At 35.2% G+C, this 72,089-nt stretch overlaps 1 pseudogene; it reads right to left on the bottom strand.

Annotated features, from left to right (window-relative positions):
• Window positions 1-17,917: 17,917 nt before the first annotated feature.
• On the bottom strand, window positions 17,918-19,418 carry LOC101412003 (Golgi apparatus membrane protein TVP23 homolog B pseudogene; annotated as a pseudogene).
• Window positions 19,419-72,089: the final 52,671 nt, after the last annotated feature.

Genomic DNA, 72,089 nt, shown 5'->3' with positions numbered 1-72,089 from the left:
TTTTTCTTTTTTTTTTTTTTTTTTTAATTTTTTTATTTTTTATTGACTTTGTAATAATATTACATTAAAAATATATATGTGAGGTCCCATTCAACCCCACCCCCCCACCCCCCCTCTCCCCCCCCCAATAACACTCGTTCCCATCATCATGACACATCCATTGGATTTGGTAAGTACATCTTTGGGCACCTCTGCACCTCATATACATTGGTTCACATCATGGCCCATACTCTCCTCTATTCCATCATGTAGGCCCTGTGAGGATTTACAATGTCCGGTGATTACCTCTGAAGCACCATCCAGGGCAGCTCCATGTCCCGAAGACGCCTCCACCTCTCATCTCTTCCTGCCTTTCCCCATACCCTTTGTCCATTATGTCCACTTTTCCCAATCCAATGCCACCTCTTCTATGTGGACACTGGATTGGTTGTGTCCATTGCATCTTTATGTCAAGAGGAGGCTCAGATTCCACCTGGATGCTGGATGCAATCCTCCTTTTTCTTTATTAGAGAAATTGTGGGTTTATAGAACCATCATGCATAAAATACATGATTCTGATATGCCACCCTGTTATTAATAATGGACACTGGTGTGGAACATTTTTTACATTTGATAATAGCATATTTTTATAATTGCACTATTAACTATAGTCCATGGTTTAACTTAGAGTTCACGGATTGTGTAGTACAGTTTCATAGATTCTTTTTAAATTATTTTTTATTCTGTTACCATTTAAATAATCTAACTTTATCCCTTTTAATCATATATATATAAAACCACCACTCATTACCAAAACATTCCCATCATTCCAAGAAGGAATTCTGCACATTTTAAGCTTAATTTCCCATTCCTTATGGCCACCCTTCTACTTAACCCTATATTATAGATTCTAACTCTGTTTGCTTATTCTAATTATTTCAAATCAGTGAGATCACACAATATTTTTACTTTTATATATGTCTTATTCACTCAACATGATGTCGTCAAGATTCTTTCATGGTGGCATATGTATCAGGAAAATAAAAGGAAAGAAGCATTATTCTTAATAGCCATAAACAGAAAATATCCCAAATGTCCCACCAACAGAAGAACAAATAAATGTTAGTATTTTCTTATAAGAAACACAGAACAGTTACAAAAAATTACCATGAATAAAAACATAGCACAATGAATCAATCACAGACATAATTTTGAGTGAATGCAGCTGGATTCAAAAGAAAATTTACTTTAGGATTTGATTCACATGAAATTTCAGAATATGCTAAATAAATTGTAGTTATGAAGTTGGCTTAGTGGCTAACTCTGTGAGAGGGTATTGATTAGATATAGGCAAAAGAGAACCTTCTAGATAGTAAGGTCTCAGTCTCAAACTGGTGAAATTATACGTGTGTGTGTGTGTGTATGTATATATATATAACACATGCAAAAATATTTATATATATTTTTTGCATGTGTTTTTGTGTGCATGTGCATGGATGTATGAAAATTTCATGAAACTGTAAACTTCATTTAGCAAATATTATACTCTTCACTCTCAAAACTAGCATTAATAAAACTGGAGAGAATGAGAAATAACAGATTTTTTAAAATTAAATATTTAGACGTTGTTTCTATAATTTCTACCCTTAAGAGGTGTTTGTGGAAAAATCAAGAAAATTTGAATATGAACTGGATATTAGATGATTTTTAAGGAATATTTAAAGAAATTCTGATTATAAACCTATTATAATATGAAGATAGGCAGTTTGATAAAAATATTATAAAGATATTGTGGTTATATAAGCAAATGTTCTTATTGTTTAAAGTTGTATACTGAAATACATATGTAGAAAACATGTTTGTGCTTTATTTTAAAATATTAATAACAATCAAAATGAAAGAAAAGAAGTAATCTGACAGTATGTTGATAATTATTAAACAATTGATATATGAATAATCATCATATTATTTTTTATATTATTCATGTATTTGCAAATATTCACAATAAAATTACAAGTCTCTAAAACAGCAAGATGGTGGCAGAATAAGGGACTCCTAGAGCCAGCTGGTGCTACAGGCCAGTTAGTAATCACCCAGGGCTATCTAAACCACCGTTGTGAGCCCAAGAAAAATCAGAAAGGCATCCTGCAACATACCTGAAGAATAGAAGGAGGAGAATGCCCATCTGCAGAGTAGATTTGAGAGTAGAGTGCTCCATGCTGCTGAGGCTGGTGCCCATACTCCACTGGCAACATAAGCTGCCTCAAGAACTATTCCATAGCTGGAATTGGGGCTGCCTGAAAATCATAGTGCTGCAGGGACTGGTTTCTTTCCATCCAGATCCAATTACACCTCTAGCCCCAGCCCCACCTCAACAGGGAAGAAGCTAAGGGGACCTGCACCAGCCTCTCTGGGAAAATATAGACCATGTCATAGCGGTTGATGATCATCCTACTCTGCCAGCACAAGCTGCCTCAGGAGCTATTCTGTGGTTGGAGATGGAAGATTAATTTCTCAAAACTAAGGGGGGAAGAGATGGTTGGCCAAAGAATTCACCTACTGATTAGTAAATTGGGCTGGCTAAAGTATAACCCTAAGAACAGCTGAAGTTTGAATCTGTCCAAGTTGGAAAAAGGCTGGTAGCTGCTATTTTTACTTCACCCCTGGCATGAGGTGAAGCTGGGGTGATTGAAAATCACAGTGACAGTAGGCACAGACTGAAAAGTCAGAAATCTACTGTGGCAAGTGCAGTCATTTTGATCCACACAGCACAGATTGCTGCCCACACCTGCAGCTCCATCATCATCCCAGGGAGTGTAGGAAGGGAAATGAAGCTACATCAGTCTCTCTGGGCCAAGTCAAGACCTGTACAACTTGGATTATTATACACGGTTGTGACTCTGTCCCTCCCCCTGGCAAAGGAGAAAGGTGAGAGAAGTTTCATTGGTCCCTGGGGTTGAGCCTACACAGCTTACAGGACCAACTACATCCTTGGCTCCTACTGTACAACCAGCAAGGGAGAAAGTGCAAGTAAGCCCTAAACTAAAGAGAGAAACTGCACCCAGAACAAATACAAATAGTAAGCCAGATGATAAGACACCAACAAAAAATTATAATCCATACCAAGAATCAGGAAGATATGGCCCAGTTAAAAGAAAAAGATAAGCCTCCAGATGACATAAAGGAGTTGAACTAACCATAAAACTTCAAAAAAAATCTCCTTAATAAATTCAATGAGATGGCTAAAGAGATTAATGATATTAAGAAGATATTAGATGATCACAAAGAGTTAGAAAGCGTACATAGAAAAATAGCAGATCTTATGAGAATGAAAGATGCAATAAATGAAATTAAAAATGCTTTGGAATCACATAACAGAAGATTTGAAGAGACAGAAGAAAGGATTGGTGAGCTTGAAGAAATTGCCTCTGAAAGCAAACATAGAAAAGAATAGATGAAGAAAAGAATGGAAAAAAATTGAACAAGGTCTCAAGGAAATAAACAACAGCAAAAGGTTTTCAAACATACAATTTATAGGTGTCTTAGAAGGAAAAGAGAAGGAAAAGTGGCAGAAGGAATACTTGAAGAAATAATGATAGAAAATTTCCCAACTCTATTGAAAGGCATAGATACCCCATCCAAGAAGCACAAAGACTCCCATCTGAAAAATCTGAATAGACCAACTCTGAGACACATATTAATCAGAATTTCATGGGACAAAGACAAAGAGTGAATTCTGAGTGCAGCAAGAAAAAAAGCAATGCAAACACATAATGGATACCCAATAAGATTAAGTGCCAATTTCTCATCATAAATCATAGAAGCAAGAAGACAATGGTAAGATATATTTAAGATATTGCAAGAGAAGAACCGCCAATGAAGAATCTTATATCCAGCAAGATTGTCTTTCAAAAATGAGAGTGGGTTTAGAATTTTCACAAAGAAAGAGAAATGGAGAGAGTTTGTAACCAAGAGACTGACCCTGCTGGAAATACTAAAAGGTATGCTACAATCTGAAAATAAAAGACAGGAGAGAGAGACTTGGAAAAGAGTATAGAAATGAAGATTATATGAAAAAGTAACTAAAAGTCTCAGAAGAATGGTGCATATAAAATATGACAGATGAAACCCAAAGGTCAAAATGGGTGAAAAAAGAACTGCCTTTACAGTAATAACATTGAGTGCTAATAGGTTAAACTTCCCAATCAAATGACACAGACTGGCAAAATGGATAAGAAAATATGAGCCATCTATGTGCTGTCTGCAAGAGACTCACCTTAGACCCAAGGATACCAATAGATTGTAAGTGAAAGGCTGGAAAAAGATATGCCATGCATTCAATAATGAAAAAAAATTTAAAAAGCTGAATAACTATGCCTATATTAGATGAAATAGACTTTAAGAGAAATAAGTAATTCCTAATCCAAGAAGGAAGCCACGGGAAAAAAAAAATTCCATTTACAATAGCAACTAAAAGAATCAAATATTTAGGAATAAATATAACCAAATATATAAAGCACATGTATTCAGAAAACTACAATGCTTTATTAAAAGAAATTTTTTTTTAAAAGACCTGAATAACTGGAAGAACACTCAATGCTTATGGATTGGAAGGCTAAATATCATCAAGATGTCAATTTTATGCAAATTGATATACAGATTCAGGGCAATCCAATAAAAAATCCACCAGCATTTTTAAATAAATGAAAAACATGATTATCAAATTTATTTGGAAGGATAGGGAGTCCCAATTAAACAGAAACATCTTTGGAAGGAAAATCAAAGTTGGAGGAACTCTCAATTCCAGACTTTAAGTCATATTACCTAGCTACAGTGGTAAAAAACAGCATGGTACTGGTGTAAAGATGACACAGACCAATGGAAACAAATTGATGGTTCAGAAAAAGACCCTCACATCTATGGCCAAATGATTCTTGACAATCCTGTCCAAACCACTTGGGCAGAATAGTCCATGCAACAAAGTCCATGCTCATTGAACTGGATATTCATAACCAAAAGAAAGAAAGAGGACCTCTACCACATACCTTATACAAAAATTAGGTCAAAATAGATCAAAGACCTAAATATATATATATTAAAGCAAGAACCATAAAGCATCTGTAAGAAAATGTAGGGCAATATCTTCAAGACCTGGTGGTAAGTATTGGATTTTTGAATGAGATAAGTAGAGAACTGAGATGAACTACTGATGTTTAAAGTGTATTGAAGCTTTAATTAACTTGACTGTAAAAGTGTGGAAATCTGTAGAGTTGATAACACATTATAGTGAGTAAATCTGGTTTATAAATGGAATAAATGGAATGAAAAGAGTAGTCTAGGGAAGTAAATGTCAATTGAAAGAGAACTAGAGAATAATCTAGGGACTGAATAAGACAGTAAATCCAGAGGTGGATGAGACTTGTGATTGATGGTACAGATGCAAGAGTGTCCTTTGTGAAGTAGAGCAGATGTATATCCCTATTGCATGCATGGTGGTGCAAATGTGAAGAAGCATGGAGAAAATACAACTGGAGTGAGTGACCTGTGAACTGTGGTTAACAGCAATACTGTAATTTACATGCATCTATGCCAAAGATGTATTGTGTTGATAATGGGAAAGTATGGAAAAATGTGCCAAATATATGCTATGGACCATGGTTAGTGGTAATAGTCTGATATTATCTCATAATCTGTAAGACATGTTCAACCTTAGTGTAGTGTGTTGAGAGAGGGCTATTGAATTGGAATTCTGCATATGTGCATGATCGTTTTGTAAATTCTCAACTTCTGTAATAAAACTAAATTTAAAAAATAATTATAATAGGGGTGTTGGGGGAAAATATACCAAATGTAAAATACTTTGGTTAGTAGTAATATTTTGAGCACATTCTTAAATCTTAGTTTAAAATGTTTCACAGCAATGCAAGGTATTGGTGGTAGGGTGAGATAGGACAGCCTTGTATGATGTTATGTATGTTTGTTTTGTGAGTTCACAACTATTACTATACACTTATAGTTTATGTGTGAGTGATATAGTTTAATATTTTTTTAAAAAAATGAAAACAAAAAAGATAAGGAATAAGAAAAATTTTAAAGTCTCTAATATGTAAGAATTAAGCTTGATAGAAATTTACTGCAAGTGATAAAAATATGGGATCTCTTCCTTAAAGAAAGGTAGGAAACCAAACTTTGCTTTATTCAAAACCAGAAAACATTAAAAAAATTCTTAACCATACCTCATTGCCTTGAAATTACAGAATCATTTACACATTATACAGAAAAATATTTGTGTATACATATCTCATAGTAAAAAATTTTCACAATATAAAATTAAATGGTTTTCCTTTGGGAGGAAAAGTAGATCAAATATTACTTAAAATTATTTTTTTTCAACTTGATGAAAATGTTAGCACACACACTCAAAAGCACAAAACAAACAAAGTCAGGCTTATCAGTGAAATATAGAATACTGATCACATATTTCTGTGTAAAGAAATACTTTCTAAAACTATGTTTGCAGAATAATTGCGCGTACCTACTACGGTAGCCATCACAATAATAAAGATTTATAATTAACATTACATTACGGTTAATTATTGGCTTTGGTATTAGGATTTGTATTAGTCAGTCAAAGGGGTGTTGATGCAAAATACCAGAAAACTGTTGACTTTTATAAAAGGTATTTATTTGGGGTAAAATCTTACAGTCTCAAGGCTGTGGAAAATTCAACTCAAGGTAACTTAAGATGTGTTTTCTCACCAAAGTCAGCTGCCATATGTTGAAGTAAGATGGTAGGCGATCTCTTCCTGGTTTCTCCTTCCTTCTTCCTTTTAAGGCTCCATGGGCCCAGCTTCATCTGGTCCCAGCTTTAGGGTGGCATAGGACACCTCTTTCAGTGCTTCTTATATCAGTCTGGCATAGTTTTTTTCTTTCCAGGCCTTATCAGCTGCTCAGCTGTTCTGTTCTCTTCAGCTGCAAACTATCAGCCTAATGACTTATGTCTTCCTGGGGGCCGCAGGGTCAAACATGCCAGAGCTATCTCCTCTCCCATGTGCCATCTTGAGTGAATGTTCATTTATATCAGCCCACCAAGGGGACAGAGACTTAACCAGAGTCATGCCCTACTGATGTGGTCAAAGCAAAAGTCCTAAATTGATTCAATCAAAAGGTATGTGCAGAGGAACAGAACAGTTTACAATCTTTTTCTTTTTTGGGGGAATTCATAAATAATATCAAACTGTTGGAGATTTGGGCCTGAAGAGTATTGGGAATGAAAGAAAGAGAAAAAGGAGAATGAAAGAAAGAGAAAGAAAGAAAGAAAAAATGAGAGAAAGGAGAATGAAAGAAAGAGAAAGAAAGAGAGATGGGATGAGGGGGTCTGTGAGTAGAGACCATCAGACAACTTTATTGTTTACAAGGGGATCTCTATATACCCCTGTCTATGTGACAACAAGCAGCAACTTGCAGTTAACTATTAGCATTAGTAAGGAACTCAAAAAATCTTATCTCAGGGTACAAAGTCTAAGTGTTCTATTTACTACGAAAGGTATGTGCTCATCTTTTCTTTCAGCCTTTAACAGCTTCGTCCTGTTTGCTGGGAACTCTTAATTACCGCATTCCTTAGGGTGCAAGCATAGGCATGGAAACAGCTCATCTCTCCTTGTGAGACTACTGTGCCTCAGTTTCCAACATCAAACTGCCCCACGATTATAGGATTCCCAGTGATTTTATTCCTTTCTTTTTGTATATTCCAAATTTGTTTTGTCTCCAATTTACAATAATGCATGACTCTATATATATTTTAAGAGCAAATATACATATATATGTGCATGCATATGCTTTTGTGGATATATATATACCCCAGGTTGAGAAGGATATGGACATACAAAAGTATAAAAAAAGATTCACAGTCCATATCCATGGAAGAAACATATACCAGAAATGAAACAGATGTAAAGTACAGCCAAAGGCACTTCATTTAGAGGCCTAGTTAGAATTCATCTAGACCTGTGTTTTAATGGAATTGTCTCTTCCTTTTATATAGCTTTATATAGTGTCACTATTTTTTATTAAATATGTGCATTTACGTATAGCTTATTACATTTTGCATCTTGACTATTTGGTACTAAGTCTGTGTTTTTAAGCTCCTTGCAATAAAATTTTGTTTTATGCTATTAAAATTATTAATATTCCCATTTCAGGTTTTTTGTTCTGAAATCAGTCTCTTTCACACTTTGCATCTCTTTCTGTTTCTCTAGCACAGAAGTTAAGAAATGAGTCTGGATGGTTAAATAGCACAGCTTGTATAGTACCTTAATTTTGCAAACTCACTTGTGTTGAAGACATACTAATCGAAACTACAGTTTAGGTTATTGCTTTAGCTATAATACAATAATTAAATATTTATAAATTATGAAGTCTTTTTTCTTCTTGATTTTAAACATCCAATACCAAACTGAAGCAATCTCTCTCAATGGATAGATAATTATGAATATGTATGTGTGTATGTATGCATGTATATACAATTACACAAAAAGGCAGCACTTGCTTATATTTAAAATTTTATTTTCATATTCTTACAATTTTTATCAACTCAAGTAAGTGAACATTAATTTTTGAAAATATTAAGTGAAATAAATAAACCTATTATTTTAAAAATATATTTAGTAAGACAATGTTTATTTATTGCTTGAAATAGAAAAGCGTTCAGTTTTTTAAACCAACTTTTTAAAAGGATGGAGAGCAGTGAAAATCATGTCATCTTTTACTGTCAAGCTTTTTAACTTACTCCTCAATCTCTGCGGGATCTATGTATTTATTTTTCTGTATAAATAATCTTGAAAGATACTCTTGCCCACATAATGTACCTGTAATATTGAGATCCTCAGATCTAAGGAATCAGCAATGTAAATGATATAATAAGTGAAAAAATGCTTTGTAGTAGGCATAAAGACAGTCTCAAAAATTTTTCAAAGAATATAAAACAAAACGTGTTTTATAATAATAGAATTAAGAAAAAATTATATAGTTCTTTATCAATATCCCAAATTTTTCTGAGTAAATCTATCGATTTCTCTGAAAAAAGAAATGTATTGCCTTTTCTGTCCTATCCAAAAGATGAAGATATTTTATAATGTTCATATACAAACATGTTTAAGTATTAAGTTAAATTCAAACAATGAATTTTTAGAAAATTGTATTTACAAAAAAGGATTGGTTAATTGATCTCTTTAGTAATTAATAATGATAAAAATGGAAAGAAGGGAATTTCTGGACTTAGTATTTAATGTATGGCTTTCAATAATGTAAGAGATAATCATGTGCTAAAATCATAATGCCTTTGCTTCTGCCTTTATTGGCTAATAAATTAGAGCTATATTTCAAATTATATAAATATTAAAATAATAATACCTGATATCTAAAAAGTCACTTTACTATGTAAATATCAATTGAAAGAACTCTAAAGAGTAGCTTGGGTGGTAGGTGAAAATTGTGCTTAATAGTATAAATATAAGAATGCTCTTCTTTTACAAAGTGTTAAGAATATGGTGATACACCTGAATATTACATAGTAACTTATGTATATAGTTATCAGTAACATTGTAACATTTCTTGAAGCAATGACAAAAAGAATACTATGTCAATTCTAAGGAATACAGTTGGCGGTATAAGAGGGTATGGGATTTTTCCTTTTGGAGTAATGAAAAAGTTCTAAAATTGGCTGAGGCGGTGACAGCACAACTCTGTGATGAAAATGAGAGTCACCAAGAGTACATGTTGAATGGACTGTACAAAGCATAGTACTGCATAACACAAGAAATCAAGTGGTTGAAGATAGGTCGTGGTTAACAAAACAAAAATGAAAGCATTCTCTCATGAACTATAACAAATATATAATATTAATACAGGGTGTTAATAATGGGTTGAATTGGTGGAAAATACAACAAATGTAAGACATGGGCTAGAGTTAGTATAAATAGCAATATTTTGATGAAGCTTTTCCATAGTTTGTAACAAAAGTTTCACAATGCAAGGTATTAGTGGTTGGGAGATGATATATGGAAACCCTGTATGATTATATGCCTATTTGTTTTGTAATTTCACCTAACATATTGTCAAAGATTAATTAACAATGTTCATAGTTTGTGACAGTTTGTGCAAATACTGCTTGTGGGAGTATAAATTAGAATAGCCTTTCTAGATATCACCTTTAACAGTATTCATCAAAAGTCTTAAAGTATATCTCCTTTCATGTATGAGATTCTGCTTTTGGGATTATGTTAAATAATGTCAGACAAATGTGCAATTAAGTATTCCTAACGTGTTCTAATGCCTGAATTATAATAGTGGCAACATGTTTGAAATGGAGTAATGTTTAATAGACTTAAATAAAAATATTCTGCTGATGTTAATGTTGATGAATAGGTAAGTTTATTTGCAAAGTAATTTTACAATATATGTCATTAAAAATGTAATACAGTATGTTTAAGGTATGTACATATACATGTGTAAAACACTCACATTCGCATTTGTAACAAAGACTGTAGGAATAAGAGTGTCTAGATACTGGATACTACTGGTTGCCATTTTCTTACATCCATATGTTTTGTTTCTGATCCTCTTGATTATTTTCCTCCCTCACTGTTCATTCAGGGTTCACATTATTTGTAGTCATGATTGTCCTTTCACCCAGGCACTCCCATGATACTCCTTTGTCCTATACAATCATCAAACACAGGACTAATTCTTCAGAATTAACCAAGTTGAACCATTCATACACAAATTAAGGAACTGAGAACTTGGTTATGAAAGGAATATCTACATAGATGGTTATGGATTGAATTGTGTCCTTAAAAAGATATCCTACTCCTATGAATGTAAACTTATTGGTGAAAAGGATCTTTGAAAATATCATTATTTAAAATGATGCCAAACTGGATTAAGTTAAGACCTTTTGTGTCACAAGACAAGGACCTTAATGAGTTATCATCTACCTCTGGAGCTCACAGACTTCAGAGGAAAGAAGACCCTGATGACACCTTGAATCAGATATCTAGCCTCCAGAACTCAGAAACTGTGGGAGCCTAGGATCTGGGCTCCCCATCCTTAAAGGAGACAAAGCAGTGCATAGTGACCTACATGAGCGGGACATAAGTTAAAGATTAATGGCCCTCCCCAGAGGGAAAAGAAAATACAGATGGTATCATAGACTGTGATTTTCTCCAGGATGTACACTTCCTTCCTAAAGTAACATCACCAGACACCATTTGTGGATTTCATGTGACCCTAGCAGAAATTCCATTATAAAATGTCTGTGTTCTAAAACCCTGTATAATGTCCTTCATTTTCTCGTCTCATTGTGGAGCGCTATCTGCATTCTCCACAGTCCTGCCTTAGGAGACTATCTGCAGTTCAAAAGTCCCAATAAAGCTTATGTCTAATTCACCGCCAAAGGTATTCTTTGCTCTTGTGGCCCCACTGATCTGCACCCTTCGAGAGTTGGATTGGAACAGAAACAATACATTTCTGTTATATAAGCCGATTATTCTGTGGTATTTTGTTACAGAAGCCCTGGCAAACTCAGACATAAATTATAGAAGATATGGATCAAACTTATAAAAAATCCTACAACTATGCTTTTATCTTTATTCATTTTACCAAGTAAGTGATTTCCAGAATCTTAAGTGCTACTGCAGTGCCATTTCTTTTTTACATCAACCTGCAACAAAAGAAACTGGAGGAGCCTATTTTTGTCCAGAAGCAGGCAACATATTCTGAAAAACATTCTGATCAGTGGAAAATTACAGCTCTAGAATAGTCATGTCCCTAGAAGATAATGGCATCACCTTCACTTTCAGTTGAAAAATAAGACGTTCTGCTAAACTGAAAAATAACCCAATTGGGATTAAGCCTGTGAGGGACTTTTGAGATCTGAAACAAGGTGGTTTCAGATTGCTCAATGACACATAAAACTGAACAATGATGGACTCAAACTCTTTTAACACCCATTTAGTCAGATCTGCATATTCCAAGAAAGGAATACAACAAACAGTAATACTACATGGACTTCTGTGTTTTGTAGAAAAGACTAATTCTAACCAGACCATGCTATGACTAACTACTATCTTAAACTGTCTAAGCAATTTCTTTAACTCCTGCTCTTTGAGAAGATCCATGTTTGTTTCAGTGCTTTACCTCTTGCAGAAGCATGATAAGAAAACCTAAAGTTGTTTAACTACAATGTGTCCCTGGTGATCTTTTGGCCCTGGGATTTAAATAAATAAGTGGAAATAAGAAGGGGTTTTGTTAAGCAAGGGCATTCAATAATTTGAAATATTTCAAAGTTATATGCCAAAAATCAATAATGATTTATAATTAAAATTATATTTAGTGATTTTTAACTGACAACATACTCAGAGACTTTTAAAATTTTGACAGTCAAAAACAAGAAATGACCAAGCTTGAAAAATGATATTTTTGCCCAACCTTTTACTTTTTCACCCAGATGCCAGAAGATTTTATTCCTGGGTATTGGGATAAAGTGGGATGAAGCATGACTATGTCAGGGGCATATTAGAAATTCTCCTTTGTTGGAAATAGTAAGAAACTGTCACTAACAAGGGGTGGGGTATGTTGAACCTGCCTTATATTTCTGGGAACAAGCAAGTTCTTAGGTTATATGATTTTAGGGGAGAGAATAGATGGAAGCTGTGCACTAAAGATCGATTTGCTTTGACAAGCCTTCCAGGAGTTTGTTATGCACATTACCATAGTTGGAGTACACCTAGGCCCAGTGGACAAGAGTCTGGGCAGTAATCGTAATGATAAAACTCTTGGCCTGAATGCAGTTTTGAAAACTGCTTGGAGTTTTTGGATAAATTTTAATAGAATTAATGTTGTTGCAGCCATAGGTTTCTCTTTTTCCCTTTCTTTATATTAGAGAAGATATCTTTTATTTTGTGTTATTGCAATTATTAGCATATACTTAAAACCCAGAACTCAAGATAGTTCATGAATGCCTTCATAAATAGAGATATTTCTTTAAACAAATGACATTTAAGTGGTGAAAAATAATCAAAATAAGTAATTTGGAAAAACTGGATAAGAAATAAGGAAAATCTACAATGTGAGATAAAGCTTTCAAAAAAAAAAACTAAGACAGCAGTAACTTAAAGTTATGTTTTAGCATAAGTAAATATCACCTTACTAGATTTCTGTAAGACCAGGGACAATGGGAAATGATTATTGGTAGAAAATAAAATTACTCATGAAAATGTGAATCAAGTGACTTGTGATGGAATGAATATAAAGGGAATGCAGATATGATAGCATAATTAAGCCTCCTAGCAAAAGTTCAACGAAATACGTATGACATATTCTGGAGCTAGCTGTGATAATTGTTTTATATGTCTTAGAAGCGTATGGCACCCTGAAATGATGTGTCCACGTATGTTGTTATGTAATGAGTTTTCTTACTGTGCTTATGTAGATTAGTTATTCAAGCATAGCAGAGAGCACAAAGCCACCTGTCATTTTTCTAACTGTGACATGGACTGTAAAATTAGTGTAGTGCACATTTATGCAGGGAAGGTGATTACTAATACCAAAATTTTACTTTGAAAATGGCATCCTATTAACTTATGCATAATCAACTCTCATTTATTAGTTGCTCTGTTCCAGAGCAACAGAATACAAAATCCAAAAATAGAAAGTAAGGGAATTATATATATTTATATATTCTTTCAAAAGGATCTGGGAAATTGTTTGTTACTGCTATCTTCATCAATGCATAACTGGATGCCGGCTGTAATTCTGGCTAGGAAACCACTGTTCTATTGACTTATGACAATTTGAATTTTTCTGTCACAACAATCTTGAGAAAACTGAAAAGTTTGTAATTGATGGGGACTTTAGGAAATGCTAAAGGCTTATTTATAACAAATAGTAATTTATCATAATGCACTGCTTTACTTAAAACACTTAATTTAGATAAATATTTTTAAAGTGATAATCTAGATGAGATTTAACTAAGCTTATTCTCTATGAGAAAAAGAATAATCTTATTTTGTACTTTGCAGTACTTTTTACTTTGTAGACCTTTTTAAGAATGATTACATATTGCACATGCAAATAAAACAAAATAAAGCATTTTATTGACTGAGAGCAAATTACTTCTCCAAAATGTATAAATTGTTGGTTCTTTCTTTTAGAAGGTAAAACTACATTATTATTTTTTAAAAAATCAAACCAGAAACCCAGAATACTGTTAAAAGTGAAATTTTTCTTTACAAAACATCTCCCAGATTCATTTTTTCTAGATATTTATATATAATTTATCAAGAGTTTGATATGTACTCTACCATGATTATCATCTCACACACATGTACATATACACATATTTAACTTTTTAATTTAATTTCATGTTATTTTATTGAATTCGTACATTTTGTATTATAATATAGTGGTGGACTCTTTTCTACAACTATTATTAAATATTATTAGTTATTATTATAGAAATATTTTTTTAAATTTTACTAAGCATCTTTGTTCTTAATGGTGCAATAGGTCAAAGTTGGATTCTATGAAAACAGACAATGAGGCTCATGCAGGAAATATATTGCACTACTCTGAGAAACAGATCTTGAGAAATGTGGGGAAAGAACGAATGAAGGTAAAGAGAAGTTGATTGCTGATGCATTTACAACAGATATGATAAATTTTAACGTTGATTAATCATTGCATGTGGGCTACCTCTAAGGATGAGCTGTGATCTTGAGTGAAGGGGCTCTCTTTGCCTGAATGTTTTCATTTCCATAGAATGATTTGCTAACAGCCTTTATTTTAAGAAGCTGGAAGAACAAGAGCCTTAGCCTTTTTAAATGGGGGCTGGGAAGAATACTACATCAACCAAACTTTATTACATTACAATTCCTGCATTTTTAGAACCATTTACTTTGTATAATAGATTCTCTAGACAGTTTCCGTAGGTTTTAGACTCTTTTCCAGAGGAAACTAGCAGTTTGATATTATTTATAAATTTCAAAAATAGATACTGGATTATGTTTGTAAATTGGTCTGTTCCTCTAGGCATATCAGATTACATTGATTCAGAGGTTTCACTTTTACTTGATTAAACGGTAATTAAGACTTTCGTTGGGCTACATCAGTAGTATGTTGATTCCTCACCTCTTTGGTGGGCAGAGACTCACAGAAAAAATGCACAACAGAGAAGGAGGTTAGAATTCTGATACTGAAGCCCTGGGAAGTAAACACACAGAGAAGCAGATATGTGAGGAAGGAGAAAAGTCTCCACTGGACATGGCAGAGGCACAGAGAAGAGAGAGAAACTAAGAGTCTAAAGCTGGCCTTGAGGAGAGTAGAGAACAGCTGAGTCTAGAGTGAAACAAGCCCTGGGAGAGAGATGAGACCTGCCAGCCTACAGCTGGTGGTGGAATAAGCTGGGATCACAGATCCTTAAGAGGAAGAGGAAGCCTGAACCCTTGCAGTCATCTTGCTTCAACATGTGGTAGCAGACTTTGATAAGGGAAGTAACTTACATTTTATGGCCTGGTAACTATAAGCATCTACTTTGAATAAATACCCTTTATAAAAGCCAACAGATTTCTGGTATCTTGCATCAGCATTCCTTTTGGCTGCTACAGAAACTATTAGTAAGAAAGGGCTAGAACACCCCATAGTTTGAGCTGATCTCAAGTCTGCAGTGATACTCATTATATCCCTTTTTTATGAATTATTATGGATTCTCTTCATCCTTTAATAGCATCTAAGCTGAGCTCTATAGCTTATCTGGGAGAGCTAACTATATCTACCTCTGAGAGCTATCTGAGTCCCTGATTATTATAACTTCCCAGAAATTCTCCTACATTTGTTCTTTTATTATCAGGATTAGGTAGAGGATAACAAAGTGAAATGGATAAATTGGATACAAAAATTATTCTTCATTAGCCCATTTTACAAAAGTAGTTCTACCTGTTCCTGATGGTCAGGCCAATCATGTCTACCCCAAAACAAAACACACACATATTCAGGCAGGATGATGTCACTAGAATTTATTTCCAAAAAATTGTCATCACTCCATGTTGGCACATGTTCCATATGATCTTCCTAATAGTTGCTCATTCACTCTGAAGAAGTGGAGTCCATTTATCCTCCCCTTCAGCCTACAGAGGCTTCACCCCCCCAAAATATGATGGACATATGACATGTGACTTCTGGGAGGTAGGTTTTGTTTTATTTGGAAGCTTGTTCTAGTGAAACTGGCCACCATATTTTAAGGAAGTCCAAACTAGGTCAGAAGTAGACATAACGTGGAGAAGTCCTTGTGGAGGAAAGCTGATGTCCCCAGTTATAGGCCAGTATCAACCAAAAGGCACAAAACTGAACAATCCTTCAATCGATTGTAGCATGAGAGTTTGAGTCTTCCTAATGAGAACTTTGACATCATAGAGGAGAGATTAGCCCTCCCATAAAGCTCAGTACAAAATGCTGATCCACAGAAATCATATGCATAATAAATTTTTTATGCTATTACATTTGGGGGTAAATAGTTTCACAATAGACTAACAAGCAGAACAGTTGTTAACTTCTTTCTTTTCAACTCGTCTCAGAAATAAAAGAGGCTCAAAGTGACTGGGAAACCACTGCAGCTTAAAGTTTAATGGGAATCTATTTGTGACTCCTGAAGGAAGTATTTCCTTTCTAAAAACCAGCACTTCTAGATCCACAGAGCCTAGGTTGGTGGGAAAAATTAGAGTAATGGTAAGTGGGGCTACTCCTACTTCTACTTTTTGATCCCTGAACTGCATGTTCTATTTAATGGGGGAAAAGAAAGTCCCCTAAAATGATTTCTATTTTTTTTTTTTTTTTTTTGGAAACAGAAGAGTTTTATACAAATACAAAGTTAGGCACCTTCAAAGCTGTCACTCCAATAAAGATACTCATTGAGATTAACACATCTCTTTAAAAATTTAACAATGTAAAAAAAAATCACAAAATAATCTGTTGATTAAAAGTCTTGAACAAACTTTACAGCACCTACAACAGAGTTTACAGACCCCTTCAAAAGTTTGTATATTGGTTTTATTACATATATTGCTTTAAGAAATACCATTAATACAAATGCATGGTTTACAATATCTGAATAACAAAAAGAAAAAAATAGATTACAAAATAAAATATCTTTCAGGCATTCATTATGCCAAGTATTTAAATTATTATTCATGCTATAATATAAGAATAATATTGCTTTAATGGTAAACGACATATCTCATTAGGCCAATGACCACTGGGGAGCATCCAGGAAGTTCCAAAGAAAAATCTAGCTATCCTTTCCATAAAGAAAAGAGAAGAGCAGCCATCTCTCGGTATCTCTTAAATATAAACTGTGAAGATTATTCTTATATTAACAGGACCTGAAGTACATGACCTTTTACAAATAAAAATAAAATAATTAGGTTTTTACTTGCTTGTGTATGTCTAGGGTAAGATGTTGCGTCATAAAGTACATAGTAAATTGTAAAATTAATGATTATTTCTTACTCTAACTGTTGTTCTAACTGTAGAAAGAAAATTTTCTTCTAAAAATAATCTACAGAAATAAAATATAAACACACAGAGCTCTGAGATAGACTAAGACCTATGAAATTCAGAGATCAAAATACAAAGGTCTCCATTATCCATGTGTATCAATGCAAATGCTTTCATTAATTTGGGATATATGGAGTTTAAGAGATGACATGGAGACATACAGAGATTACAGGACTATTTCATGATAAGTATATCACAAGTATATCCCATGGTAAGTACATCATGAAATAAATTATGACACTGTTTCTAGTGACACCATACCTTCAAGCCTTAAGTGCTAGAAAGAAAAAAATAAACTTGATATAAAAACTATTTTTCCTTTTATTTTTTTTTAATAAACTTTTTCAATGGTGAAGCAAACCCCCCTCTCCCGCCCCCCATAGAAGTTAGCCATGCGGGTGGGACTCTTTCTGAGGCCCACTCTACACCTGGTGTAGCCAAAGGGGTCGGCACAGTTGGGGCACCATGCCCATGATAATCGCTGCCAACCATTTCAGAGGGGAGCACTGAGGGCAAAGATCGCCCACAGCACTGGACAGGTAAATAAGTCCTAACCGAAAGATCCTCGATTTTACTCTGAACCGTTATTTTCTTGAGAGGGTGGCTTCCTGGAGTCAAGCAAATGGCTCGTTCCAACTTCATCCATATGATTCCACCAACGCACGCCAACCATTAGTCTACCTGTGACGTTCTTCACAGCCCCAAAGTCACATGACGACAAGATAACTGTCACCAGACAGGCAATAAAGCTGCTGAACAATTCACAGAGAAGATAGACTACAATTGCACTGACTCGAAAGAATAAATGGAAAAACGATGCCACTGGGTGTCTGGTCTCGGATTTTTTTTTTTTTTTTTTTTGGTGTATTTGTGGTCACCTCTTCTGTGTCAAGCAGTGAAACGTCTTCAGGGCGTCTTTACTGTTCAGCGTTTCCGCAGCCCAGCACCCGTCCCTACTGGGTGCCGCATTTGCTTACAAAGTGCTTGTCCACACTCAGAAGCTCTTTGCAAAAAACCCACCAGGCCGGTCCACTAGGCCTTCAAAATCATGCCCATCCTGCTGTAAGATGGCAGCTTCTGTGTGGTGAGATAAATTACGTAACCAATGGATTCTGTGGTTAATTTGCATACTGCTTCAACTGCTTTGCTGTGAGGTGTATTCTTTGATTTAATGTGATGGCTTCTAAAATCCTGTGTGTCAATAGATCAAACACTATGTAAGCCTTCAGTTAGAGCTGCTGGCTGAGGTGCTTTGGTCAATAAAGTCAAACTCATCACAGGTTATGCATCAGTTCTGGTAAAGGCAGATTATGTCCGTTACTGGCTGGAAAGAATCTGAGACAGATTGAGTCATGCATCACAGGAAAATAAATCTTAATCTTAATCCCATCCCAGTGGGTGTGGAACCTTTGATAAATAGGATCCTTGGAAGATGTTATTTTTAGTTGAAGGCAGTAGGAATCCAGAAGGGAAAGGAAAGGACCTTCTTATGGAAACCCAATGATTGCTGGTCAGCTCTAGTGTTACCTATTCTAGGAGGGAGCAAGCTTTCCTGCCTCTGAAACCATAAGCTAAGAAAAAAAGTCCATTGTTTAAGCCAATTCTTTTTTTGTTGTTGATATTTGTCAGATCTACGATAAATCCCTCATCAACTAATGGATGATTGATTTCTTCAAGAAATTTTTTGTTCTAGGAGTTTGTTTCAGTTCCTGGCAGGTTGTACATATAATATTGACAGTAGCTAATACAGTCTTGATGATTTGGGGGCCATTCACGTGGGCCCATTCATGACCGCTGTCGTTGCCGTCACAAGTATATAGTTCATGAGCCATTGTGCAAAGATTTTATGTTAATATCTGTACAATATCTGTGTAATTTGTAGATTAGTGTTTCTTCTGTGATGGATATTCTCTCGATTGTGTTCACATGTGATACAAATACCTTCACATTTCATTCTTACTTTCACAGTTCCTGCCACATTACTCTTTTCCAATTATCCTTTTCCATAATCTTTCATTGTTTTTGTTTTTTAACCAGGTCTGTCTAAACAGATAAGCCATTTGCAACTGGTCGCCTGACATATACATTCCAACTTAAAATCGCATCTTTACTATTATCATTGATGTAAAGGCAGTACCCACCAGAGGTTCTGAAAGATGGGAGAGGGAAGAATAGGTATAATATAGGGACATTTTCAGGACATTGGATTTGTCCTGCCTGATATTGCAGTGACAGATACAGGCCATTGTATATTTTGTCATAACTTCTAAAATTGTGAGGGACAAGCTGTAAACTATAATGAAAACTGTAGCCCTTGTTTAGCAGCAATGCTTTAATATGGGTTCATCAATTATAACAAATGTACCACACTAATGAAGGATGCTGTTAATTTGGGAAAGTGTGTGCATAGTGGTGAGGGACTGGGGTATATGGCAACCCCTTTTATTTTTTAAGTAACATTTATGTAATCTAAATCTTCTTTAAAAATAAAAAATAATAAATTTAAAAATTGCATCTTTTTCAACACAAAGTGTACAAACAGGAGTACTACTTGAAATATTCCTTATTGAGAGAAATTTCCCCCAGCTCTATCTTTCAGGACCACTCCTGATGGAGATATACTGAACTCAGATTATTTTCATTTTGCACTCACATAATGAAAGATCCCATCCATGGGCAAAAACCAGCCTTTGTCTGTTTCAACCTCCATTAGCTTGTCAGAAGGGACCCTCCTTGCATTAGTAGTATGGTGCATTTCATGAAATGAACCACTTTCTTGTCCTGCTTTCTTGTGCTCACTTGTCCTTTTCTTGTCCGATCAACAAGGTATTAATTGCATATTTCAATTGGTTTCTCCTAGTTATGACTATCTTTTGACTCTGTAGATCTGACAGAATCCCTGTTTGATCATACAAACTTCACATATCATAGACTAGTGGCACATCATAATTAGGTTCAGAGGCATACCAGAAGCTCCTTTACATGGCCATGGTCTTATAACTGGATTTTGTCTAGGTTCTTGATTATACTGCAGAAATGAATTTCAAGAGCATGTCAGGTTAGTTAAGCCAGTAATTTATTAAGGTAGGGAGGGAAGAGAAATGGGAGAAAATAACAGCTCATGGGTCCCAGGTAAAGGGGAAGGGGCTGAAAAATGATAAAGCTGACTGATTTACAAATGACAATTTCCCACTATAGATTATAAATGCCCAGGTTTTACTTGTGTGTTGATCCATGTGGGGAGACATTGTGAGAGCAGGGCACAGAAGGCAAGAACAAGGGTCAAAAGGCAAGAGAGAGAGGGTTCAACCTTGGTGTTTGCTTTTTAAACCATTAATTCCACCCTTTGTTAACGGCAGGGGAGGAGATCCACCTGTTTGCTGTTTTGATTGATTACCCCACCCATCAATACCCTAGGCAGGCCAAATAATAAGGCCCCTGGAGAATATTCAGGACTTCTCCTGGCTTCTGGAGGAAATCTTGTTCTGAATTGGATCTCTAGCGAGAGTCTTCCAGCAGCCATCTTGGGTTATTGATGTCCATGTGGACTTCTTGCCAGGTTCCAGATCCATCCATTGATTCCCTATCTTACTAGTTGACTTCAGTCTTGTTCGGGAAACCCATTGTTGTGTGAGTTGCTATATGATGCATTGTAGGAACACAAGCATTGGCACAACAGAGATTCTCAACAAATTACCACGATATTGCTTACACAGCACAAAGGGTTCAAAAGGGCAGGATAAGAGGTTCCATGGAGTCTGGAGCAGTCAACTGCTGGGGTGGTCAATTGCTCAGATAAGGGTCAGTGGATGGTGGGTGCACATACTCTGTTTTCTATGGGAGAGACAAGGGACTGGTTGTTTATATACCTCAGATAGAGGGGCATAGACTTGTTTTCCACCACAATTTTTTCTGTCTATAGAGACAGCTGACACATATAGCTCAAGTAATTGGACTATTTGCACCGGATTCTGACATGGGTTAAGTAAACCTGGTAGCCTTACTTCTCAATAAGTAAATTTGAGTTGGGGCAGCATTTCAAAGTGTTGCGTGTGATGCTCCCAAAATCTAAAGAGTTACCAGGTGTTGTGTGTTCTTGGTAATGTAAGGCACATTATTATTACATGCCCAATTCCATTTGACCACTAAAAATATCAGTGATAAATTGGGCCCTCATGTTGTATTAATCTGCAGTCATCGGCAGTTTTTGATCTTTTAACAAGTTACAGAGCGCACTAGTCAAGAGGAGTCCCCTTTTCAATCCTGGAGACTAGTATGTGTGGAAGTTGATGGAAGAAAAATGAAGAGCAGCCTCTTTGATTTTGCTTAATAGGGGTGTGAAGACCAGGGGTTGCATAAGTTTGGCTGAAAATAAATAAAACAACCATTTATTAGTGTTTATTCTTGAGAGACAACATTGTAGAAGAATTTTTTACACGTTTTCCTTTTTTAAGTGTTTTTTTCTGTGGTTTTTCATGTTGTATATTCTAAAGATTTAGCATTCTTCAATGAGAAAATTAGCTAATATTACAAGAAACAACAGTAAAAAGGCATGTAAAACTACACATATTTTTAAGATTTCTTTTTTTTTTTTTAGGAGTAGACATGACTTTAAGACTTACAGGACCCAATGATGGCCAGCTGGGAGGTACCATGCCACCACTTGGGAGCTACAGGTTTATATAGGGAAATACAATGGAGGGGGAGTGCTCATATAGAGATCAATAGGCATCGATAATGCATATAATGTAAACAGGTACTGTTAATAATAAACTTGTTTAGAGCCTATGGGCAAAAATACAGGTTAGAAATGTTGTCATCCATTTACTGCCATTCCACCTGAGAGAGTTGGGTTGCTGGCCAGTTCAACACCATCCTACCCAGCAATATACACTGATAGCTGGTAGGAGGGGCAAGTAGGCATTCTTGCTCCCCACACTCCTTCTAATTATACATAGGAAGCATAATATAGAGTGTAACAATAGGGAGAACTGGTCATGAAATAAAGAATGAAAGGAAATATTTTCAATTAAAAACAGTTTTCAATTATTTTTAAACATTAATGAAATATTCCCAAAGAAATATGGCAATCAGAAAAATGCAAATTACTGATTACACTTCAGTTAGCAGTGGATTTGCAACATATGGAACAATTAAATCTCTATGAATTAATGAAAACATAATGAAGGCGATTTCCAAAGTCATGGTGAGACAACTCATGAAGCTAGAAAAACAGGAAGGTCTTTTAAATTATAAGCACTTCATAAAATAATTGAAAAGTTATTGGTTAAAAAAACAACACCTTATTTCCATGTATTTTTAAATGTCTTGCAAATCAACGTTTTTATAAAACTCATGAAATTTCTAGGAATCAAAAAACAAAATAGTGATTAAGTTACTGTAAAAAAAAAGTATAACTCAAATATATAAAAATATCAAGTCATTTGAAACCTCCAGGAAAACTTTTATAGCTCACCTTTTTCTATATTATGCAATATCCAAAAAGTAGCATTATATGGAAATCCAACAGATGGAATCAGTTGGAAAAATATAAACTATTATAATTCTATTTAGCACTTAGCTGAAGAAGTTGATGTTTCTATAAGAAGCATGATAAATCATGCACTTTGTTACATATTCTTTTATAGAGTTGTTTTTTAGTTTCTTTGCATTCAGACATAGAGAATAATTTTGAAATTAAACAGTACATATAATTGCATTATAAATATAACTAGCTCTACTAAATGATTTCCTCATAAAGATGCTCATGTTAACTGGATTTTAGAAAGAGCATAAACTGGAAAGTTTGTTTGAATTTTTAATGTTATTTTTTATATGTAAGAGAAAAGAATGGATATTATTTCTTCTTTGAAGTTAATATTATTGCCATATAAAGATATTTGATCAATAATTTTTAATTAAAATGTAGAGGCACAAGCATCATTTTTAAGACCACTTTAGTTATATGGAGATGATCATTTAAAAAAAGAAATAAATTTCTAACCTTAGAAAATATCATTAAGTTTTTAGACAACAAGGTAAAATTGGCTAATTTATTAAATGTTCCTTGGATTTTCATAAAAACTTAAATTTTTGAATTTTTTCAGGGATAAATTTTATATTACTCTGACCTTCACATAAAAGGATATTTAACGTTTTGAAAATATTGCAGTTTACAGCACTAATGTTTGAAAAGACCCAAAAACATCTGCAAGAAACAGATATATGTATTTTCAAAACACCATCTTAAGAGAAAACTAAGTTACAAAAATATCCCTGTCCAAATTATTTCATTTTGGTTTCAAGTTTCACTAAATAAATAGTATATCAATAAACATGATAGTTTTTTAAAATTGTTTTTGAGTTGTTAGAAAAAAATTACATGGAATGAATTAAATACTATATAATGTTGCTATTGAAAGAGTACACAGTTTCAAATTTGTGTTAAGTTTGTCACTTTAATTAATTCTGGGACATCGTGTCCTCGTTTTCTGGAAGAAATTTTGCAGAACTGGTGTTTATTCTTGAAATATTTGGTAGGCGTTTACAATGAAATCAGTTTCTAGAGCTACCTCTTTTTCACAGGTTTTAGTCATGAATTAATATGCTTAATAATTATAGGAATTTCAAATTATTTATTTGATATGGTGAGGTGTGGTCATTTCTGTTTTCTAAGGAATTGGCCCACTTTATCTAAAGTTGTCCTATTTATGTGTGTAGAGCTGATCATAGATTCCCTTATTATCTTATTTATGACGCCAAAGTCTATATAATATATCCCTCGTCTCGTTCTTGGTATTAGAAATTCATGTCTTCTTTCTTTTCTTTTTTGCCATCTTGCTATAAGTTCATCAATTTCAATGGCCTTTGCAAACAACTGTGCTTTATTTCTGTGAATTTCTGTTATTTTTGTCTTCTCAATTTCATTGTTTTCTGCTCTTATCTTTAGCATTATTTTTCTCTTCTTCTTGATTTGAGTTTCTTTTGCTCTTCTTTCCTACTTTCATGAAATGGGAACTTAGATTATTGATTTATGAGTTTCTCTCTTGTTATGATGCAAGGATTTAGTGCTATTCATATCCCTTGCAGTACTTTAGCTGCATTTCACAAGTTCTGAAATTTGTTGTGTGTTTTCAATTTTGTCCAACTTAATGTATTTTTTGTGTTTCCCTTGCAACTTCTTCTGTGATCCACGGGTTATTTAGAAGTATGCTGTTTACGTTTTCAAGTGTTGAATGATTTTTATTGTTATCCTTCTATTATTGCTTGCTAGTAATATTTCATTTGGGTTATAGAATAGTCTGTACGATGTTAATCCTTTTAAATTTTTGAGATATGCTTTGTAGTATATCATCTATCTGAGAATATGTTTCATGTCAATTGGAAAGAATATCTATCTTGTTGATTTTGAGATGTATTTTATAAAGGTCAATTAGATTCTGCTGGTGATGGTATTGTATAGCCTTGCTGGTTTTCTGTCCAGAATTTCTGTCCATTGTTGAGAGGAAAAGAGTGGTTATGTTTCCAACTATAATTTCTAATGTATCTATTTCAGTTCTATCAGTTTTTTGCCTCACGTACTTTGTAATTCTGTTGTTTGTTATGCACACATTTAGGATTACCATGTTCCTCTGTACATAATGTATTTAAAGTCCTTCTTTGTTTCCAATAATGTTATTTGCTCTAATGTCTTTTTTGTCTGATAAAAATAATTTTTATTGTATATGTTTTCTCCATTTGTTACTTTCTACCTCTCTATATTACCAAATTTGAAATAAGTTTCTGTAGACAATTTGCAATATAGGCACTTTTCTATCTACTCTACCAATGTCTTTTTTATAGTTGATATATTTAGAACAAATATATTTAATTTAATTATTGCTATGGTAGAACTTAAAATCTGCCAATTTATTATTATTTTTTCTCTTTGTTTTACTTGCTTTGCATTCATCTGGTTTAATTTTTTCTGTATTTTTAATATTCTTTTAGAATACCTTTTGATTTATTTTTAATGTTTTTTAATGTATGTCTTTACATAGTTATTTTATTAATTGCTCTAGGCATTACATTATCATGGAATACATAACATTTCATTGTACATAACATCACCGTCTACTGGTATCAATGTTTTACCAGTTAAGTGAACTGTAATTATCTACCTTTAAATCTCTTCACCCTCCCCCATTTATAATTGTCTTAAATATGTTCTCTACTTGCATTGAGGACCACATTAGTCACTGTTAAAATGGTTGTTTTAACATAAAACACAGTTTACCTAAGAAGGAAAGGAAAACTTTTTTATCCATATTTTTGTTCTGCCCTTTGTTTTTCTTCCTTCCTAATATTCTAATATACTTTCTTTTATTATTTTATTTCTGTTTAGAGACTGGGAAAAATTCTCTTACTATTCTTTCACTTGAGAATGTCTCAATTTCCCCTCCATTTCCAAAGAATGTTTTCTTCCAGGACTTAAAAACGTTATGCCACTTCTTTCTGTGCTCTATGGTCTGATGAGAAATTCACTGTTATTTCAAAAATTTTCTCCATGTAGTATTGCTTCTCTCTTACTACTTTCTAGATTTTTTTCTTTGCTTTAGTTTTCAGACGTTTGACTATGCAGTGTTTTGGCATGGATTTCTTTATGTTTAATCTGTTTGGGCTTTCCTCAGCATTTTTAAAAAAGATTTATTTATTTATCTATCTAAATTATCTATCTATCTATCTATCTATCTATTTATCTATCTATATATGTATTTATTTATTTTCCCCTGCCCCCATGGCTTGCTTGCTGTCTGCTCTCTGTGTCCATTGCTGCATATTGTTCTATGTCTGCTTCTTCCTTTGTTGCATCATCTTGCTGAGCCAGCTCTCCACCATGCGAGCCATCAGCTCTCTGTGGGTGTGGGCCAGCTTGCCTTCATAAGGAGCCCCTAGGATGCAAACCCATATGGTAGATGGGAACCCAATACATTGAGCCACAGCCACTTCCCTCCTCAGCATATTTTACTGTAGGTTTACATCATTTGCCACATTTTGGAAAAGTCCATGTTTTATATTTTCAGATGTGTTTTTAGCCTTATTTTTTCCCAGATTTTAATAACACAAATGTTAGAATTTTTTTTTATAGACCCACAAATCCCTTATGTTCTGTTAATTTTTTTTTTATCTATTTTCTCTGTTTTCTTTCTGTTGCTCAGTTTGGGTAGTTTCTATTTTTCTACCCTTAATTTCACTGATTTTTGCTCAATCCTTTGAATTTTGCTGCTGTGCCCAACCACTCAAATTTTTATATTTTTCATTTCTAAAATTTCCATTCTTTGCTGAGGATTCTTATTTTTCTGATCTTTATATTATTTCATTTGTTTCATGCATGTTCACAATTGCTGATTGAGATATTTTCTGATGTTTTACAATCCTCATCAGATCATTTTAACATCTGTGTCATCGCAGTGATGTCGTTCATTGATTTTAGATCTTCCTGCTTTCAGATATGACAATTGACTTCCTATTGAAACATGGATATTTTCAATTATTTGTTACAATACTTTAAATCTTATTTAAATTTTGTGTTCTAGCGGTCCTTCCCTGACATGGCTCCAGCAGGGTAAGGAAAGATGCTGCCTCTTTACTGCTGTGTTAGAGAGGAAATCCATGCTCTTCCATTAGCTTCCACTGACATAGAATGTGAGGGGCACTGGTTGCTGCTGGATGGGGATGAGAATCCTGACTCCACTGCTATAGATGAAAGTTCTGATGCTCCACTAGATTTCATATGACACTACCCCACTGAGCAGGGGAAAATGACTCTTTACCATCAGGTGGGCTTAAGTTCATATTTCACAGGTTGGCATCCTGCCATGAAGGTTGGGCTTCTAAGTATCCATTGGGGATGGTAAAAACCCTAGTCATAACAGACTTGCACTCTACTGTATATCAAAATAAAAGGATTGGAGCAGATGTGGCTTGAGGAGTTGAGTTCCTGCCTCCCACATGGAAGGTCCCAGATTTGGTTCCCATGCCTCCTAAAGAAAACAAACAAATAATGAGCAAAAGCAACAAGCAGAAGCAAAAAAATACTAAATACATTGAATTTCACACTTAAAAATTGTGTTTTATAAGGCTTAGGAATTAATGTCAATAAATTATTTTAAAACCTAAAAAATAAATGGAGGGACGTGATAAATATTTTCCCTCTTGTCATGAAAGCTAGGAATGGTGAGGAAAATGGCTAATTCTCTCATTTCATTATAATACAATAGCTGCTTTGATGTGGAAAATATTGCACAAATACATAGATTTTATTTTGACTAATCTCTAATATTTTAATACAAGCTAGATACATTATCATTTTAAACTATTTTTGTTAATAGAAAATTGTTTATGTTCTATACTATTTTTCTTATCAACTATATAGAAACACATACATTTAACACTCAAAAATATATTAAAAGATTTTTTTTTTAAACAACCTCTTGGAACAATCAGCAAGATGGTGGCAGAGTAAGGAGCTCCTAGAGTCAGCTCCTGCTACCGGGCATTAGTAAACACCCAGAGCTCTCTGGACCTAACTGAAGCACCTGTTTCAGGGCTCCGGAAAACCAGAAGCACATTCTGTAGCATCCTTGAAGGAATGGAAGGAGGAGACGGCCCATCTGCAGAGAAGACTCATAAGTAGTGCACTCCACAACATGGAGGCCAGTGCCCATCCTCCACTGGAGGCTCAAACCACCTCAGAAGCTATTCCACAGCTGAAATTGAAAGCCCCACTTCCCAAAAATGGGGGAGGAAGAGATGGTTGGGTACCAACTTCAGCTCCTGATGAGTAAATTCAATGGGCTAAATAAAGGAAGAGACATGCAAACATATGCGTCATGGGTGTCCCACAAAAAGAAGAGAAGGGAAAAAAGGCATATTTGAAGAAATAATGGTAGAAAATTTCCCAACCCTATTGAAGGACATAGGTATCCATGTCCAAGAAGCACAACATATTCCCATCCAAAAAATCTGGATAGACCAACTCTGAGATACATACTAATCAGAATGTCAAATGCCAAAGAAAAGGAGAATTCTGAGAACAGCAAGAGAAAAACAATGCATAATATATAAGGAACACCCAATAAGTTTAAGTGCTGAGTTCTCATCAGAAACCATGGAGGCAAGAAGATGGTGATATGATATATTTAAGATGCTCCAAGAAAAAAACTTCCAGCCAAGAATCTTATATCTGGCAAGGTTATCTTTCAAAAATGAGAGTGAGTTTAGATTATTCACAGAGAAACAGAACCTGAGAAAATTTCTAACAAAGACACCAGAAGATACTAAAGGGTGTGCTAGAGCCTGAAAAGAAAAGACAGGAGAGAGAGGCCTGTAAGAGAATCTAGAAATGAAGATTACAAAAGTAGCTAAAAATGTCCGAAGAATGGTGAAAATAAACTATGACAGATATAACTCAAATAGTCAGGAGTAAACTTAACCAATTATGTAAAGCACTTTTGTTTAGAAAACTGCAACTCACTGTTAAAAAGAAAAAACAAAAAAAAAACAAAAAAAAACCACCTAAATACACAGGAAGAACATTCCATGCTCATGGATTGAAACACTAAATATCATTAAAACGTCAATTCTATTCAAATCAATATACAGATTCAATGCATTTCCTACAAAAATTCCACAAGCATTTTTTTAAATTGAAAACATGATTATCAAAATTATTTTGAAGGGTAAGTGGTCCTGAATAGCCAGCAACAACCCTCATCTCCAGACTTTAAATCATAGTACCTAGCTATAGTGGTAAAAACAGCATGGCACTGGCCTAAAGACAGACACATAGATCAGTGAAACCAAACTGATGGTTTAGAAACTCTCACATGTATGGTCAAATGATTTTTGACTAGACTGTCAAACCCACACAGCTCAGGCAGAGCAGTCCATTCAATAAATGATGCTGAAAGAACTGGATATCCATAGCCAAAAGGAGGAAAGAAGATCCGTCTCACACTTTATCCACAAATTAACTCAAAATGGGTAAAAAACCTAAAAATAAATGCAAGAACCAGAAAGCTTCTAGAAGAAATTGTAGTAAAATATCTTCAAATCCTAGTGGTAGGTAGTGGATTCTTAAAGGAAATAAGAGGAGGACTGAGGTGGACTAATCATGTATGTAGAAGTTTTAATTAGCTTCACAAAAAAAGTGTGGAAATGTAGAGTGGATGGCAACACATAGTGAGTAACAGCTATTTTATAAATGGAGATGTGGCTGAAAATGTTAGTCTAATGATGTAAATGTCAAATTACAGAATGCTAGAGAATAATCTAAGAATTGAATAGCATGGTAATCCAAGAGGTGGATTAGAACTGTGGTTGGTGGTACAGAAGCAAGAGTATCCTTTGGTAGCTAGAGCAAATGTACATTTCTATTGCAGGATGGTGGGAACGTAGAGAAGAATGGGAAAAATAAAACTGGAGTAACCTATGGACTGTGGTTAGTGGTAATAATATAATATTCTTGTATCTATGTCAAAGATGTACTCTGTTGATAATGGGGCAGTATGGAAAATGTTCCAAATGTACGCTATGGATGTGGTAACCATCAGATATTATCTTATCTGTAATAAAGTTTCCACCACAGTGTAGTGTGTTGATAGTGAGGTGTTGTTTGGGAATTCTGCATATGTGCATAATTGGTTTATAAGTTTACATCTTCTGTCATAAATATATATTTAAAAAAAATAATAGGGTGGGTTGGGGGAAAATACACCAAATATAAAAGGACTATAATTAGTAGTAGGATTTTGATAATATTCATTCATAATTTGTAACAAATGTCTCATGACAATGCAAGGTGTTAGTGGAGGGTTGATATATGGGACGCTTGTATGATGTTATGCATGTTTGCTTAGTAAGTTCACTTACTAACTTACACTTAGTATGTAATTTACACTTAGTAAGTTTGCTATAAACTTACTGTTAATGTATGTTCATATATACATGATATAAAGACAATAATAATAATAGGCCCGTTGCGGAAAATACTTTGGTTAGTAGTAATATTTTGATAACGCTCTTTAATCGTTAGTTAAAAATGTTTAACAACAATGCAAGGCATTGGTGATAGGGTGAGGTAAAAGAGTCCTGTATGATGTTATATATGTTTGTTTTGTAAGTTCACAATTACTACTATACACTTATTGTTTATATATGTTTAGGTATGAGTGATTACTTCAGTAAATTTAAAAATAAAAGAACCTCAGGCTATACAATTGAGATAAACAAGAAATCTTTAAAAGTGAAGTATTTGCACAAAGGTAACACAGCTATTAATGATAAATTTGAAGTGCAATAAAGATCTCCAGAGTGAAATTTTGTTTCCTTTATAGATATTTTTATTGCTAGAACCCATACCTGCATTTAACATAAAAATGTGATTCTCTTCCATTTAATGTTTGCTATAATCCCATGAAGAAAGCCTCCTCTAATTCAATTTTTTATTAAATTATGTTTGTGTCTGTAGGCATAAAAGTTTGAATCTTACCCTAATTTTACAATGGAAACAGTTCCAAAAGTGACCTTCAATAAGTGATTTTCCCTCCATATGTTTCATTGTATAAAAGAAAGTGAAAAATGAAGCATCGTTTCATTAATAAACTTGCAAGGGTCATTTGCCAGGATTAGTGTGTGTAAAACTCTAATGATTGGTGTCATAAACATATTTAATGGTCTTAATATTTCATGAAAGTACATAAAATTGATGATGACATCGATTTAAAATACCTGTATTATGTAATATAATGTGGTTTAATGCTCTTATTTTTTTTTTCAATGTGTTCTTAAAGGAGTTAAATTATTTCTAAATTTCTTATCCTGCCTTTTAAAATATTAACTGAATCTTTTGGAATCATTTTCTATATCACTTCTATACCAATATGCAGAAAGTGATAAGAAAATATGCAACTTTAAACCAAAGATTTTCTCTGAGTTACTATTTTTAGAAAAAAATAAAACCCTAAAATTGATATTTTAATTTATCGCTGCATGGCTTTTCTTTTACATCGCTTTCTTTAAATTCAAATTAGAAGCAAATTTAGTGACAAATGAGATTTCATAAAATATATATCAGAAATTATCTTTTCTCTGAATTTATAATGCCATTTTAAAAAAATCATATCATTCTTTGAGTAATTGCCCTTAAGTAATGAGGATGTTTATGAAACAAGATGGAAAGTATGCAGTGGTGCAAGTAGAATATTTTACAAATAATTGAATAATTTCCAAACAATATAGAATCAAAATAATTAAATAACAATAATTTCAAAAATTTTGTTAGGTAAGTTCAAACAAAGTTGATTATATTAAAAACCAATTATTGGGTTTAACATAAGTGTAGATTTGGAAGTCTGATGTCTGTGATTGCAAATAGTATGCCTTGTCTTGTGTTAAGGAATTGTGTCCCTATATCATTGGAAATTGTATACTTCTTATCTGACTGCATTTTAAATAACTGCTATCAACTAGTAGGTCTTATATTTTTAAGTTTCTTATAACACATTAAGAAATTTAGAAAAAGGGGTTTATTTTTAAATTGAACTTCCATGGTCAACATAGCTATCTATTATGAAAAGACATAAGTACATAAATGCAACAGGTTTCCTCAGCATTTTAAAAGTTAGATTGTCTTGTTTGAAGTAATGACATGGAATAGTGAAACCCAGATACTTACCTACTTTCTTGTTCTCTGTGGACTCTGAAAGACTTTCATGTTACACGATATGTAAAATTCTAATCAGATTACAATGAAGTTTAATATAACACTCAATAATAAATACGTATCTTTTCAAGATGTAAAACATTACCAAGTGTACACCTCGCTAATTATTTAGAAACCTACCAGCATTATAATTATAAATAAAAGACCTTCCTTCCCATCTGAAGGACGATGTCTCTGTCTGTCACAGGCTTTCAATTACTTCCAACATTTTTGATGTGCAAGTCCAGTACTAAATCAGAAATATTCAGGCTCGGGTTAGGAAAAGATTTCATTATCAAAAAGCAAGAGAAACAATGAACAACACAACAGACATCTATGGTATTTGAAAAAGACTAGAATATGTCTAAAAGGCAAGTTTGGATATATGGACAAGTCTAGGGGTAGCCAGACCCCGATAGTTAAATGGCTTAAGCATCCTGGATACTTCACTATATCTGGGACACAGTGACACAGCATAAGTGCACTCTGCTTCTGGCAATGAACTTGAAACTCTACTGACACATGCACCAGCTAATCAGTACATGTAACATGATAGATATTCCACTATACAAGCCAATCATATATTCTGATAGTAGTAAATAAAAGCAGCTCCCATGTAAACAGAGGAGCAGAGAGAACAAAGGAAGCTTGAAGGAGCAGAAGCAGAGACAGAGCAGGGAAAGGTGGAAAGAGCATGGAATGAACTCAATATGCCTAAACTCCCCGTGGCTCTGCATGCCTTCTTCTTTGCAGACAGCCCTGACTCCCCCACTCTGACTGAGCACCGGCATTTGGTGTAGGTGGCAGTATGTTCTGAGCATAGTGAGTGGATCTTCAGCCCCGGTTGATTTGACAATACATAATGGGGATGGACTGTGGCCCCTTTGGGTCTCTGGTATCTGGTGGCAGTGATTCTCCTGTAATGGGCCCCTCTGGAGAGCTAGGATACTGTTCTATTCCAGAGTTTATTGCAAAGGTGCTGGAAACTTTGGGAGTTGTGTTAACTCTTTCCTGGAAAGAATGGGCTGGGGAAGTGGCCAAGTTATTCCTGACTCTGCTGCAGGAACAGCACAGGGAAATCTTGGCTAGCAAGCCCACATTCAGAGACTTACAGGGTGGAGGCCTGCCTGAGTGTGTTGGAGAAAGAGATGGCTCTTGGGGAGGCTTACGGTGCTGTGAGCACTCAGGATGAGCCCCGGGCTGGGCCCCCACACCCCTCCCAGGACTCTGTGTTGGATGAAATGGCATGATACTGGGGAGCTGCCAGAGGCTGTTACTAAATGGGCAACTTATATGTACCTGTTTCAGATTGTGCATGAGATGGCATTGCACCAAATGATGTGTCAAAAGATTACAAAGGCCCAGAGAGTGAGTTCTTTTCCACCCATATGAAGGACATGATTCTGACTACAGCTCCACCAGATACTTTTGGTTCTTTGCAGCCTTTTTAGCCCTATATGTGGATAAAGCAGGATTGTGGAGTCCAAAAGGTCCCTCCCCCTTCTGGAACAGCACGAGAAGGGGACCGTATGGGGGAGCAAGGGAACGATCCAATGCAGGCTTGGGAGAGAAAGGCCTTGAGGTCGTTGAAAGTGTCTCGACTGCAAATGTGGGCAGACCTCATTGCTGCCAGTGTGACTCTGGATAAGATAAAGCAGCCCCCTAATGATGTGCTGCTGGAAAGAGCAGATGCCAAAACAGTAGTACCCAAAGTTGTGGGGGAATAGGCCCCCACTAATGGCACATCCTCTCTGTTTATAAGATGTTTTACAGGCAAAGCCAGAAGACAATGTCTCTGAAAATTGACAAATGGGCCAAAGAACCTGATTAGGGAGGTCCGAGGACCAGAAGCCACACATGGTCTGCCATGTGGCCTGTCCAGAAGCCTGGCAGAATGGGGCGCATGATAGTAAATTACCGTGAACTGAATAAAGTGACTCCACCTTTACATGCAGCAGTCCCATCAGTGACTGAGCTCATGGATCAGCTATCACATGTGTCGGGACAATATCATTATGTATTGGATTTGGCTAATGCTTTTTTTCTCTGTAGATATTGCACCAGAGAATGAAGAACAATTTGCCTTTACATGAAGAAGACATCAATGAACCTTTTTAGTGCTTCCTCAAGGGTATATTCATAGCCCAACCATCTGTCATAGTTTAATTGTACAAAATATGCTAACCTCTGATTTCTTTCAGATTTAGAAGAAGAAGACAAAACATACAAGATAGGCTAACAACATAGAGTTGAGCAGTCAACAAAGCAAAGGTTCAAGGGCATGGAGTATCTGTCAAATTCTTGGGAACTGTTTGGTTGGGTAAGACAAAAATTATCCCTGAAACAATATAGATAAAGTACAAGTATACCCCCAACCTACTACTATAGAACATTTATAGGCATTTACTGGCCTATTAGGATATTAGAAAGTGTTTATACCTCATTTGGCACAGTTATTCTGCCCCTTGTATGCTCTCCAGAAGAAAAGGAAATGTTTAAGATTGGACTGATAGCCATGAACATGCCATTCAAGCTGCCAAGCAGGCAGTAGATCAAGCTCAGGCCTTGCAAGTTATTGATCATTCCCTGCCATTCCAAATTAATGTCACTTGTCATGATGATAGGTATGGCTGGAGTCGCTGACAAACAAATGAGAAATGCAGGGCACCCATAGAGTTCTGGTTTCAATGATAAAAAAAGAAAAAGCTGAACCTCACTATTTGCTCATTGAGCACCAGTTAGTGGTGGCATATGCCACCCTTCAAGCATGTAAAGTGCTCAGGGATTCATGATGAGTCCTAGCGCAAACCTCCCTCCCTGTGGCAGGATGGATACATTCATGGTTAAATACCCCCAGGACTGGGGTGGCTCGGATGCCCACATTGGCCAAATAGGGCACATATTTAAAACAGCAGGCAATGTTGAGTACTATCCTCCTGTCTGTACAGCTGCAGGAAGTGTTAGGACTGGTAAAATGTCAAGTTAACCCCTTGGCCAGTGGAATTCCTGGTCCCCAGGCTGTAGAGCCTAGCCCATACAAAGATGGAACAGGCACTATACCAACTCATGCCAGTATAGTGAAAGAGCTAGCAAAGGCATGGTGATGTCTTAAACTGCTGTAGGTATCCAAGTGGATACAGAAGGTATCTGGACTTAGTCAAAGCAGCCAGTGGACTGAATTGAGATTCATATGGCTCATTATAATGCATGAACCCAGTCCCTTTACTGTGTGTACAAATAGTTAAGCCATGTACAAAAAACTAAATTTATGGCTGCCTCAGTGGAAGCAGCAAGAATAGATGATTGGTAAAAGACCTCTCTGGGAATAAAATTTGTGGAAGGACTTGTGGTCCAAAGAAAAAAGTGCAGCATAACTGTTTATCATGTTGCAAGGCATAAACCCCTCATAAGCCAAGGAAATAATGCTGCAGTCTAGCACCTAAGAGTTTTACAACATCCAACAGATTGGATGGGCTGCCTGGTTACATAGGCACATGGGACATGTGGGGGCTCTAACCCTCCTGCAGATAGCCAGGTGATACGGTATCCCATTAACATCTGCAGATACAGTAGCCTGTGAACTATGTGCTGAACAATATCCACATAGATGCCAGGTGCCCATGAAAGAAAGGATAATAAAGTGAGGAGACAAACCCATATGGGTATGTAAGGTAGATTATAGAGAACCCCTGCCCTCTGATAAAAAAAATATATAATTTCCTGTTCACAGCTGTAAATACTAATACGGGTTTAGTTTTTGCCTTTGCATCTTGAATAACCACCCCAAAGAGTACCACTATGGCATTAAATATTTTGAGTGCCCAGTGGGAGCATCCCCTTTAAGTGTGGGTGACAGAGGCACCCATTTCACAAGTTCCAAAGTACAAACCTGAGCAAAAAATGAAGACATTGATTGGCATTTAAATGTGCCATATCAACCACAGGTTGCAGGCATGATTGAAAGGTATAATGGGGAAGCAGACTTGGCCCAATGGATAGGGTGTCCACCTACCTTACCACATGGGAGATCTGCAGTTCAAACCCAGGGCCTCCTTGACCCATGTGGAGCTGGCCCATGCACAGTGCTGATGCACGCAAGGAGTGCTGTGCCATGCAGGGGTGCCCCCCACATAGGGGAGCCCCACGCACAAGGAGTGTGCCCCATAAGGAGAGTTACCCAGTGTGAAAGAAAGTGCATCCTGCTCAGGAATGGTGCTGCACACATGGAGAACTGATGCAGCAAGATGACACAACAACAACAAAAAAGAAACACAGATTCTCGTGCAGCTGACAACAACAGAAGTGGACAAAAAGAAGAACACGCAGCAAATGGACACAGAGAACAGACAACTGGGGCGGAGAGGGGTAGGGGAAAGAAATAAATAAAATAAAATAAGTAATAATAAAGAAGAAAGGTATAATGGTTTATTGAAGGGCAAATTATGCATGATTTCTCCAAAGGGGCTGACCTTGCAGGGGTGGGCTACCTACCTACTGCTGGCAGTATGCCTTCTAAATGTAGAATTGCAGTCGGCCCAAGACTTGGTTGTACAGGGACATGCTTCATCTTTATATATAATAATAAATACCTGCAACTGTCTTGCATTTCCTAAAGTTTTAGATGGACCTTTGGTATTGTCTGCTCCCACTGCCTTAGGATCAGGACAAACAGCAGTGTGGACATGGCTGTGAACTGTTATAACTGAAGTCCTCATTTAGAGAGCCATCCTGTTACCAGATGATGCCGGCATGAAAAAGAGGTTGACCATGGCACCATAAGTTTGTAAACAGCCATCTGAAGTACAAGTTGCACTGCCTAAAAACTCAGGGGGAACCCGTCTAAGGAAAACTTTTGTCTTGCAAATGTAGCCAATACCATTGCTCCCCTTTGCAATCGACTTTAGTGTGGGGAGAAAAGATATGGTATTCCATACAAGGGCAGCCACCATTGCCTGCTACCATTCTGTCCCAGGATGAACAAGTAAGTCATATGTATATTGCTTGAGGGATGTGATTTACCTCTTATGGTATCTTTGACCCTACTGTCTTTCCCCCCTGGCTGACAGCAGCCAATATTATACTGTCATGGGCTCATACCTATGCCCATGTTCACAGCATAACCCAGTGCTGGGTATGCACTGACCTGCCAGCAGAAGGAGCAGAAGGCCTTCCATGGACCATAGCCCCAGAGACGGAGCTAATTGGACGTGACTTCAGACAACCAACTGGCCCAGCAGAATGGGAAACAATACAATGACAAGTAGAAGCACTGCTCCACAGAGATATGGACAATCCCCACCCCAAGTAGGTTATGCTTTCTATAATGGGTGGGGGGGCTTCCAGCCGAGCATGTAACATTAAGGGAAATAGTACCCAGTGTAGTTAGCAATGTGCCAATGATTCCCGGAAAATAGCAGGATGAAGCCCCCATTTCTTTGTAATCGTACTGTAGTCAATAGTCGAACCAAGTATTGGTGGGAACATCTGAAATCCATTTGGAAATGGGTTGTAATAATTGGCATGAGTTTTATAGCTTTCTTAGGTATGTTTTGTTGTACCCTATATTGTTGCTGTGGCTTTTGGGCACAGGGTATGGCCCTGTGGCAATGAGCCCTTAAAACACTGGCCCTTTAAGGGGTAAAATGTAGGGGTAGCTAGAGCCCAATATTTAAATGGCTTAAGCATTTACATATTCATGTATCCTGGATACATCTTTGCTATATCAGGGATACAGTGACACAGCATTACTGCCTCAGCTTCTGGGGATATACTTGAACCTCTACTGACACATGCGCCAACTAATCAGTATATGTGACATGATCAGTATGCCACTCTAAGAGCCAATCATATATTTTGATAGTAGTAATTTAAAAACAGCTCCCATGTAAGCAGAGGAGCAGAGAGAACAAAGAAAGTTTAAAGGAACAGGAGCAGAGTGAGAGCAGAGAAAGGTGGAAAGGAGCATGGAATAAACTCAGTATGCATAAACTCCCTATGGCTCTGCATGCCTTCTTTGCAAATGGCCCTGACTCCCTCATTTTAACTAAAAAGCCCAGCTCAAACACGACAGCAGGTAAACGGATATTAGCAAGAAAAGAAATTGTAGAACTAAAAATAATATGAGACACTAAAACAAACCCTGAAATTTTGGTGCCTAATTAGTGATAGAAACAAAAATCAAAAAAGATGTATTTTAATCAATTGTAATTTATACTTTTGAAAATGTATGTACAATGTTAAGCCACAGATTTTGGTAGCCCTTATAAAATATAGAAAACTACTGACAGACAAAAAATCATCGCAAAAGCTGTTAACATTCCTCTTTCAGTAAATGATAAATAACAGGGAGGGCAAATTACAAATATGGACGATTTGCACAATGTTTTTTTAAAATCTGGCACAAATGCATCTAACAAAAATAGAATATGCATTTCTTTAAAGTGCACATAAAACATAAAGGCACTAACATAAATATAATTTAATTTCATTATACACTGGAGTAGCAGTTTGATATGGTTATGAATTCCAAAAATAGATATTGGATTATGTTTGTAATCTGGTCTGTACCTGATTAAGTTACAATTAGGGCTTTACAACATTACGGTATTGAGTCCCCAACCCTTGGTTGGTGGAGACTCCCTGATAAAAGGCATCACAAAGGACAGAGTTGAGGGTTTTTGATGTTGGAGAGTTTTGATGTTGGAGTTTGATGCTAAAGCCTTAACCAGGAGCCCCGGGAACAAAGCTCACAGAGAAAAGAGAAGCAAGCCCCAGGAAGAGAGGAACTCTGAGCCCAGGAAGAAGCAGGCCCTGGGAAGAGAGGCACCCTGAACCCAGAGAGAAGCAAGACCTGGGAAAAGAGGAACCCAGGAAGTCTGAACCCTTGCAGACATTGGCAGCCATCTTGCTCCAGTACATGAAAACAGATGTTGGTTATGGAAGAAGTTACTTCCTAATAAATGCCTAATAAATACCCTTTATAAAACCAACCAATTTCTGGTATTTTGCATCAGCATTCCTTTGACTAACACACTGGGCCATTAAGGAAATCTCAATAAGTTTCAAATAATTGAAATGATGCAGAGTATTTATTTGACTAAACGCAAATAACTATGAATCAATACCAAATTGATAACTAGAAACTCCACATAATTTTAAGAAACTCAGAAATAAATCTCAAAGTAGCAAAGTTGCCCAGAACGATAAGGTAATGTTTGTACTTTCAGATTCAGCTGAATCCTTCCTCTGTCCCATGGGCTACTTGCCTTCCTCTGGGAACAAAGATCTCCTTCCACTCTGAGCCTGATTAAGCATACAGTTTACAGAAAGTTACAACTTCCTAGGCAGGTCACATTGAGTAATTGTGTGGCAGGAGTTAATTTTACAATTCACCTTGCTTTCTGCATTTATGAATTCTAGCTTCCGAGAACACAGTAAAATATATGTTGAATATTTTCAATACACACACACCAATACCACCATGTCCTTGAGGCTGGAACCTTAGTCTCACAAAAAGTTCCAAAGTTTGTGTATTACCTGCTCTCTGGTATTGGTGTGTGTGGTAGAATGAGTTTATCCTGAAGTTGTGCCTCCTATTGTACATCACTTATTGTTCAGTGGCTTCTATGGCTCAAGGTGGTTTTATGCAAGATCCCTGTTGGGTAAACAACATCTCTCTAAATCAGGAGTTCTTAAACTATTTTGTCATGTGAAAACCATGGGCCTCTTCTCAGAATGTAGCAGTAGAGAGTTTTATGACACTCAACATGTGCATGCCTTTAAATTAAATTTTAGTATTATTCAAAATTATATTTTACAACTTTCCCATTATTTCAATACCTAATAACCTAACACCATTCAACATCTGTTTAAAGAGTCATTTTCAGCAAACATTTAGAACTTTAAGTTTTCCCACAGAGTCATAAAACCATCTCTGCCATTCTTATCAACCTTTTTGCAGGCAGTTATCCATTGCACTCAGAACATGCTACATAAAAATAAAGGTCATATTAAGTCCACACTATATATTATTTAATAAATATGTCACACCCACACAAACAAAACACATCCCCTTAAAGCTAATGTTTTTTTGAATTTCAATTCAAGCTCACAGACCCCTGAAATCTTTCCATGGACCACTTGGGGGCCCATGGATCCATGGCTAAGAACCCCTGCTCTAAACAAAGAGATAGTGCTGCTAGCAGATATTCTCTGGTGGGAGAGGCAATCCCATTATTAGTATAAGTACCATTCATAGTAATGCTGAATTCACATAGCAGCATCAACTGAGAAAGATTCTCATGTAATTAATTTGCTGCCATCTGTTGTAGATTGAATCATGTTCACATCTTAATCCATGTCTTATGTGCAGATGTTATTTTTTAAAGTGTGGATCAAGTGCAAGAAACCTACCTGTAATTAGTACCCTTTGCAAATGTTCTTATTAAAGGTGTGGATCAAATGCATTGCAAAAAAACTCTCCTCACTGGCAATATTCCCTTTAGTATTGTGCTTTACACATCCTGCTAAAATAGTATCATGAAAGCAGCTCAATTCTCAGTCTTCTGTATCCTAACTTATCTTTTGTCATTTGACGTGACCTGGTTTACAATTAGAATGCTGAGTTTTCTACATGGTTTCTGTCCAATTCCAATTCCAATTCAAATGTTTTTGTTTCTGTTGTTTGTTTGTTTGTTTGTTTGTTTGTTTTTACATGTTTTAAAGGGGAGATGACCACTCTGTGAATTTAAAAGATATGCATGGAAATTTAAGTTTAAAGGAAAGTTTTAAAAAGTCTTTTGTCATAAATAAGGGTGTAATAACTATTTGAAATGGTCAAAGTCATAACAGGCATAGAAGCTTATACAAGTATCAGGACTTCCTTCCATGGCTAATTTATTTTGACTTGTTTCACTAATCAAAGCACACTCTGTGCGCTTAGATAGCTGGTGACATTTAACTGAAATTTTATATTTCAGAATTTGTTTGTATTAAAGCTTTTTAACTGCCATTTTGTTTAAGATGGTGCTGAATTGAAAAATATACATATAATTTGAAAGAATAATTTTCTTAGAAAGAAATTATCTTGGTCACATTCACAATGAAAAAAAGTTTTTTTTTTTCTTTTCTCTTTTGCACATTTTGAGATTTATTTTTTTACTAAAGAACAGAAAATTTAAGAGAAAAAATAAAATTGGCAGCACCAGACAGATTAAACAATAAGGTATTTTGTCCTATGGGTTTGATACATTTATAAAAGAAATAAATACTATCACATTGTACTCATCATAACTTTTCACTGTGTCTTTGTTTTTATTCTTTATAAATTCATCCACAGTCTTAAAGTGGATGTATTCAATGAATTTATATTGCTGTTAGCAGTTCATTGTGTGATTATACCAGATGATATTATTATAGTACAATATAATTGGTTTATATATTTTCCCTTTTTGGTAAAAATAGTGCACTAAGTATATTTATATAAACATAAGCATTTCATATTATTTCTATAACAAGTTTTTTTCCATAAACTGAATACATCTGAGTAACTAGTGTATACACACACAGACGTGCACACACAGAGAAAATACCAGCATCCTGGAAGTCACCTTTGATTTCTTAGAAAATCCAAAAGAATATATAGACCCACTCTTTCTTTCAGCAAATACAGAAGATGCAGACTAATAAATAATATCTAAGTATATTTACTTTATAAAACAACAAAGCATCTAAAAGTACATCAAATCAATAAATCAATCACCAATCTGTCTCTGTAGATAGGGAACTGTTACTTTTTGCTAGGACTCTCTAACTGTGTGCCAAATGCTCTCAGGGTGATCAGTTCCCCTCTTTAAGGAATTGAAGTCCCTCATATCCTTTAAGCCTATCAACATTCCTCCCCTCTCTCGTCACAACATCTATACTGGCTTTCTTTTCAAAACATTCTGATTCAGTTTTTATACAAATTTTATTTCCTTAGAGGACTTAAAATTAGTGAAACTAGATCAAACAGCTATGCTTTGAAGGAGGCAGGCTTTCCAGTTGTTTTTGGACTGGTTTTACCCAGATCATGAACATTAAGTTCTCTATTTGCATCTGATAACAATATGTTATTTTGCCATCAGTGCCTTCTCAATCTAACTTTGAGTTTCCCTTTTTGTATCAGACACAATTAATTTATTAACATGTGGAAACGTTATGTTTTCTATCAAATTTATTTTTGTAAACCATATTGGATTGGGCCACTACCACTATTATTAAACTGTATTAATTTGATAGTCTAATAAAATCTTTAAAAATATGAATTGAAGTGCCTACTGTGAAGGTTAGGCTATTGTGTCAACTTGGTCAGGTAATTGTGCCCAGTTGTTTGGTCAAGCAAGCACTGGGCTAACTGTAACTCAAGGGCATTTATTACTTTAGTCACCATTGACTTTAATGCAGTGGTAAATCATAGATAGTGGTTACATCAATCAGGGAGATTGCCATCAGCAATGAGTACCACTTAACCCAATCAGTTGAATGCCTTGAAAGGGGAAGTTATTCTAGCATTGAGAGAGAATTTCCCAGCTCATCTTTGGACAGCCATCATCTCCCAGAACTTGTCAAGAACCTTCACTGGACTTTTGTTGCAGCCCCTGGTGGCAGCTTGCCTGCAGAACTTGGACTTGTTCATCCCCATGGCCACATGAGAGACTCTTATAGAACCACAAACTCTTGACAGATATCTCTTGTTGATTCTGTTTCCCTAGAGAACCCTGACTAATACAGCTTGGTACTGGGAGTGGTTCTTGAGGAACAGAGCCTTAAACATGGGGTGTCTGAGGTGGTTCTTGGAGTTTTGAAATTATCTCTCTATTCTTTTTGGGCTCAATGATACTGATGACTCCCTTTCCAATAATGAAGAGGCTACTAACAGTCCATGGCATGAGGTGGCAATCGATATACGCAAAATAGCATCACTGGATTCCCATACGTACACATTTATAAGAAGCAAGGATCTGGGTGACAGTGTTTTCAAAACCTTAACAGAGTTTTGTGGAGTCAAATGGTATAATGATGTTGGATGGCTCCTCTTAGATACTCTGGATACTGTTAAAGCAGAAAGAGATGAGTTAAAGGCTTCAAATTTGAGACTTAAACCTTGAATGGATGATGCAGAAGTTTCTATGTGTGCTCTGGAAGAAAATCTTGTCTCCTGTAACCACAGGCTCCAAATATCTGAGAACCAAACTCAGATGCTCATTTTATGAGTGGTGGAGTTACAAAGGAAAAAAGAAATCAGGGTTTCTGCAGTTAAAGTGAAGGCATTGATTGGGAAAGAGTGGAATCCAGAGAATTGGAATGGAGACATATGGAATGAAGCCTGCCATGGCCTACCCTGTGCAGACCACACCTTGTCGACTATATATCATCCAGCATCCAGCCTTCCCCAGGGAGTCTGAAACAACTTCCAGCTCTGAGGTTGGTACCAGCCAAACTGAAGCCTGCCCTGCCCAGCCTCCAGACTGCCCCAGGGAGTCTGGACCACCTCCCAGCCCTGAGGCACATACCAGCCAAACTCCAGCATTCACTGCCAAGCCCCCAGTCTGCCCTGAGGAATCTGCCTTCCCACCCCTACCTGAAGAGATTAATGCTGTCTCACCAGAAGAAAATGCAAGGGAATGCCCTGAGGTCAGTAGCTTGCAAGGCATTTCTAATCTTTCTCCTCCCCCACCCCCACCACCTCTCTTGTCTTCACAACCTATTACTAGACTAAAATCACAACAAGCCCACAAAGATGAAATACAATGTGTGACCCATGAGGAAGTAAGGTATACTCAGAAAGAACTGCATGAGTTTTCCAACTTATATAGATAGAAATCAGAGGAATATGTGTGGGAATATATACTAAGGGTATAAGATAATGGTGGAAAGAATGTAAAGTTGGATCAGTCTAAATTTATTGATATGGACCTAGTAATGAGAAATTCTGTATTCAATGCTGTAGCTCTAGGGGTTAGAAAGGGCTCTAACAGTTTGTTTTGGTGGTTGATTGAAACAAGGGCCAAAAGATGGCCTAGCATGTCTGAGGTTGAGATGCCTGATTTTACCTGGTATACAGTATAAGAAGGAATTCAAGGGCTTAGGGAGATTGGAATGTTAGAATGGATTTACCATTTGAGAGCTGTCCATCTACCCCAGGAATGTCCAGAGGACACACCTTTAACCAGAATTGTGTGGAATAAATTTGTAACACAAACTCCATCTTCCCTAAAAAGCTCTGTTGTTGCTTTTCTCTGTAGTCCAGATATTACTGTAGGGAGGGCTGTGATGAAATTAGAATCCTTAAACATTATGGTGAAAATTAGACGTTAGTCTGGTAAAAATCAAGAATCTGCAGTTAATTGTCAAAGTCAAGGCTGGTGTGGCTACTGCAATGAAAGGTAGATTCAAAACAGCACTCAGAATAGTCTGAGTCCTGTAGAGTTATGGCATTGACTAATATGTCATGGGGTACATAGCAGTGAAATAGACAGGAAGTTTAATAAATTTCTTTTGGATCAGTATAAACAGAAGAGTCCTAGGGACTGTGAATGAAAAACAAGCTCAAATTATAGACACAGAGATTCAGGGCCCCTTAATCAATTCCCAGACTTGAGACACTTTACAGAACCAGAGCCCCCTAAATGAGGAGAAGCCCAAGTCTCTTTGGGGAAGGATCCTATTAAACTGCCAAAAAATTATACTCTTAATCTTCCTCCCACCTTTCCCCAAGGAGATCCATGGCCTTTTATCAGAGTAACTGTGCACTGGGGAAAAGGAAATGATCAGACATTTGGAGGATTATTAGACACTGGTTCAGAAGTGACATTAATTCCAGGAGACCCAAAATGTCAATGTGGTCCACCAGTCAGAGTAGAAGCTTATGGAGGTCAGGTGATTAGTGGAGATTTAGCTCAGGTCCATCTCACAGTTGGTCCAGTGTGTTTCTGGACCCATTCTGTGGTTATTTCCCCAGTTCAGAATGCATGATTGGAATAGACATACACAGAAACTGGCAGAATATCCACATTGTATACACTGGATCTCTGACTTCTGGAGTGAAGGCTACTATGGTTGGAAAGTCCAAGTAGAAGCCACTAGAACTGTGCCTGCTTAGGAAAATAGTAAACCAAAAGCAATACCAGATTCCTGGAGTGATCGCAGCAAATAGTGCCACCATCAAGTATTTGAAGGATGCAGGGGTGGTGATTCTTACCACATTCCCATTCGACTCTATTTGGTCTGTACAGAAAACAGATGGATCTTGGAGAATGATAGTAGGTTATCATAAACTTAACCAAGTGGTGAATCCAATTGCAGCTGCTGTCCCAAATGTGGTATCATTGCTTGAGCAAATCAACACTTCCCCTGGTACTGGGTATGCAGCGGTTGATTTGGAAAATGCTTTTTCCTCAATTGCTATTAATAAGGATCACAGAAGCACTTTGCTTTCACCTGGCAAGGCCAGCATTGTACCTTCATTGTCTTTTCTCAGGGGTATATCAACTCTCCAGCCCTATGGCATAATTTTGTCCGAAGGGACCTTGATCATCTCTTCCTCACACAAGACATCACACTGGTCCATTATATTGATGATATGTTGATAGGACCTAGTGAGCAAGATGTAGCAAAGACTCTAGACTTATTAGTAAGGGATTTGTGTGAGAGAAGATGGTAGATAAATCCAACTAAAATACAAGGTCCTCACACCTCAGTGAAATTTCTAGGTGTCCAGTGGTGTGGGGCATGTCAAGATATCCATTCTAAAGTGAAGGATAAGCTGTTGCATCTAGCTCCTCCTACAACCAAAAAAGAGGTACAACACTTAGTAGGTCTCTTTGGATTTTGAGGACAACACATTCCTCATTTGGGTGTGCTACTCCAGCCCATTTACTGTGTGACCAGAAAAGCTGCTGGTTTTGATTGGAGACCAGAACAGGAAAGGGCTCTGCATCAGGTCCAGGCTGCTGTGCAAGCTGCACTGCCACTTGGGCCATATGATCCAGCAGATCCAATGGTGCTGGAAGTTTCAGTGGTACATAGAGATGCTATTTGAGGTCTTTGGCAGACACCTATAGGAGAATCACAATGCAGACCCTTAGGATTTTAGAGCAAAACCCTGCCATCCTCTGCACGTAACTGTTCCCCTTTGGAGAAACAGCTTTTGGCCTACTACTGGGCCTTAGTAGAGACTAAATGCTTAACCATGGGCCAGCAAGTTACCATGAAACCTGAGCTGCCTTCCATTAGTGGGTATTATCTGACCCACCAAACCATAAATTTAGGCATGAACAGCATGACTCCATAATAAAGTAGAAGTGGTATGTATGACATAGGGCTCAACAAGATGCTGAAGGCATGAGTAACTTACATAAAGAAGTAGCCCACATGCCCATGGCCACCACCCTGCCATGTTACCTTCACTTTCCCAGCCCACAGCTTTGGCCTCTTGGGGAGTCCCTTACAATCATTTGGCTGAGGAAGAGAAAATGCAGGCCTGGCTCACTGATGGTTCTGCATGATATGGAGGTACCAACCAAAAGTGGACAGCTGCAGCACTGCGGCGCCTTTCTTGGACATCACTGAAGGACAGTGGTGAGGGCTAATCCTCCAAGTGGGAAGAACTTTGAGCAGGGCAGCTGTTTTTTCATTTTACTTGGAAGAAGAAATGGCCAGAGGTGCATTTGTACACCGATTCATGGGCTGTTGACAATGGTTTGTCTGGATGGTCAGGGGCTTGCAAGGAATATGATTGGAAAATTGGTGACAAAGAAGTCTGGAGAAGAGGTGTGTGGATTGACCTTTTTGAGTGTACAAAAACATGAAAATCTTTGTGTCCTATGAATGCTCACCAGAGGGTAACTTCAACAGAGGACGATTTTAATAATTAGAGGATAAGATGGCCTACTCTGTGGCTCATGCTCAGCCTCTTTCCCCAGCCACTCCTGTCAATGCTCAGTGGACTCATGAACAAAGTTGCCATGGAGGTAGGGATGGAGGTTTTGCATGGACTCAGCAGCACAGACTTCTCCTTACCAAGCCTTACTTGGCTACAGCCACTGTTGAGTGCCCAATCTGCCAGCAGCAGAGACCCACACTCAGCACCTGATATGGCAGTATTTCTTGAGGTGACCAGCCTGCTACCTGGTGTCAGGTTGATTACATTGGACCACTTCCACCCTCGAAGGGGCAGTGGTTTGTCTTAACTAGAATAAACACATATCCTGGATATGGGATTGCATTTCCTGCACGTAATTCTTCTTCCAAACCTACCATCCATGGACTTACTGAATGTCTCATCTACCTCCCTGGCATTCCACACAGCATTGCTTCCTATCAAAAAACCCATTTCACAGTAAATGATGTACAGAAATGGGCACATACCTATGGAATTCACTGGTCTTACCATGTCCCCCATCACCCTGAAGCAGCAGGATTGATAGAATGGTGGAATGACCTTTTGAGGACTCAATTATGGCACCAAGTAGGTGGCAATACCTTGCAGGGCTGGGACAATGTTCTCCAGGAATTTGAGTTTGCTTTAAATCAGCATCCACTCTATAGTGCTGTTTCTCCCATAACCAGGATACATGGTACCAGGAATCAAGGGTGGAAATGGAAGTGGCACCACTCACTATTACCCCCAGTGACCCACTAGGAAAATTTTTGCTTCTTGTCCCTGCAACCTCAGACTCTGCTGGCCTACAGGTTTTATTCCCAAAAGGATGAGTGCTGTCACCAGGGAACACAATAATGATTCCATTGAACTGGAAGTTAAGACTGCCACCTGGCCACTTTGGGCTCCTCTTACCTCTGAATCAACAGTCAAAGAAGGAAATTAATTATTGTACTGACTGGGTTGATTGATCCTGACTATCAAGGGGAAATAAGAGTACATCTACATAATGGGGGGTAAAGAAAAGTTTGCCTGGAATATAGGAGATCTGGGGTATCTTCTAGTACAGCCATGTCCTATGATTAAAGTCAATGAAAAATTGTGACAACCCAATCCAAGCAGGACTAACAATGGCCCAGAATATTCAGGAATGAAAGTTTGGATCACCTCACCAGGCAAAGAACCATGGCCAGCTGAAGTGCTTGTGGAGAGTAATGGAAACATAGAAGGGGTAGTGGAAGAAGGTAGTGATAAATATGAACTTCAATCATGTGACTAGTTACAGAATCAAGGATTATAATTGTCATGAATCTTTCTTCCTTGTTTCATTTGATAATGATTGTGTATGTACACAAAACGAATTTCTTTGTCTTCTTCTCCAAACTTTTCCCTTATCATATAACAAGTTGTATCCATTTCATGTCATAGTATTTGAAGATGTCAAGTTTGAGAGTGAATATTACCCAAAACTTGTGCCCTGTTCTGTATGGAATTAATGTGCTTCCAGTTGTATGCAGAAAAGTTAAACATTGTTAGGTGGATATATATATGCATGTCTGTTATTGTTTTTACTTAAAGACTATGTAAGGTTTAAGGTAATGTATATTGTTGCTGAGTTGACAAGGGGTGGACTGTGATGGTTAGGTTATTGTGTCAACTCAGTCGGGTAATTGTGCCCAGTTGTTTGGTCAAGCAAGCACTAGGTTAACTGTAATTCAAGGTCATTTATTACTTTAGTCACCATTGAATTTACTGCAGTGGTAAATCATAGATAGCGAGTTATAATTACATCAATCAGAGGGATTGCCATCAGCAATGAGTACCGCTTAATCTAATCAGTAGAATGCCTTAAAGGGGGAAGTGATTCCAGCGTAGAGAGAGAATTTCCCGGCTCATCTTTGGACAGCTGCCATCTCCTGGAACTTGAAGAGAACCTTCACAGGACTTTCATTGCAGCCCCTGGTTGCAACCTGTCTGTGGAACCTGGACTTGTGCATCGCCATGGATGTGTGAGAGTCTCTTATACAACTGCATACTATTGATAGATATTTCTTGTTGATTCTGTTTCCCTAGAGAACCCTGACTAATACATCTACCCCAACTGTGTTTCTGTATAATGAGTTGGCATAAAAAAATTAAAATAATGCCTATAACCTATTTATTTTTCTTAGTATATATCTTAAGATATAAGAAATAATTAATTCCATGAATACTGTAATACTTAGCATATTAAGCCAAAAGTAAGATTAGTATATTTGTGTTTAAAGGTGAGAAAAATTGGCAAATATATCTTAATTAAAATCAAGACATGTTTTTACTCTTTTCTGATTGGAATCCCTTGAAACTGCATTGAATGTCTTCAGAGGTAGGTTGTTAAAGTTTTTACAGATTTAATGAATATTTATTGATTGTTTTCTATTCCTGTGGTTATTTTACACTAGTAAAAACATCATGAATCTGCCATCATAATGATAATATTCAACTGAGAAAAGTAGAAATTAATTAAGAAAGCAACCACATAAACATGTATACAGTGTAATAGAATGTTAAATTAGACTTTCCCAGTTTGAAATAAGAAATGTGTATTTAGTAGCTAATATTAGGAGTAAAAGCAACTTGTCAGATCATGCATAGGTGTGATCAGAACCTGAATGAAACTCAAGTTGTTAAATTAGAATCCCTTCTCAAGATTTCATATATTGGAATCCATGATTGGGACTTACTTTCATAATGGAGTAAGAATGATTTGGGTCTCCTTTTAGCAATTATGTTCATGAAAGGAAACCTATGAAGAAAGGTTATTTTCAATAGAAAAAACTGAGAATGACAAAGAGACAGAAAGAAATAGAAGCTAAGAAAATCACAGAGAGATGCCTGATAATTTTTGCATGTCTGAATTAAGTGGCTTCACGGATATTTGCACCTATTTTTTTATTATATTTTTTACAAGTTTGTGTTTTTTTTAACCTGAAATAACCAAAATTTCTTTACAGTATTTGAGCAAGATAAGGTTATTATTAGATTAGAAAAGAAGGGTCCAGTGTGTTTTTTAAAGAGCAATTTAATTATGAAGTATCAAGGGAGTTGGGATAGTTTTTCTTTCTAGGGGAGAGTAGAAATTCTTTCTTGGACATATGAACAAACAGAAAATTGGAAGGTAATAATCCAAGCACTTACAGAAATAAATGTTCTGCTTTTCATATTGGCTACACTTATTTTCTTGGTAAAGTTAAAGACAAAATAACTTCTAAAAATAAGAAAAGGATACATTTTGTTGGCATTAAATATATATTTTAGTTATATATATTCTCAAAAAAAGCTCCTAAATATATTAAGCATATGGACTGATATTTTAAAAATATTCACATTAGGGAATGTTGTTTGATGTTTTAAATATAAAATTTAACTCCCATATTTTAGTGTTTAACTTAAGTTTTTTATTACTATTTTTTTTATTTCTGTGAAGAATTTATAAAATGGGAGTAGTAATAAATAGTTGTATTGTTAATTTGATTTATGATTATCACTATAATTATTATATTAATTTACACAGTTCAGAAAAAAACACAACACATATCTAATGAATTTTCTTTCTATGAATTTAAAAAAGACTAATGCTTTTCATCTTAATAGAGTTACTTGTTCACAGAGGAATCTGTTTCTGAAAAATATTTCCTATTATTCAGGAAGAGATTCAAATCTGATTCACTCTTTGGGAAAAGGTAGTGGGGAATTTGGAGAAATTCCCCTCATAGTTAAAAACGTAGAAATGCTCTGAATCATAGAGCAGCCTGTTAGTTGTAAAGATAAATCAATTATTAGTGATGACACTTAATTCAGTTCTTGTTTGAGAAATTAAGTAGCCTTATCAACTGGTTAAATGATTTAATCAGATGTGAAACCTGGAGATTTCATTTCCATAATTCAGAAATGAAGTGATTAAATTGCTTTGAAAATCTTAAATACGTATGTAAACATGAGAATTATATTTACAACAGATAAATTCCTCCTCTTTTTTCCCTATGAGATGTTTCAATATGTCTGTAATTTCATATGAAATTGGTTCATTTTTAAATTTTACATAAATTTACTTTGATTTTTATGTATTATATAATACACAGAAGAATGTTAACAAAAGATATGAAAGATCTCATGACAATTAGTTCTACTGGTAATGTGTTTATATTTCTTCAACATAGACTATTTCTTTTTTCCTTTCTTCTTTCCTTCCACTCTCTCTTTTCCTCCCCCCTTTCCCTCCCTCCCTTCCTCCCTTCTTTCCCTCCTTTCCATTTTTTTGAAACAAATGTCTCCTCTTTAATGATAGCTTCAAATTTGGCAGTCATTGTGAGAAAAAGCATAAAAGTTGTTCTGTATAATTTTTAACAAATAACGAGTCTATATTCTTTGGCACTTCTGAAGAACAAGAAAGTATAATATAGAGTCAAACAACAATACTACAGAACTATGCTGTTTGATAAATACAGTGATCATAAGCCATGAACAACTATTTAAATTTAAATTAAAGAAAATTAAATTAAATTTAAAATTGGATTTTTTAGGTACACTAGCCATATTCCAAATGCTTAACAGTCACAGGTGACTAGTGACTATGGTATAGGAATGTACAGATATAGAATTTTTCTATCATTGCTAAAGTTTCTATTTGATAGTGTCATTGTAGAGAATAAATGACTATTTCAATATTAACTTTTTCATATGAATTTATTGTGTCATTGCCAATATCTTATAAAATATCATAAGATCTACAATCAAAATTTAAAGGAGATGGATTAGAAAGTGCAAGGAGATAGACAATTGTAGGAAGATGGCATACTAGAAAACTCTGGAATTCAGTCCTTCCAACAGAACAAATGTTAAATAGATTGGAACTGTGTGAAACACTATGTTTAAATTCTGGAGGCCATTAGAATACTGTACAGCTTCCAGGGAAGAGTGGAGGGGGAATTATGGTAAAGATCAACAAATTCCTCTCCCCATATCCAGTTACTTGTGGTCCATCCTCCATTTTAATGAAAGGCCATGAAAGGCCATGAAAGCCCCTGGCTAGCTTACTGGTGACATAAAAGGATGTAAAACTTCTCTTCCCCAAGACCAGTGGTGGGCATGGCCAATCATTGATCTCATTTTGTGATCAGCAACTTTGGATCCCTGGGGGCTGAGTTTTGACCGTGTGTATTTCTCCAACCCACCAGGACAGAGGTAACAGCAGAGGATACTTTAAACAGTATGATTCTTCAGGGCTGTGGGGGGAAAATTAATTGAAGGGTGATATTTGGTGGGCAGGTCAAGAAAATTCAACTTTGGGAGCATGGAAGAAATTCCTGGAGCCCTTTCTGATCCCCTCCCCAGGGTACTTTGGAGCTGGTCTGTTTCCCTGTAGTGGGTCACTGACCCTGTTTCAGCTGGGAAATACCAACTTGGGAAACTCCTCTCTGATGTACCTCCCCTCCCAGAATTTGCTATCCAGGTGAAAGCAACTCAAGGCAATGAAAGAAGTATACAAAACTATAGAGGCAGACAGTAAGGTACAAAGCCTGCCTGCTTTAAACACCTGGTGAATGAAGGGTGCATTAAAGCTCATGTTAAGGTAAGAAACTCCAAAAAACTAATAAGCACAAACCCAGGACATTGTACAAGCCCAGAAAACACAGGAGGACAGTGCACACTGCATTAATTTTGGGAAGACTTTCCTGATAGGAGGGTTGAAGCTCAAGAAAACCCTGTTTTACCACCAGCAGGTTAAATTATTAAGAAAAAGATACTTGGGGAATAAATTCCATGAACATTTTAAAATCTTAAAATGCACACTGTGCCAAAAGAGTATAAAACTGAAATGAGTCAGGCTGCAGGGTAGAAAGAAAAAAGAATTTTAAAAAGTGAAATAGCCTAAGATACCTCTGTGACACCATCAAGTGTACCAATGTACAAATTAAGGGAACCTCCAAAGAAAAAAGAGAAAAAGGGACAATATTCAAAGAAATAATGACAAAGAACTTTCCAAACTTTGCAAAAGACATGAATATGCATGTCCAAGAAGCCCAGAGAACATTAATCAAGATACACAAGAAGAAAAATACCACCAATCATTTTAAATTTTTAATTAATTTTTTATTGCATTCAGAAAAAATGAGGTCCCCATGTACCCCCCACCCCCCTCACCCCACTCCTCCTCCATAGCAACAATCTCCTCCATCATCATGAGATATTCATTGCATTTGGTGAATACATCTCTGAGCACCGCTGTACCTCATGGTCAATGGTCCACATCATAGCCCACACTCCCACATTCCATCCAGTGGGCCATGGGAGGACATACACTGTCTGGTAATTGTCCATGCAGCACCACCCAGGACAACTCCAAGTCCCGAAAACGCCTCCACATCTCATCTCTTCCTCCGATTCCCCACACCCAGCAGCCACCAGGGCCACTTTCTCCACACCAATGCCACACTTTCTTCGATTACTAATCACAGTAGTTTGTGAATAGAATATCAGTAAGTCCATGCTAATCCATATTCAATTCCTCCATCCTTGGGACCTTGGATTGGTTGTGTCCACTACACATCTATATCAAGAGGGGACTTAGATTCCACCTTGATGCTGGATGCAATCCTCCTGCTTTCAGTTGTAGCCACTCTTGGCTCCACACCCATCATATTTTGATTACATTATTAAATGCAAGGACAAGGAGGTAGCTCTGAAAGCTGCAAGACAAAAATAACATGTTATATACAAATTACTCTCACTTAGATTGAGGGCTGATTTCTCATCAGAAACCATGGAGGCAAGAAGGCAATAAGGTGAAATTCTTAAAGAGATAAGAAAAAAACTGCCACCAAGAATTTTATGTATGGTAAGACTTTCTATAATAATGAGTAAGAGATTAAGAAATTCCCAGATAAATAAAAGCTGAAGGAGCTCATCATCACTAGATCAGCCATATAAGTGATGTTAAAGGTAAATGGCACTAGAACCTGTTTTAATTTTGCATAAAAATAAGAACCTCCAGTAAAGGCTACTATTTAGGTAGTTAGAAATATTCAGAATTATTATAGTGTATCGTTTGCTATGTAAATCACTTTCTGCATCCTATAGGTGTCAAAATGCAAATGCATAGACAGTAATTATTAATCTATGGGTTTGGAAATACAATGTACAAAGATAAAAGTGGTAACAACTATTTAAAAAGGTGGGTGGATGGAGGGGTACGGGAAGTATATATGTATATGCTATTGAAGCCAAGTGGGTATAAAATCAAATATTATTGTTCTATGTTTAGAATGTAAAATTTTAACACCTTGGTAACCACAAGGAAAATATATGAAAAGTATATCAAGATAGAAAAGAGAAGGCACTCAATATGTCACAATACAAAAGAACAAATAAATATAAAAGGAGGCAATAACAAAATATTTGAGGGATAAAAATAGTATAAGACCTACAAAGGCTAAATAGCAAAATGGCAGGAGAAAGCTGAATGAAAGAAAGATCCAAATATATACTTTTTTGAAAGAGATTCACTTTAAATTCAAAGATACAAATAGGATGAAAGTGAAAGGATAGACAAAAATATATACCATTCACATAGCAACCAAAATAGAGTTGGGTTAGCTATAAAATATTAGATAAAATAGACTTTAAGTCAAAACCAGTTATGAAAGACAAAGATATTTATATATGCCGACAAAGGAGACAATTCAAAAGAAGATGTGATAATTATAAATATATATGCACCTAACAGGAGAGTCCACCAAAATATGAAGCTAATACTGACAGATTTGGAGGAAGAAATTGATGGGTCTACAGTAATAGTAGGATACTTTACTACAATATTCACAATAATGGATAAAACATCTATTCAGGAAGTCAATAAAGAAATACAAGACTTGAATGATGCACTAAACCAAACTAACAGACATATATAGAACACGTAATCCAACAAAAACAGAATATGCAGTCTTCTCAAGTATGTATGGATCATTCTTTAGGACAGATAATATGTTAGATCACAAAAGCCTAAATAAGTTAAACCATTTTGAAATCCTCTCTGACCAAAATAGAATGCAGCTAGAAATCAAAAAAGAAAAAAGAATAAAAATGGAAAATGCAGAAATATGTGAAAACTAAACAGCATACTCTTAAGCAACCAATAAGCTAAAGAGGAAATAAAAAGGGAAATTAGGAAATATCTTGAGCAAATAAAAATGAAATTACAACATACAAAATTTATGAGATACATAAAAGGCAGGCCTGAGTGGGAAATTTACAGCTCTAGTTGCTTACATTAAGAAAGAAAGATTTCAAGTCAAACTAAGCTCAAAACTTGAAGAATGAGAAAAAGAATAAACTAAGCACAAATTGAGAAGAAGGAAGGAAATAAGGTTCAGAGTGCAGAAAAATGAAATAAATAACAAAAAATGAGAGAATCAAAAAAGCCTATAGATTAGTCTTTGAAAAGATTAATGAAATTGACAAACCTTTAGATAGATTGACAGAGAAAAATAGAGAAAGGATACAATTAAGGAAAATCTGAAAGGAAAAGGGGAACACTGTTACCAACTCCACTGAAATAAACAGGAATATAAAAGGATACTATGACAAACTGTACACCAATAAATTAGATAACCTAGTTGAAATGGACAAATTCTTAGAAATAAACAAAATTACATAACTGCTCAGGAAGAAATAGAAGATCTCAACAAACCAATCACTATTAAAGGCACTGAATTATTAAGCAAAAATATTCCAACAAAGAAAAGTCCAGGACTTTTCTATCAAACATTCTAAGAAAACTTAACCCCAATTCTGCACAAACTCTTTGAAAAAATAGAGGAGGAAGGAACACTTCCTAATTAATTCTACAAGTCCAAGAAAACCCTCATATGAAAAACAGAGAAATACAGCAATAAAAAAAATTATGGACCAACATCTTTTATGAATGTATTTGGAAAAATCCTCAAGAAAATATTAGCACACCCAATTAAATATCAAATAAAAAGATTCATACAATTGTATTGGGTCGTATTACTTATGGTATGCAAGGGTGGTTAAACATAAATTAATGCATTACTTCACAAAACAGATGAAGGGGAAAAAAGATCATTTCAATGCAGAAAAGAATTTGACAAAATACAGCAACCCAACTTGATAAAAAGATTAGAGCACTGAGAATAGAAGGAAATTTCCTCAACATGATAAAGGTTATATATGAAAAACCTTTGTATATATATTCATATAAATATGAAAAATGGCTAACATACTTAATAGTGAAGGAATGAAAACATTCCCTTTAGAATCAGGAGTAAGGCAAATATGCCCATTGTCACAACCATTACTCAACTTTTTGCTGAAAGTTCATGTCAAAGCAATTAGGCAAGAAAAATAAACAAAAGGCATAAAAAATGGAAAGAAAGAAGTGAAACTTTCCCTATTGTCAGATGGTATGATCCTGTATGTACATAATCCTGAAAAATCAACAATAAAATTCAAAGGGCTAATAAATGAATTCAGCAAAATGGTAGGGTAACAGAGCCACTGAAAAATCAGTAGTGTTTTAATACACAAGCAAAGAACATTGGAAGAAAAATCAAGAAAAAAATTCCATTTACAGTAGCAACTAAAGTATGTATAAAAAACTCTAAGGGGAAGCGGATTTGGTCCAATGGATAGGGCTTCTGTCTACCACATGGGAGGTCCTAGGTTCAAACCCAGGGCCTCCTGACCCGTGTGATGAGCTGGTCCACGTGCAGTGCTAATGCACGAGGAGTGCCATGCCACGCAAGGGTGTACCCTGCATAGGGGAGCCCCACGTGCAAGGAGTGCACCCTGTAAGGAGAGCCACCCAACATGAAAAAGTGCAGCCTGCCCAGGAATGGTGCCACACACGTGGAGAGTTGACACAGCAAGATGATGCAACAAAAAGAGACAGATTGCCAATGCTGCTGATGAGAATACAAGTGGACACAGAAGAACACACAGTGAATGGACACAGAGAGCAGACAATTGGGGGGAGGGATGGGGAAGGGGAGGGAAATAAATAAAAAAATACATCTTTAAAAACAGAACCAAAAAATCATCTAAGAATATAAAGGACTTGTTTTCAGAAAATAAAAATTTTTTTAAAATTGCTAAAGTGAACCAAAGAAGACTTAAAAAAAAAAATGGAAGGGCACTCCATGTTTATGGACTGGAAAAATGTAATATTATTAAATGTCATTCCTATCCAAAGCAATTTATTGATTCAATTAATTCCCAGTCAAAATCCCAACAACCTTCTTTGCAGAGATTGAAAAACCAATCGTCACATTTATATGAAGGTGTGAGGGTCCATTAAAAGTCATAGCCATCTTGGAAAAGAAGAATGAAGTTAGAGGACTCAATTTTCTAGCCTTACAACTTACTACAAAACCAAAATAATCAAAACGCTATGGTCCTGCTACAAGGACAGTCATAGCGACCAAGAAACAGAAATGAGAGCTCAGAAATCAACCCTCACATTTATGGCCAACTGATTTTTCTCATAGAACCAAAAATCACTCAATTGGAGAAAGAATAGACTCTTTAAGGAATGGTGTTGGGAAAACCATACCCATTTGGGGGAAAAATAAAATGACTCCTTTCACACAACATGTACAAAAGTCAATCAACTCAAAATGGATCAAAGATCTAAATATAAGAGCCAGACTATCAAACTCCTGGGGAAACATAAGGAAATATCTTCAGGACATTTTGTTAGATTATGCTTTCTTAGACTTTATCCCTTAAGCACAAGCAACAAAATAAGTTTCGACTTTATCAAAATTAAAAGCATTGCCAATTTCATGGGTTAGCTGAAGTTTGAGATTTTGCTATCCCATTCACACTGGTTTTGTATCCTCACATATTTGTCAAGTTAGTGGCTATGTAATAACATTTAAGAGCATGAAGATTCATTAGTGACTGAGGGATATTATGAGTAAAATTAAGAGGATAACAGGTGTCCATATTAGGACCTCAGCACATAAGTCCCCATAAACATCATCACTTTTACTGTTATTTGATATCTTGGCCCCGTTTAACCAATAGTTTCCTCAGGCCTGACTTTCAGCCTACCATAAATTTATGCCTTGACTGGAAGAAGTTCTTATGTTATTAAAACTTTGAGGTGGTTGGAGGAAATGATATCTTTTTTGGAGTCTGACCTTTACAGTGTGCTCCTATCTCTTTTGTAGTGAAAATAACACATTCCTTGTGTTAGAGATTCCACATTGTAATCTCACTCTTGGGGACTTGTAAGGCAAATCCCAGAGTCACCCCAAAAAGGATATAATGTGATTGGAATCTGATGTTTCCTGCCAGGGCCAAGTCTACAAGTGTAAAGGGTTTGGTAATTAGAGGAATACCTGTTTTAGGATTAAGTGAGGGATGGGCAAAGACCCACAGTTACTCTAGTTTCATTTTGCTATATGGTATGCTAGAAGGACAAACGAACTTTGTTTACAGTAAGTGTACATGGGGCATAAATAGGGTAAAAAGGGAGATAAAAGAAAATCAGGGTAAAGTTAGGGTATTATTGGGGACAGAGATTGGGCACAGTAAGCAGTATAGGATGATTAAGAGAATATTTAGACAGATAGCAAACAGGAAAAGACAGCAAATAAGTAAATCCAGGTGTGTCTTGACTCATGATTTTGAGTGCTTCTACTTGTTCCAATATCTTGGGCAGAAGCTGTGTCAGAAATCTCAAAAGAATTTATTAAGTAAGGAAAATGACAATCTACACAGTGGGAGAAACTAATTGTAAACTATATATCTGATAAGGTTTAATATTCAAAATGTTTAAAGAAATCCTTCAACTTAACAAAAAAAAAACAACCCAATTAAAAATTGGAAAAAGAGATTTCTCCAAAGAAGATATACAAATGGACTGAAGATATGAAAAGGTGTTCAACATCATTAGTCATCAGGGAAATGCAAGTCAAAACAATAATGAGATATTTCACACCCTTTGAACGACTCTATTAAAATAAAATAAAAAATGTTGGAGAGGATGTGGACAAATAGGAATGCTCATTCATTGCTGTTAACAATGTAAACTGGTGCAGCCACTGTGGAAGAGAATTAGTAGTTTCTCAGAAAGGTTAGTATGGAATTACCATATCACCCAGCAATCCTACGGCTAGATATATACCCCAAAGTATTGAAAGCAATGACTTAAACAGCTATTTGAACACTGATATTCACAGTGGCATTATACACAATTGCCAAAAGATGGAAGCAAATCCAAGTGTCCATCCATTGATGAATGGATAAACATATGAGATACATACAATGGTATATTATTCATCCATAAAAAGGAATGAAGTTCCAATACATGCAACAAAATGGATGATCTTTAAAGACATCTTGTTGTATGAAATAAGAGACATAAGAGAACAAATATTGAATTATCTCACTTATGTGAAATAGAGTAAGCAAATTCATAGAGTCAGAATCTAGAATATAAGTTACCAGGAGAAGGGGTAGGGTAAGGAAAGAGAAATTAAAACTTTAAAAGTACAAGTTTCCTATTTGGAATGATGGAAATATTTTGGTAATGGTTGATTATAATGATAGCTCAAAACTGTGAACTTAATTAATAGCACTGACATATATATCTCAATGTAGTTTTAAAGGGGAAATGTTAGGTTGTCTATATGGTAAGAGAAAAAACTGTATTTTTAAGTACTGAACTGCACTTCAGAAATAGTGAACCTTAAGTTAAACTACAGATTATGGATAATAGTACAATTATAAAATATGTTTTAATAAATTGTAGCAAATGTTCCATACCAATGCAAGGTGTCAATAGGGTGGTTTATGGAAATCCTGTATTAAACACAATATTCTACAAACCCACATTTTCTCTATAAAGAAAAAAAAGATAAAGTGCAAGAATTCAGTGATTAGGTGTTAATATATAAAAGTGTCTATAATACATACAAATTTAATCAATATTTTATGTGAATTTTCAGTGATTAAAAAGCATTAGCATTTTAGAGGTAAAATTTTTATGTAAAAGCTTGCTCAATTAAATTCATCTCACTCTACTTAAATTTTAAAATAGTTAGCTTTTGCACAATAAAGATGGCAGACCTTGTTTTCCATCGTGTAGAAGACCATTCAGTGTCAGCAGTCACTCTTGAAACCCTGATTGGTAACAATACCTATAGGTAACAATACCGACAACTTAATAAAATTAAATTTGCTTTTGATTAATTATGATTATCATGTATCAATGTAGAGAATAACTTTTTCTATTATCTTTGAGAATGATTCAAAATATATAAAAACACAAAATATTAAAAATAATTTTGTGATTTCAAATAAATATCTCCTTATGTAAAATTGTTACTTGATAGCCCTTGTGATTAAAATTCAGGCATTTCATATTACATGTGCAATTCATAATGCTATATTTAAAATTTTGTCAATTAGTTCTTTAATTTGGTGCTTGATAGGTATCCAAAGTTTCAGATCTTACACTGATCTATAAATTCAAGTAAGATGTTAATATTGTAGAATGTCTTTATTGGGTAGTTTAAGTAAATTTTGGGAGAAATGCGAAAAGACTGAGATTATAATATTATGAAGAAAGTCTTTATAAAATGTATTAATCTCTCATTTAGAATGTGAATCAGTGATCCCTTTATTGGGCAAGTGAGTTCAGTCTTGGAAATGCTGGGCTGAGTAGGATTTAAACATAGAGATTTTAAGTCATTACCTCCTTGAAATGTGCCTGAAACCTTTTGACAAAATTCTATAAAATTAATTAACTCATTATTACCCTCCAATCAAGTGAAAGAATGTAGGTTTCAAAAACCCTATATTTTTGTCTTATTAACATAGAGTTCTTTTCAGGTCATGCCTCCCATTTTTGTTTAAATCATGCTTTAATAACTCACTGTTTCACCAGGAGAGCAAAATAAATTGCTATGAAATTCAATTTGGGAGTCTGTGAAGCAATTAAACAGTAAAAGAGACAAGCACTATGGGACTTTTTCAGCTCAGGAGAATATATTAGGACTGATGCTAACACAGTTAACTTAAAGAGGAAATTTAATAGCTAGGACAAGATGGAGAGTTTGGGGAGACTAATGAAACCTCAGAATGAGCGCATTCTAGAACTAGACTTCAAATCTGATTAGAACTCAGAATATTATGAGCATGTGCACTATTTAAGATCTTGGGTTACATAATCTCTCTTAATGTATAACAAATATAAATCACATTCATAATAAAAGTTATATTTGTTTCATATGAAGTTGAAAAGGCACAAAATATAAATAGGATCCAATGTATTAAAACAAAATACACCTTGGTATATTTTATATACTGGCATATTAAATAAATACATAAATATGAATGCATGTGTTCATGCATATCTATATATATATATGTGTGTATATATATATTCATAAATATATACACAAATGTATTTCCTTGAAATCCTTTTTGTTAATTGAGAGTTCCTGGTTTCTGTCATTGATAAGAACACAATCCCTTTGGGGAAGGTGGACATTTTGTAGAAATACTGTAGTGCAAAATAATAATTTAGGAATGAAGATAATTTTCCTGAAACACTGAAGAAACTAATAAAACCATTAGTTCTGTAACTATTATCTTTATCCTCTGTGCATTGGTCCCTGCAATTGTCAAGCACAGACTCTGTGGTGCAACTTACATCTCTTACATGAATTTTTGCGAATGCCAGCTTCTGTGAGAAACCCCAGTGGATAAAACAAAAATTCCCTGCAATTACTTAGAAATTAGTCTAAATTATATAGTGATAATTAATGTCTCCAATTAATGTAGGGTGAATGGCACATTAGAAAAAACTCTTACATGCTATAAGATAAATTTCAGAGTTTGCTTACCCAGCACTTAGGGTTTGGTACTGCTTTACATTTTATTGTAAGCTAAAATTTTAAGGATGAGTAAGATTGAGCAGACGTCAGTCTATTAAGATAAATGTTGTTTATGAAGCCCTAGAGATAAAATAAAAAGCACACTATTACTGTAGAAAGACAATTTTGCTGTAGTTTGAGAGATGCTTGTATGTGGAAGAAAAAGATAGAGGTGAGGGTAATTACCACACAGGAACCAGTAGAAGATACTTATGTGCCATGTGAAGGAGTTTCACCTTTATTCTAACTGAGCTTGAGAGACCTTGAAGAGTTGTAAAAAGTGAAAAGAAATTCAAATGGAAATAATATGCCATGTTAAAGAGCACCCTTGAAATATCTTATTAGGGTTTTGGAAAAGATTAACATTGTCATCTGGTAGAACAAGCTGAGATATGGCTTTAGACTAGGAGATAGTTAATGGCCTGAGCCAGGGAAATAGATGGAATGTTGAAAAATGAATGAACTGGAGATTTTTATCAAGAAAAACTCAACATCACAATAAATGACTACATGCCCCTGCGTAAAAACAACATAGTAAATTGAGTTCCTCACAATTATGTATATGTATACAAATACACAAAGAGAGGAATAGAAAACACAAAAAACAGTAAAAGTTTGTGAAGAAGATGGTCCATTTTGTAAATGATCTTTCCAAATTAGCTGTAGCTTATCTGGGTAGTCTCTGTACATAGTAATACATATTATTTTAATTTCTTTTCAATGATAATAGCATAAATATAAATTTTACAAATCAAAGGAGTAGATGGGATCATCTAGGGTATGATGTCAAGAGTGTACATATAGATTTTGCAAACTAAAGGAGTAGATGGATCACCTAGGGAGGATATTATATATAAAATGAGAAGATATAGACTAGAATAGAACCAGATTGAAAAACAATGAGAATTTATATTAATATAGAAGACTTTGGATATCATTGATTTAAACTGCTCTATATTTAATCCCTCTGGAAAAATAAAACTATCATAGAAATGATGAAATAAATAATCAATAGCTGACATATACACAAAATAAAGTATGCCAATTAATATTTCCTTGAATAAATGTGAAATATAGATTTCATGTCAAAATCAAAACAAATGCTTTTCTAAGGTACATTACAATTAATATTCAAGTAAAACCACATATACCTGTGCTCAGGCTATCTAACTACTCAACATAACAGTATTCACATTGAAAAGGCTAGGCCTGGGTTAAATAGAGTGTGTCAAGATTCACTTTGTTTTGTGTACACAAAGTGATCAGAAATAGATCACAAGGTTATATTTTAAATTCATGTTAACTTTTGCAACATATTAATTATGTATGTAAACATCTATGCCAAACACACACAAAAATTAGTCTGATACAACAGGGCATATAGCAATTCTAGCACAATAAACCCAACATTTCTATGTTAAATTGAAAGTAACAGCATAAAATATCCTGGATAGAACTGATATAATCAGCTGAATCCTTTAAAACAGTGTCAACAAGTTAGAGAGACACTTCTGCTGTTACCAACCTCCTATGGAGAGTAGCAACCTCTAGAAGCCAAGAGCCTCATATAACAAAAAGGGACTAAGTTCTGCCAACATTCGGAATGAGCTCGGCAGAGAACCCAGAGCTCCAGGTGAGAATGCAGTCTAGTTAACACCTTGATTCAGCCCTGTGAGATCCTGAACAGGTGATCAAACTAAACTATGATGGACTTCTACCACATGGATCTAAAAGATAGCAAAGGATACTTTAATAAAAAGTTAGATTTATGGTAATTTATTACACAGATATAGAAAGCTAAAACAGATTTTGCTATGAGGATTGGAGTGATGTTGCAACAAATATCTGAAAAATGGAAGCAGCTTTGGAACTGAGCAGCAGGCCAGGAAGAAAGACTTTGGAGAACGTTGTAGGATTAAGTAGAAATCAACTTGACAAACTGTTGGTAGAAAACTGGATTTTGAGGAAGCTGCTGGTGAAGGCTTAAATGGGAGTGAAACATTTTTTAGGAACTGGAGGAAGGGATCTTTGTTATTAGTGGTGAAAAGCTTAGAAAAAAATATGTCCTGCAGTTACGTGAAAGCAGACTTTGTAAGGAATTTACTTGGACATATACCTAAGGAGATTTATAAGCAGTGTTGAAGATACTTCCAGGTTTCTTCTTGCTCCATAAAATGAATGAATGGATGAATGAAATGTGAAAGGAGAGAAATACATTGATGGAAGAGATTTGAAATGCAAAGGAACTAGGGCTGGATGGTTTTGAAAATTCTCTGCCTATTCAGATGGCAAAACATGCTACCATTTGGAATTGGCCGAGATAAACACAAAGAGAACAGGCCAAAGGTGTGACTCTACAACCTTTTGCTAAATTCTCAGAAAGAAAACCAGTTCAGTGCATCACAGAACCTCTTGAATAAAACAGAGAATCTCTAGGAAGTCCAAGAGCTTTGTCTCACAGCTTTTTTAGCAGGAGCTAAAGACTGAGAAGAGATTATTTAGAAAAGCTTTGTAGTTGTGGCTTTTGTCTAATGAATTAAATTCCCTTGAAATTCATGAAGACTTACAGAATTCTTAAGAAAATTGTTTCAGCAGAACCACTGCCAGCTTGGACTGAAAAGGACAGAAGGGTAAAGAATGAAATAAGGCTATCAGACTTGCAAAATTCTTTTGACAGTAAGCAGCCTGTTAAAATTACTCGACTGCAAACACATCATATTTTTCATGAAAAAAAAGGAAGAATGCCTCAGAGTGTGGGACCAGTATCACAGAGTTGGAGCTGAGAACCCCAGAGGCTAATTTCCAGACCTTGGACCTAAGTCTAGTCCTGGATTTCAGGACTCTTATGGTCAAGTGACTCATTTTACATTCCACTTTCTCTCCCCTTTTCAACCACAACATCTCTTACTATATGTTTGTCCCACTCTTGTATGTTAGGGGTTTTATGAGAAGATAATTTGTCTCTTTAGTTTCACAGGTCCACAAATATACATCAATTGTCCCCTGGGACCTGTACTTAATGGGTTATACCCAGATCCTGATGCTCATCTGGTTTAGATGATTTGGATGATGACATTTTGTTCTTTGTGCTGATGTTAAAATGGGATTTTTAGGAATCTTTTATAACATTCAATATATTATGAAAATGAAAGAGAAGTGAAAGTTGGGTTCAGAGCATGGAATGTAGTAGGCAAAATTCTAACATATATATAATGTTGTATGTAATGTTTGTATAGTTCCCTCCCCTTTATTGTGGGCAGAACCTATGACTATGGTGGATATTAATTCCATGATTATATCATGTTAGATGGAAAAGGAATTTTTTAAGACCCCTACCAACATTATGGTGAGTTAAGAGAGAAATTATCCTGGGTGGGACTGATTTAATAGGGTGAGCACTATAAAAGAGGATTTAGAAATCAGAAGACATACTCCTGTTGATCTTAAAAAAACAAATGGTCATTTTGTTAACTTTACATGGAGAGGGCTAGTTTTTAGTGGCTAAGGATCTCCTTTCTATAACACAAGGAACTGGATTTTGCTTACAACTTGAATGGATTTAGAATAGTAAATTGGACTCTAGATAGAACTCAGCCTGCTCATCATTTTGATTGTAGCCCTGTGAGTCTCTAAGCAGAAGACCCAGTTAAGTTATACCTGGATTCCAGACCCAAAGAAACTGTGGTATAATTAACAAGTGATTTTTTAATAACATGCTAATTTATGGTAATGTATAATGTTGCAATTTAAAAAATGCACCTGAGAACTGAATGGAAAGTAGAGTTAGAAAGAGTTATCAATGAAAGGACCAGGAAGAAGATCTTTTTGGTCAAGGGAAAATAATTCCTAGCTCCAATTGTAGAGAATAGCAGGGAATTGGGCAAATTATTTCAGTGTGGCTGAAACAGCTATTATAAGGCAGAGTCAATAATAAAATTGCCTGTGTTTCACATATTGGGGCAAAATGCTTCATGTATTGAATTAGTTTCACAATAGCATTATCAATAAGGTTATGCTATTAGCCCCATTTTAAAGATTAAGAAACTGAGTTTTTCTGTAAGTTGCTCAAAGACCCACAGCTAATATTTGGTACAAACAGGATTATTGAACAGATGGTCCATATGCAGAGAGCTATTATGCTTTTACTATAATTAAATATTATTTTGAAGTCAAGGGACAGAGTTTCATGATGTTATCCCATGATAAAAATGATTTATTTAACTTCCTCTTTACACAAGGATATTATTCAGAACAGATCCCAACATTTTTTTAAGGCTAGAATGAAAATAGAGTGAAAAATTTCACAGTTGCATATATAATTTAAGTAAAAGGACTCTTTCAAGTACTAGTTAAATATAGAGGTCGAGACTTCTGAGCAATTTCAAACATTTATGAAGATAATGCATGGTTTGAAAAGGTGTGAAAAAATTAGGAGATGAAAGGCACAATATGGAAAAAATATGTATTCTCTTGATGATTTACTTAGGAGCCTTATTTTATATTTTAAAATCATTTTAAAACTAAGAGCCAATATAATGCTACACAAAACTATTAATGTTTGCTTAAAATATATGTTTTAATTATGCAAAGATTGGGCTTAAAGGATAAATTCAAAAGCATTTCCAAAAAAGTAATATTTCTATTCATTAAAAGAACATTAAAAATAATGAAATGGCAGATTAGCATAGTTCTCTAAATATTGACCAGCCAGAGTGAGTGTGATGGTTCATTGTACTGGGTAATTAGGAAAGAAGGCAATTTAATCTTTTGATACATATTTTAATTTTCTTGAATAATGAATCACAATTCTTCATAAATGCGTTTTCTTAATGCTTGACCTTCTACTAAATTCCATATAACAATAATCAAACTATACTTAGATTGGAAAAATAAACAAAATATTTTAAATAAATGCCATCAATTGATAAGTTTTAAATTAACAAATTTGATTCCACTATCTACTCCTATTCTTACTTTATAGTAAAACACAATTAAAAGCCATACCTCTGAAGTATGTTTTTAAATAAATTTTATTTCTCAAATGTACTACTGTATATCATTCATGTATTAAAAAAGAAAACTATAACTAAGGAATACAATATAATATATTCAATTCTTTGAAGGTATGAGACTGGATACATATACGATATATATGCAGTTACATATATTTTTAAGTATATGTAACTTAAATTTTTTCTTAAGTTTATCTCATCTTTGGCCTTATAATATGTAAAAAAAAAGGCTTTCGTATGATACTAAATTAAAAGAGGAAAATAGAAATAGAAAAATAGCATTCAGTTAATATACATATATCATAAAAGTATCTGAAAAATATACCAAAATTGTCTATGTAGAAGTTTTTTAAACAGTGAAAATATTATTTAAACATAATTTTCATATATTTAGTTTGTATGTGTGTGGGCATGTATATATATTTCTGTAAGGGCTTGAAACTTGTTTATTCATCCCTTAAAAACAGAGGTTCATTCTGAACCCTTTTCCATCTTTGAGCTTGTAAATGATTCTCCATATAATTAACATTTTACAGATTGTCCAGGTTAACATTGAAAGTGTATAAATAAAAGCTAAGGGCATGAGTTTTGAATAAGTTACTGTGGTTCCACCACTTATTATCCATAATGGCTTTGCTTTAGAAAAAATCTATTCACCCCTATACTTCAACCTCATCTCCTGTAAAATTAGGTTAACACTAAAACGTTATAGAATTATTGTGATTTATACAAGACAGAATTAAATTCCACCATTATGATTGTGTATTTGAAACTAGTTTCACTTTACATGGCATACTCTCATTGTCTGTTACTCTAAATTGCAACTATAAAGTGCCTGAATTAATTCACATTCCTTTGTCAAACAAGAGCAATGATGTATTGCTATGGTCAAGAGCATGCATGCTTGACTGGCTTCACCTGATATATACGAATACTCTGTTAGAATGCATACGTGACCAGAATTTTAGTTCTCCCATGTCCACATCCTTTCCAATATTACTTTGCAGCTCCTTTCCTTTTAAAGGAAGACACTTTTCCCTCCCTTTCAATCTGATCTGGTCTTGTGACTAACATAAGCCAATAGAATGTGGTAGAATCATAGTCTATCGATTCCAAGCATAAACCTTAGTCCAACTAACTTGCTTCTAATCTTTCTGGACTTCTGTCTAGATGCCATATGACTTATCTTGGGCTATAATGATGGATGTCTAAAGAACAAGTGTAGTAGAGATGAACTTTTAAGCTTATCATAGATGATACCAAAGAAATGATGTAGCAGAGCCCAGCCAAATTGTCAAACCACAGAATCATGAATGTCTGGTTTGGGTAATTGCTACATTTCAAAAACTGAAGGCAATCACTATTCGATCATGCTCAGCCAAATCCCTAAGTAATTATATATTTTCCAAATACGTTTATTTTTCCATTATTATACTACAACAAATCATCGCCTCAAAATAATCACACCCTTTTTCTTCTACACTAATCTCAAATATCTCTTTATACCAAAGATCAGTTAACAAGTAGAAGCTATAAGTGGGGGAAAGCATGCTTTGCCACCACTCAATCTTGCATGTGCGTTTAACCTCTATATCTTCTTTGTTCATTCAGTAAACGTTGGTTCCTTCTTACTTTTATAGGTTGCACTTCCATTTTACACTTGAATCCACTCTGTCCTAATTTCTCAAGGTGTCTTTCCATTGTTGTTTCTCAGTACTAAATTATTAACTTTATTCTTACTCTTGCATTTTTTTTTTTTACTGGGAGGGGGCATATAGGAATTTCCAGGAGTGTTGGAAATGTTCTATATCTTGATCTACATGGAAATTATGTAACTGCATGAATATGTAAATTGCCATCAGACTGTACAGTTAGGATTTTTGCAATTTATATATGTTTTATCTCAATAAAACTATGATGATGAGAATGGTAATCATAAAAATAGTGAACAATTAAAACAATCACAAATCTTATATATTAAAGAAAAACAATAAATACTGTTTATAGTTATTATTAATTCATTAGAAAAACCATATAACAAGGATGATATTACTGTTACATAGGCATATATTCAATCCCACCTTTGGTATATTTGTGCTTAACATTGTATCGTGAATATTTTATCAATGATTTTTTCAATATTTCTTTTTAGTTTAATATTTTAGAAAACTTCCTATATTCTTTTTTTTCAAGTTGTATTTCATTCTTAATAAATTTTCTAAAAACTATCTAATAGAAATTATTCTCAAGCAATATCCTTATCATATCCCCCTTAAATTTATCACTGAATTTTACCAATACTAAACTCAAAATATGTCTTGAATTATAAACTACAATATAAACTTTAATCCGTGCTGTGTAGCAGTGCTCCAAAATATATTCATCAAATGCAATGAATATACCACATTAATGAAAGAAGTTGTTGATGTGGGAAGAGTGTGGGGTGTGAGGAATAGGGTATATGGGAACCTGATACTTTTAATGTAACATTTTTTTTGCAATCTATGTATCTTTAAAAAAAAGATAATAAAACAAAACAAAAATACTTCTTGATTCCATTCATTTTTCTCCATCTCCCTTATATTCTCCTTAATCCAAGTCCTATAATCACTTTCCCAAATTTTTTTAGGAGTCTCCTAAATGGTCTTCCTAAAAGTAGTACATTCCTTGGTACTCAGTATCTATAAACTATGTTAAATAATAATTATTATTCTCATAATTTGAGATTATAAACCCTATGCTCATTTTACAGGCCTCACATAATGTTTCTTTGCCCAAAAATATTGCAGAGTTCTTATATAGCAATGTTTACTAGTAAGATTGCTTAAATGAAAAAAAAAAAAAAAGTTTTATCTGGCTAAATCATCCCTTCAAAGTGCACAATGAGCATAAATAAATGTTAGTAAAGCAAACAAAATTGTGCTTCAATTTTTTCAAAGAAAAATAAAAGCAATCTAACTGACAACTTAATGATTGATTTTAAATTATTTCTCCTTGGAAAATAATATGTAGAAGTATGAATCTGATGAGGTTGAGGCTTAAACATGTTCATAGGAAAAAAGTATTTGATATGAAAAGAAAAAATATCATTCATATGATAAATATAAATCGCTGTATATTAAGTTTATCTAACCAAATAGAAAAGAATGACAAAATATACACAAATGGGGAATATATGCTAAATGTATTAATAAGTAAAATGTTTCTGAAATAAAATATAGCAAGAAGTACAAATAAACATATTTATTTTTAATTAAGTTTATTGCACTGTCACCATAGTGGACAGATAACCTCACTACCACATCATGGATGAAATCTAAATTCAGCTCCCCACTCTGCCTTCTTTGTTTCTCGGCAGTCAGGTTGAGGCACCAGGTGTTGAGGATGGTAATCTAAGTCTCTTACTAGATCTTAGCCCATGTGATTTTTTTCCTATGGTGTTTGTCCCAAGTAGGACAGTTATTATTTTAAAATGTTTGTCTTAATACAGGTGTTTGACTAGTGAGATCCCCTTTTTCCATTGTTTGTATTCCAGAGTTCCAGTGGTTTCTCCAGCACTACATTCTATGAGTCAAAAAGAAAACCAAAGGAACTCACTGCTATATTTGTATTCTAGTCTCAAGTTTCTTAGAGGTTATGCCTTCTTTTTTCTAGACTTCATTACCTCTTTGTGTTTGTTTAATCTCTAATGTCTATGCTTTTTACTATATTTAGTCAGAGAAAAGTATATATACTTTCTTGTTGCAGAACAGGATATCCCTCACACTCATATCTAATAAAATTAAACTTTTGTTGTTATTTTCAGTTGTCAAAAATGGCATTACTAGGTTTCTGGGAAAAGGTGTCAAGGCAGATGCACAGCCAAACTCTTTCACAAAAAGGAGCAGAGGAAGGGCAAAGATCTCTCCAAGGGAGCTGCTTTGGATGTACAAAGAATGGGAAAAAAAATTAGGGTCCTAAGAGGGGAGGGAGGTTTTTCCGGCTTTTTTTCCCCCTAGATGCTCCTGTTTTGTTTCTTGTTTGTTGTGTTTCTATTTTCTGTGCTTTCCCCTTTTTTTCTATCTTCCTTATTTCCTTTCTTTTCTTTCTTCCATTTTTCTATCTTCTGTTTTCTGTTTTTCTTTTTTTCTACTTCCTTTTCTCTGGCCTTCCTTTTTTAAAAAATTCTCTTTCTCTTATTTTTTTCTATTTTTTTTCTTTATTCTTTCCCTCTCTCCTCATAATTCTGGCCTTTTAATTCTTTCTACGTATTATTCTCTATTTTTTTCTTGTTTCATTTTTTCTGTTCCAAATGTTATTCTCATTCCTTTGTACTTCTTATGATTTTTTATTCATGTTAATTATTTATTTTCCTAGGTCTTATACAATTCTCTTTTGACCTTTTTTATTATTACAATTATTCTTTTTCTCTTCATATCTCTATTCTTTTCTCCAGTCCTAATATTTATGTTTGAAGGAAACACAGACAACAACAAGGAAACAGAATCAGAGGAACCAAGTGTCAAAGAGAAACCTTACCACATATACACACACATAACAACAAAGTAAAACCTTAGAGTAAAAAAGAGAACCTAACCTACTGAACAAGACCATCAAGACAAACAGATACCTAGACACCAAGAAAAAATTACAAGTCATACTAAAAACAGCAAGACATGAACCAGTTTAATGAACAAACTAAAAAACAGGAGGAGATGCATAATGTGGAACAACTACTTACAGATGTCTGAACAAATACAATGGATCAACTTAATGTAGTGAAGGAAGAGATTAAGGATATTAAGAAAACACTAGGAGAATATACAGAAGAAATTATAAACATACATAAAAAGATAATGGATATGGTGTTGATGAATGGCACAATGTATGAAATAAAAAAT

This window comes from Dasypus novemcinctus, chromosome 2, assembly GCF_030445035.2.
Source record: "Dasypus novemcinctus isolate mDasNov1 chromosome 2, mDasNov1.1.hap2, whole genome shotgun sequence".
Taxonomy (NCBI): domain Eukaryota; kingdom Metazoa; phylum Chordata; class Mammalia; order Cingulata; family Dasypodidae; genus Dasypus; species Dasypus novemcinctus.
The sequence above is the reverse complement of the archived record's forward strand: the minus strand, read 5'-3'. Positions and strand labels throughout refer to the sequence as shown.